This window comes from Cyrtonyx montezumae, unplaced genomic scaffold, assembly GCF_038088225.1.
Source record: "Cyrtonyx montezumae isolate F1298 unplaced genomic scaffold, pur_monq_1.0 scaffold_1, whole genome shotgun sequence".
Lineage (NCBI taxonomy): Eukaryota > Metazoa > Chordata > Aves > Galliformes > Odontophoridae > Cyrtonyx > Cyrtonyx montezumae.
Window position 1 is genome coordinate 14,619,099 of NW_027071825.1, and position 72,089 is coordinate 14,691,187.

Sequence of the window (72,089 nt, forward strand, 5' to 3'; positions counted from 1 at the left end):
ATCCCAGATTTTCTGTGTAAGATGCACCCACTGCTGCTTTCACATGCTTTTTGAATCAGAGACTTGTATAGACTTGTTTAAACTAGGCCTCATAGATTGTGCAAACAGGTAACTTTAAGAAGGAACACAAGGACCATAGAAATGCGTGGTTCATTGAAGATCAGCAAAGACAAGTAGAGCTGCTGTTAGCAACTCAGTGGGGGAGTCCATTGGAGATAAGGAGGCAGAGTTGCTGTTGAGACACAAACCTCTAAAGGTTTTGCAAGGATACTACCAGATGGGCCAGAGTCCCTCTCCACATTCCACGATGTAACCAATTTCTTGGAAATGTGATGAATGTATATGCTGTGCCTATAAATGTGTAGTTGCTGCTTTCCTTAGTGTGCATTCCCCATGCACCCAGCACTGTAATAAAGGGAAGACCCCCTTGGCACAACTCATTCATGTGTCAAGTTACTCCATTTGATTCCTGAGCTTCACTCCCCTCTGTGCTTTCAGAGGTGTATAAAACATTAAGAAACTCTAAGAGATGAGTGTTTTCCAGCATGTGATCTTCCCACAGGACTCATTTCTTGTTGCATGATGTTATGTCTGGTTTTTGTGTTGTTCCCCCTCCAAGAGACCTTGGCTGACAAGAGGAGGGCAGCAGCGCCTTACAGCTAAGTTGAAACAAAGTCTATGTTTACCTTTGGCCTGTTTCACTGTTTCCATGCAGCCTGTTACATAAGATAAATACCTCATCTGGGACTTAACAGAGGAGCTGTGAAGCAAGTTCAGCTGGATAGATGCTAGATGCATCGAAGGGGAGGAAGTGGCTTAACTAAGAATTGTAATGCCCAAGAACGGCTGTGCTTCAGCATGGAAGATGAACTCGTGTTCACTACTGTGGAGCACTGGGAAGCAACTCCATGCACTCGCTCCCATCAGACACTTCTGGAGGAGAGCGTTTTCTGCCGTAGCCCCTGTGTTTTACTGAAGGCAGAACGCACGTTAGGAATAAGAAAGGCGCGGCAAAGATGCGGCTGTTTTGCCGCTGATAACCCCGATGCGCCTCCAAGCACGATAAGGCTCGCTGCCATAACGTAAAATGGCGGCTGCCAGCACCTAACATGGCGGCCGCGCAGCCTCGCGCATGACCTCACAGATCCTGACACCCCGCGCGGCGCTCATAAGACGCCGTCGCCGGTACAGACCGTCTCATTTCAGGCCGGTCTTGCTCACGTGACGAGGCGTGCAGACCAATCGCCGCGCGCCGTGGCGCCGCTGCCGCGCGGAGTGCCTGCCCCGCCTCGTTGTGGTTGAAGGCGCCATTGAGAGAAGCCGGGGCCGCCGCTGCGGCCGTCCGTTGCGTGGGAACAGGGAGCAGGGCCCGCCGCCGCCATGGACTACGGGGAAGGTGAGGGCGCACCCCTAGAGCAAGGGCAGGGCCCGGCCGCCGCCGCTGCCGCGGGGTCCAGCCGCGTCTCAAAATGGCAGCGGCCGCTTTGTTCCGCGCAGGACGGAACTCCACCACCACCCATCTCCTCGTCCTCCTCGCCGCCCCTCCCGGGCCCGGGGAGCTGTGGCGGCGGCCGGCGGCGGGAGGGCTGCGCGGGACGAGGGCCTCCCGGGGCGCGGGCGGGCGGGGGTGGCTCGGGCGGGGGCGGCCCTCGGGGGGCGAGCGGGCGGCGGGCGGGCGGCGGGAGGGGGCGCGGGCAGGACCGGGCCGGGCCGGGGGGAGCTCGGGGCGAGCTCCGTGAGGGGCCGTGTCAGGAGACCGGAGGTCCGACAGGAGAGAGAGCCGCTCCGCCGCGGCTCCCTGTCTCTCCCCTCCAGCTCTCGCTAAGAACTAAGTCATTCTCACTGACCCATCCTCTCCAGCTGAAGACAGAGATTGGAGATTCCCAGATACCCCCATGCATTGTGGTGTGAACATGCCCAGTGGGTCAGTCTCAGGTATGAGCTATAAATAAATCTAACCTGTAAAAAGCGTTGGGGCTGAACAGTCAGTGTTTACAAAATAATAAAAAAAAAAGGGTTATTAGAAATTTGTGGCGCGGTATGACTGCAGATGCTGTGTTCTGGAGGAGGATAGCTGGCTGGGTGTGAGGCTGATGTTCGTCTTGGGCATGTCAACGTGGGCTCCTGCACGTTCCCAGTCAGAGCTGAGGTGTTTGAGGAGTGGGGATGGGGGGAATACAGGCTTACGTATGATGATTCTTTTTGCATAAATCGGTGTTTTCTTTTCTTGTGGACTGCTGTATTTTATTCTCGCAACTTATACTGAAAAGAAAACAATACAATGAGCTTTAAGGATTGTAGAATCATTATGGTTGGAAAAGACCGCTAAGGTTTTCTTCTCCAACCATTAGCCCATCATGTTGATACTGGGAATGATTCCCCTTTTATACAGCAATAGGAGAAGGAGAACTTAGATTGTAATTTTCTTGTATTGCTGTATGAACTTGGGAAGGAAAAGAGAAAGCATATAAATAAATGTGATAGAGCACAAGTTAGCTTTTGTTTGTGTTGTCAAAATATTGCATACATACAGCTGAAAGGAACGCATGGTTGTAAGATGAGTAAGGTTATGAGTTTAGCAAGACTCAAGTAATTGTTTGACATCTCATGCCAGCACACAAGCAAGTACCAAAAAGTTATTAGCATGTTAATATAAAACCTTTGCCATAAACTCTACCTAAGTTTTGTTTACAGATATCGCTACATAAGTGCTTGCTATTGGATCCCTTGATGCACTTGCTAGCTGTTATGTGGAGTAGACATGGATTACAGAAGCATCTTTGGTTGCAGTATGATTGTTTTTATGCCATTCTCCTTAAGTTTTATCTCTTTTGCCAGTAATACTGTTTTTTAATTTATCTGCCTTCAGAGTGAAATAAGTAAATAATGAAAAACTCTGGCTCTGTTTTTTTTTTTTTTAAATTTGTGTATTGATCCCTAATTAAATTTTGCTTAGATATTTAGGAGAAAAGGTTATTAATTGGCATTTTTAAATATCTTATTGGAATGTTAACTGTAGTTGATAACCAGAACCTACTTTTCTGAGATCTGATGATAGTAGTGTTATAATGAATCTAGGCTTGTCATATGAGAAGTAACTGATGAAATGTATATTATTCAAGAAAAATATTACTTCAATGTAGCTCTTTAAAATTCTTTTTTTTTTTTTGTGGTAATTAAGCTGTTCTTTACTTAATAATTAAACAAGTTAATTATGATGTATGCAGCTTGAAACATTTGACATTAATGTTTGTACACTGTGTATATGTTAGTAAGGAATGACTGAACCTTTGTTTTACCCTGATTCTGTATAGCGGGCTAAAGGCTGTTTTGCAGGAAGTCCAGTAGATGGCAACAGAGGATGAATGTTCAGTGCTTTCATCTTTGCCTGGGTCTTGGCTAAGTTCTTCCTGTTGGAAATCTGTAGCCAGTTGGAAGCCTTTTGTTGATGGCTATTGATGGCTGTGATTCCATCACTGTCCCTTGCCGATGACTTGGTTGGAGACATGGATGTGGCCTGTTGAAGAAGTTTTATGTGAATGTTAATATTTTGGTTTCTGTAACTATTGTCCTTGTGATCTGAGGGGGAAATGACTTTTGCTGCAGATCCTAAAATTGATATACATGGTGCTTTGGTTTACATGGGACATAATTATGTGTTAAATCTTCTCTATCTAATGGCAAGTTTGTGGTCTTAAAGAATAAAATGTCAACAGAAAAAATGCTGCTTACTATTGCACAGTGGATCCTTAAGGTTGTTGTAGTTATTGTGATTTACAAATGAAAAATACAATAGACAAATAGATTTTATTTCAGATCTGCAGTTGTTTTTATTGTTTTAAGATTATTGAGATGAAGTTTTACTGAAATTTTTTGTTATTTGTCACTGCGGGAACTTTTTTCCTTCTTACATACTTCATGTGAATAGTGCTGTTGGAAACTATATCACTTCTTTGCGCTGTGAACATTAACATCTTCTAATATTTTTTTTCTTTACAAGCATCTCTGTCTCCTACAGCCATATGTACCAATGGAACTTGATCCTTAACTACTTTATGTTTATCATCCTCTGACTTCTCTTCCTGAGGAAAACTGATTTTTTCTTTCGCTGTATAATGAGACATCATCTTGCAGTAATTTTAGATGACCTTCCACTAGATTTCTTTCCTTAAACAGGAGTAGGCTTACACTGATGTTTTGATTTGCCAACAGAACTTGTCTTTTAGTGACCCTTTTTTTTAATCTTTAGATGTTATACATTTTTCCACCCTTTCTTTTCTCCCTTTCCCCAGGAACCTTTAAATATGACTTAGAAATGGGAAGTAGAACTGGTTTTTTGCTGTTCTATTTCTGTTCTTTAGGTCATCATCTCATTCATCCAGCTGTGTTTGTCCAAGAGGCTGTTGATGCCAAAACCTGATGTATTCCTCTGTCAGACTGTTTCAGATACTTTGTCAGTGACTTCATCAGTTCAGAAATTACTCTTTCTTTCTAAACTTTAGGAGCAACTGTGAACTACTTCGTTTTCCTTCTTTTTCTCTTGAAAATGTTTTAGATACACAGATCCTGTACTTCTTCAAAACTTTTCCTTTCCTTCTCTTTAAACTTAGATAAAACCCAAGTAAAAAACTTCCAGTTTTGAGTATGAGACATTGTAATGATTCCCAGCTGCTTTTTTTCTCCCAGCATTTAAGTACACGTTCTCTTAGCATGTGAAATATCTTCACGTGTAGCTTGAATAGTTTACACTGATACTCAACTTGTGTGCATCTCTGCTGGTGATGTCAGCTGATGCTCACTTGACAGTGATTGCGGAGCAGGCTGTGGGCTGAAAAATTGTTTTGTGCAGATATTTTTATTCTGGCTGGATTTATAGTGAGTAGAAGGAGAATCAAAAGTGGTGAGTGTGATGAGATACTGATGTTGGTTGTCAGCTTTGTGAGCTCATGGACTTTTTTCTTGCGACTGTAATAATTGAATCTGTACAAGTGATTCGTATTTGGTTATATGTAAAGAATATTTACTGGCTGCTACATTTTCCCCTTTCCCCTGTTAGGATTAAAGCCTATCCAGAGAATACGTCTCAAAGTAAAGAAGAGCTCAGTGCTTGAATAAGCATTACACTTGTTATTTGAATGCAGCGTCTTTGCCAAGCTCTGGGCATGATGCATAAATGTTGTAAATCTTTGGTTAAGTTTGCAGCGGGCAGAATGGCCGAGTGAGAGGCCAGTGCTTGGGACAATATGTTCTGCTTAACAAACTGAAGCAGTTAATGATAACGCTAGGAGAAGATGGAAAAAAACACCCATTATTAGGTCAGGTCAAGGAGTTGTCTGCTTCCTGCCTTGCCAGTGTCCTGCATGTCACACTGTCCACTTGGGGTTGTGAAGAGTAACATGGTTACTTGTTAGGTATATTTATATGCCTTGCCTGATTAGTAGCTTAGAAACTTTCTGTACCACAGAAATTCATGCAGCCTTTCAGTAACTTCTTGTCAAAGAGCATCTCTGGGAGTTAAATATCTATTTTATGAGAAAGCATCCAATTTGTGGTTGGTTGGTTTGTTCGTTATTTTTATTTGCTACCTCCAGTTTCTTGTAGGAAGCCATGCAGGTGATTGCTTCTTGTCATGTCTTTGTACTTTTTTTTATTTTTATTTTTTTTAGCTCCCCATTAAATCTTACGGCAGGGGTAAAGCAGTGCAGTAAGTTCAGGTGGGAGAAATGTTGTATGCTTATATTAGAAGTCCTATCAGATTCCTTAGGTTAACTTCTTATGCTTTAAGTTGATGTTGTGTGATGTGTGAGATTAGTATTTTCATCAACTTTTTTTCCTATTTTGCTCTATCTTTATTGTAAGTTCCTAATACGGGAATGTGCAGTATGACTTCAGAGTTCTAGAACTATCATCCTTAACTTTCTGAAAAGTTCCTGTGTTTATTAAAAGAAAACAACAGCAACAGATCTGCATTTCTTGTAGACTGCTCTTTAAAAACATTTGTGTAAGTGAAATAATCGGATAAATGCTTTTGGCAGAGTTTTTTCTTTCTTAAAAGACGTTAGGGAGTAACTTGCAACATCGTAACTTTGTGTTAGAACAAACAGGAAGTATTGTATACACTTAATTCATTGCTACAGGGTTTCTTTTATTTTTTTCATGAAATTGAAATACACAGAACTACTATGTTTCTTTAAAAGGGAAACATTTCTTACTACTTCAACTGAGCTTACTGTCCTATTCTGGAAAAGTCTGTCTTCATCTTCAAGATTTTTGAAATGTCGAAAGTATTCTCCCTCATCACTGTGGGCAAATCTTTTTATGGTTCTGTTTTTATTCTTCCTGCATTTGCTGATTGTCCTCTGCATTACCTTTTCTGAGAGGCTTGACAGGCTATTGCCAGATGTTGGTGTTGGTCAGTACTGGGAAACACTTTGTGTCACTAGAATGGTGCTGAAGAGCAAATGATATATGTTATGGGAATATTGTGACTCGTGCTTGTTATGCAGCTCTGTGAGGCTGTTTTAGAGCTTTTACAGAGGACTTACAGTGCTGAGGAGAAACTCTTTTGCCAGAGTTCCATACAAGATATGAAGATGTCATAAAGTGACATCAGTTCATCTATAAAATGCAGCCATCTTTGTGGAGTTGGTCAGCTGCAACTCAGTGCTGGTTGTGGTGGATTTTTGTTGGGGCTAGGATGGAGAAAATTGTTGGACAGTATCTGCACGGCAGCATGGTGTGTGTTGTGACCTTGAACCAGCACCTCTGTCAACATGTAAATGTTTCTTGTGGCGTTGTGTAGCCAGGTGTCTGTGAACTGTGTGTCATAGTAGAGAGAGGGGAAGTAGTCATCGTTCTGTGCTAACTTCTGATGTTTTCATTAAGCTTCTTCATTTTAGTTCTCTTAATTTAACTTGCGTCTGAACTCTAGCTGTTGGAGCAGTAATCCCAGTCTATTTACTGTGGGGGAAAAAAGGTGATGTTGATTTCAGTTAAGAGATGTTCATATAATGACAAAGATGCACGGCTTCCCTCAGCACAGTTTTGAAATTAACTCACAACTGGAAGTTTGGTATTTTGTTTGTAAGCTCTGTGGCAAAGATTAAATGGCTTATTTAAGAATTTAAGCTAGAATACTAAATAAGACTTCTTTCTTGCTTTCTTGATAAACATTTTTCTGCTCTTTTTTTAGACATGGACCGTGATTATGGGCATGGAGGATATGGTGGCCCACGATCCATGGACTCTTACCTTAACCAGTCCTATGGGATGGAGAGTCATGGAGGTGGAGGCGGAGGAGGTGGTGGTGGTGGTAACAGGTAAAACGATCCTTCAGTTCTCCCAAGAATTTGATTATATCCAATTTTAAGTTTAAATCATTCTGTTCCCTAACTTAAGTGTTCCTGAGGCATGTTGTTATGATTTTGTATGAACACTTTTGTTCTGAATCTTCATTATTTATTAACTACTGGCAAATGCTAAACTGTAAGAGCTAGGTTGTCAACATTTTTGTGGAAATGTTTGACAGTGCAACAATGTGTCTTTGAATGAAAATGGAATTGTTTTTATTTTTTTTGTAATGGCTAGTAATTTGTAGCTGATTGGCTGGACATGCTGTTTTTGACGTAGCAGACTAGGCCTATTTGATTTAGTACCTTAGACTGAATCTATCAACATTCCGTTTTCAAGGAACATTTAGGGTATGTGTTCTTTGGTTTGAATGTGCAGTGCTCAAATGATTTTGGTGTTGACTCTGAAAGTCATGTCAAGATTATTTAATTGGCAGGTACTGATTACACTCAAAATTGTGTGCATGTTCTAGGTTGCTTTGTAAGATGGATTGGTCTAAAAATCAGTTTTCTGATGCAGTGGTCTTAAAGTTGTGTATTTAATGCTAGGCTATTATTCCTGTTGCTCTTTCAGATAAACATCCAAAAAAAAACAGTGGGAAGCAGCTGATTTAACTTAGGGTTTAGTATCGTATTCAAAACAGCATGCTTTTCAGAGTAGCGTTCCTATCTCAGAGGAAGTAACACGTGAAGAAAACTTCTAATCTGATGGTTTTCTTGTGTGCGCCCTTGAATTCTTGTCTGACATACAGCCAGCCTGCTGTATGATTCTTGTTTGTAGTCACTATAGTTCCAGTGGGCAAGGACAGAACTAAGTAGGGAGGCTAGAGAAATGTTGTGTTTTGCTCCATGGTTCTGTTAAACATTTTAGTTCTGTTAAATTTGTTTATTGACGAGCATTAAGATTGACTTAAAAGTCTGAGCAGAGATTCAGGAATGAGCTGTACCTACCATACAGTAATCTGCATATGATTGATGTTGAATGACTTTGAACGTGGGGATATCTCTTACCATGTAACGTTAATACCGTGCATGGACTCCTTCTGTAGGTAGTGTCATTTTCTGTGTAGTTCTGGGTCTTCTGAGACTAAGATGTTCTAAAATGAAGGCATTCAGTTTCCTATAGATCCAGGCAGAACATTGAGTCTGTTCTAGTTTGTATTTTATCAGTCAAGGGATTGTCTATCCCAGCTCCTGCTGAATTGCCTGTTACAGCTCTGCAGGGATACTATGTGTTTCCCTTCCAACTGATTACAAATACAAATGATTTTCAGCCTGCCTCTCTCCTAGAGTAAAACAGACTTTAGTAAACTGCTAAAGATTTCAACTCCTTGTTTCTTTACTGTGAAACTTCAAAGACTGCATTTTTGTTCACTGTGCATGGATTGAGATATGTTTTCAAAATCCTGAGCTGCTAGACTTAATGGTCTGCAAACAAAAGATATACACATATTGGAGATGGTGAACCTTGAATAGGAGACTGATAATATGAATTAGTATGAATGGAAGAGCACTTAACTTCTTAAAAATCAGAGTTCTGGGATACTTAAGACTCACAACTGTACCACTAAAAAAAAAAAAATTAAATGTTTTTCTCTCAGTTGAGAGCTAAGCCGCCTTTTAACTGCTGTTTAAATGTTAAAATATGAGGGCATGATTTTGAAGAAAGGAGAGTTTGACTGGCCTGTGAATGTCTGCAGGTGATTATTGTCGTGAGACTAGGGCTGGGCTCTAATAATACTTTTAGCAAATGTTTCCGAAAATTTTAATTAAGCAAAGTTCATGCATACTGAACTTTAGAATTCCTCGTAGCAAAAATGGCTCAGATAGCTTTCTATCTGGTCATGGTGTCATTTGCCCAGCCCTAATCAAGATTAAACAATAACACAACTGTACAGACCAGTATAGTAGTAAATTGATTTTAGTTGATAAATGTCAACTGATAACTTGTCTTTTGAAATGTATAACATTAGTAAGCTTACTTTTTTTTCTCCTCACTGTGCAACTTTTCCAGGTTTGGACCTTATGAGTCTTACGACTCCGGGTCTTCTCTGGGTGGGCGAGATCTGTACAGATCTGGCTATGGTTATAATGAACCCGAACAAAGCCGCTTCGGAGGTAGTTATGGTGGTCGATTTGACAACTCCTACCGGAATAGCCTTGACTCTTTCGGAGGTAGAAACCAGGGCGGGTCTAGCTGGGAAGCACCTTACTCCCGTTCAAAATTGAGGCCTGGGTTTATGGAGGACAGAGGAAGAGAGAGTTACTCTTCCTACAGCAGTTTTTCTTCACCCCATATGAAGCCTGCACCTGTAGGCTCTCGGGGGAGAGGAACGCCTGCTTATCCTGAAAGTGGATTTGGAAGCAGAAACTATGATGCTTTTGGAGGACCATCAACAGGCAGAGGCCGAGGCCGAGGAGTAAGTACAGAATCTTTTCAGATTCTTTTCACTAGACACTCTTTTAAATCCTTTCAAGACCACTGCTTTAAAATTAATACACTGTTCAATACAGTGTGGTGTGTTTTTGTTGTCTTTTTTTTTCTTGTCCAAGCAAACTATCGTGGTTGACAATGTTGTGTACCCCCTTGAAGCTGTCTTCAAGTAGAATGCAGTCTCTTTCCCTTTTGAAAGTAATGAGTAACAGAAGATTAGTTGATAAGGCTTATTAAATCTCTCCTTTTGTGTGAAAGGTGAAGATAAAAGTAATAGGTTTGGTCTAAAAGGGATTAAAAGGACTTGCATTTTTCCTTGTAAACACTAGCATCCTTCTTGCTGGTGGGGAAATTCTTGAATTTTGTAATAGTTTAATTCAAAGCCATTTGAAGTTTTGAGTAGGTTAAAGGTGCAATGTATATGCAAAAAATAAAACCTAGGTTGTGAATGCTAGAGTAGTTTTTGTTTCCTGTAAAGGCAAAAACGGTAGCTAATTCTTTTATACATTTAACATGTGCTTGTATATTGAAAAGTGCACATGACTTGTGTATTGAAGGAATGATGAGGAGGAAATTGTGAAGGTAGGTGGTTAGCTGTAACAGTGATTCTCATTTAAAATAGAAGCATCGTTAAAGGGGGCATCATCAACTTGAAATCAGATTCTTTCCCAGACTTGAGATTAATTTCCAGGTAGTGTTCCTAGTCTTCTTACTTGTATTTGTTTTATTTTGCAGCCGTATATTCTAACTCTTTCAGTGACTTATTTTCCAGTGTAGGGTGTAAAAACTATTCATCGATATTTAAACATACATAAAACAGTGGATCGCATTTGTGAGAAGTAATGCTTAATGTTAAATGAGTTAGAGTTAAAATTATGAAATTAGTTAGAATTAAGAAATCTTCTTGACAGAAGTATGAGCTTTAAGTTGATGGTGTCCCTTTATATTCTTTTTACTATCTCAATTCTGATTTTTTTTATTTTAAAGCACAAAGAATTCAGTGAGCGCTTTTCTGCCTATGCCTCTAGATGCAACTTAGCTTTTAAAATTCTCAAGTGTGCCTATTTCTTTGGGAAGCAATTCTTTAATGTTAAACATCACTACTTGTTTGTAGTTTCAAGAGTAGAGGAAGATTGTTTATTTTTACTGTTTTTTTTTTTCCAGTGTCTAATTGTGTGTTGGTTTTGTTTCAGAAGGTTTACTTTGCAGCAGTCTTGTATACTGTAGTTACTGTTTTCAGATTTTAGCTTAGGTTTGCACAAGGCTACTAGCTAGCATGTAGCACAGTATTAGAAGTAGTTTAATCTTATTTCTTTACTTGTCAAGCTGAAAGTATTTGATTCTTAAGCTTTGAGGCCATCCTTTCAGAACTCATTTGGATCTGAAAGTTTTGTGCAAAATTTTGACTGAGCAGCCTTATTTCTTTTTTGTTTTTCCTTTTTTAAATCTATCTTTGTAGACCTCTGTGTTGTCCTTTATTACATAAAAACTAAACTACTTACTATATTTAAAATGCATTGCACCTTTAATAGATACTGTTTAAAAAAAAGTACTTGAAATTATTCAAGTGCCTACTTCATATCAAATTTATACATACAGTGTAAATATACATGCTAGGTAGCTCTGAAACTGTCTTAGCTAAATAAATTAATGTGGAGATCTTGTGCATGGACTTCTCATTAAGTAACCTGTTTTTATACATTCGCTATGTCACTTAAAATCTGCTAATAAAGTGGGTATACTTTTTGTGGGAAGTATTTTTGAAGTTATTTTCATGTTCATTTAACTTTGATAGTGTAATAGTAACTTTCTCATAATGGTGATTCCATGATGGGAATATTTCTGCTTATCCAATACACTCAACCAGTCAGTGGGCTCTCTTCTGCCTTTTATTAACAAAATAGCTGAGCTAGTATTAAGAAAAATGTTAGCAGTTTGAAAAGGATGGCTACCGAATTTCTCCCTCTTCAGATTATTCAGAGGTTGTTTTCGTAAACGTGTTCATAAATGTCTGAAGAGCACTTCAGGTATGATAAAGTTTAGTTTTTCAACTGAATTTTTATTCCTGTTGCTGGCATGGTTTTTGTATGAAGCACAACTTTTGAATTCACTGTCATGCATCATCCTGGAATGATCAATTAGAGTTGAGCTTCCTTCAGTTTATTGCTGGACAACCTTCTTTATTAAGTTTTCAATCACTGATCATTTAGCGTAAAGAAGTTTGTCTTTTTTTTTTTTAATGGCTGTTAACTAGAGTGTAGGAGAAATGATTTGGTTAGCTGTTTTTTCACAGAGGGACAAGTCTTTCATGTCAAAAATCTGAAGAGGGAAGCAAGGATGATAGGCTGAGACTACAGGCACGTTTGTAACCTTGGACAATGGTTCTGAATAAGCAGAAACACAGTTTATATGTATGTGTATTTTACTGGACAAACGCACACACAGCCTTTACACAAAACATTAAAATTGGAAGCTTAAATTTCCCCTGCATTTGCTCCAGACTGCACGTTTTAGTTTACAGTTTTATTGTAAACACTTGTGCCAAGTAATTTTTATATTTCTATTGATTTCATATACTAATACCTTATTTTCGTGAATTTCCAGCATATGGGAGACTTTGGAGGAATGCACAGACCTGGAATTGTTGTTGACTATCATAACAAACCCAGCCCTGCAGCAGTTGCTGCAAGAGGAATAAAAAGGAAAATGATGCCACAGCCGTACAACAAACCTGGCGGGACATTTATCAAGAAACCCAAAATGACAAAACCTATTTTGAAGTTGACCCAGAAAAAATCATCTAGTAAGTAATAAAGTGTCAATGTTAACTTAAAATTACTAATATTTTCCCATTGGCAGTTAAGTTTTAATATTCAGGAATAATTCTACATGTGCTGTTTTGTAACTTTCCTAACTATTGAGGAGCTTAGTGCAATTTACTATAACTTGCATTGAAAGATGCCCTGAGCAGCTTAATGTAGCTGAAAACTAGAAAGTGGATATCAGTTAACAGAAAACTGATGCACACAACATGGGATGTATTTCAGTGATACATATATATGTGTGTGTATATATATATGTGTGTGTATATATATGTGTGTGTATATATATGTGTGTGTATATATATGTGTGTGTATATATATGTGTGTGTGTATATATGTGTGTGTATATATGTGTGTGTATATATGTGTGTGTATGTGTGTATGTGTGTGTGTGTGTGTGTGTGTGTGTGTGTGTGTGTGTGTATGTGTGTGTGTATGTGTGTGTGTGTGTATGTGTGTGTGTGTGTATGTGTGTGTGTGTGTATGTGTGTGTGTGTGTATGTGTGTGTGTGTGTGTGTGTGTGTGTGTGTGTGTGTGTGTGTGTGTGTATGTGTGTGTGTGTGTGTATACGTGTATATATGTATACATATGTGTATGTATATGTGTGTGTGTGTGTGTGTGTGTGTATGTGTGTGTATATTTTTTTTTTTAATCGTTTTTAATGCCTAACCTACCTCAGAAAGTTATAACTTGGGTTTTGGAGTTAGATGGCAGCAATTGTTTTTCCAGAAGTATGGTTTGTCTATGTTTCTATGGATATCTGGTTTTACTTGTAGTGCTATTAAAATATAATAAGTTATAGGTGTAGACTATCTTAAATGTAGGATACAATTTATTTATTATTAACTGCTTAAAAATTGATTTGACAGTGATATTAAACAGCAGTTTTGCATTATTTATTTCTTCCTCATTTTATACTTACAGATATGAAGTCATCTTTCCAGGATTCTACAATTGAGGTAAGACTTTCAGAACTGGAAAATGTTTGATTAGTTCAGAAGTTTGAGAAATGTACCTTAACTCTAGCTTAATATTATCTGTATTATTTAAAAACTAAGCACTTAATTATGAAAATTTTTTTAAACGTTTTCTTTCCATTTTATCTTGAACTATCTTGTTTTGGTGGGAACTGATTTTGAATGAAAGGTGACCTTGTGTGATACCTTGTGAAAAGTGAATTTAATGTATTCGTAGTCTTACCGGCTATTCTTGTAATATTTCTGTGATGTGAACACTTGCCATGTTGTTATGGGCAGTTAGCTTGATTTCATGTAACTGTGACCTGCTTGGGCTTGGGGAGTTTTAAGTACAAAATGATAATAAACTACTGCAGTGGAGGAGAATGGGTCAGACATGAGATGTACTAAGGAGAGAAAGTAAATAGAAATTAGTTCACTGTTAACAGATGATCTCTGGTAAGGTACAAAGATTAGTTCCGAGATAGAGAAAGATGGGTTGCAACAGTATACAAGAAATGTGATTATTAAACTCAGGATATGTACAATTTCTCCATGTTAAGAGACTGAAACACTGTTTCCTTCTTGTTGAGTGTAGGTATGAACGTATTCTCAACAAAATATTTATAAGTTTGAGTTGGAAGTCAGAAAGCTTGCTGGAGGGAGTTTTGCTTATGGATATTTTTATGAATTAATTTCATGTATTAAAGATCATTGTATAGCTTGAGATGTTTGTACATTAAGCCTTAATGTAGGTACTCTATACATTTTGTTGTATTTGATTAAAATGAGAAAGTAGCAGATTATTTGAATTCAAGTGACACACTTTTTTCCAGATATTGAATGGTATCACATCCTTTTCTTATGAAATTTTTGGTTTTAAATTAGGAAATTGAAGTGGACACAAGTGGTGCAGTTGTTATATATGAAGACTTTACAAGAGATGCTTACGATGTTGGGTATCAGACTTTTGGAGGTAAGTCAGTTGTCTTTGTCAGGTAAGGTTTTATAGATGCTTTGTGTGTGTGAACATATCTGAGTGAACAGATTTAGTGTGCATGTATGTATGACTTCTACTAATTATTGTACAGCATGGCTGGTTAGTTTTAATAGATTTTATGTATTTAGGCCATGGAGAAAAACATGGTTTGTAACATCTATCCGTTGCTTATTTTCTTTACATGCTTATTGTGTCTCTGCATTCTAATTCTCATTTTGGATCCTTTATCCAAATTTAGTTTTAATTGTATACATTTTTTCCACTTCTTAAAAATTAGTGTAAGTACACTGAATGGAAGTGGGAGCCTCACTGAGTGGCAAAAGCTTGTATATAGGTGGAGACTTCTATTTCCCCAGCTTGTAACAGGATGGCTGCTTAATTTATGAGGTTGAGGGGTAAGATGCAGACCGCTTTACTCCACAGAATGTTGTACTGTTTCTGTAGCAATGCAACAAGTGATTCTTTGGATGCTTCTGGGATTGGTGGTAGGAGGAAATACTGAGGCCAATGGGAACTTTGGCTGTTGTTTGTATTTAATTTGATTATTTTTAATTTTTGTAAATGAACTTTAATTAAAAAAAACTCAATAATTTTGGATATAAGTCTTTCTCATGTCTGGATGAGATTAATTTTTTTAAAGTCTTCTACGAAATGAAAAGATCTAGTGTCAATCAGGAACGCAGTGTAAACTGTTAATCACTGGAAATGTTTTCAGTCTCAGTGACATTTCTAGACCTGCAGAGCTTTTCAGAAGTCTCCAATTTTCTTACATTATGCTGCTGTGTGTTCCTTTCTGCTGCTATTTGGATGCAGGCAGATTATATTGAGGCTGACCTTTCTCTTAAGGTTTAACTGTACAGAAAGATTAATCTATTCTTTTTTTTATTTTGTTTTTTACTGCTCTGAAAGAACTTGGTGAATAATATTCTAATATTCTCACTGTGTATAGGCTTTAGAAGTAAGAGTAAACATAGCTAAACTTCTGCAAAATATCTTTTTTTGTAAATCTTTCATGTTGCAAAAACATTTTGTAGTCATTTGTCTGCATTCTTACATACGTGCTAGATGATAATTTAATGAAGGGGTTTTGCTGGTGCTTTCTCCTGTGCCCTTTTCTGGTTACTTGGAAAGGCCTCTAATAACTGGGCAGAACAGTTGCTTTGACTCTGGATTTCCTTTCTTTTACGAGTATAATCTAGAACTGATTGAACCAGATGTTTTATTTTGTCTTCTGTAATGAAAGGAAAGAGAACTCCAGTGGGATTTAAATAGGCATTCAAACAACTTTGCTATGGGGCTTTTCTTTGTATTTTTGACTATTCCAAGGGTGTTTGTGACAGAAACATTGAAGGCAAATACTTTGCCTGGAAAGATGGATTTTTGGGGGGGAACATAACATTTTAAAATCCTTCTGTATGTTGAGATTCCAAAGGAGAAGGTAAAAGTGAAGAGGAGGAAAAACGGCGAATTGAGGCTAGAAGAGAGAAGCAAAGGCGTAGAAGGGAAAAGAACAGCGAGAAGTATGGTGATGGATACAGGTTTGTCATTAACTTCTGTCTTGTGTGCCTTGGTTTTCTTCTGCTTTATCCTTACTCTTACAGAGTGTCTTCCTTCCTGAAAGGACCTTTTGGGCTGATTGTTAAATGAAAAATAAACCCAACAAGCAAGCAGAAATAAACAGTAACTAAAAGATTTTATTAAAAAAAAAATGGATATTCGACTCTGGGGTCCACGGAATAAGAAGGACACTGACCTGTTAGAGAGGTTTCAGAGGAAGTCCACAAGGATGATCATGTTGAGAGAGCTGGGATCATTTAGCCTGTAGAAGAAAAGTCTCTTGGAGAGACCTTATAGTAGCCTTGCCATACTTAAAGGGGCCTTCAGGAAAGATGGGCTCTTTTGTCCAGGGTTGTAGTGAAAGGACAAAGGCTAGCAGTTTTTCTCTAATAGAGTAGATTTTTATTAGAAATTGGTGAAGAAATTCTTCACTATGACAATGGCAAGGCACTGGAATAGGCTGCTCCAAGAAGCTGAGGATACCTCATCCTTGAGTAGTGTTCAAGGCCAGATTGGATGGCCCATTAAGCAACCTAATCTAGTTGGGGGTATGTTTGCCCATAGCAGGGTGGTTGGAGCTAGAAGATATTTAAGGTCCCTTCCAGCCCAAGACACATTGTGATTCACTTGACCCCTTCTGTATCAGGAAATGTGTGAATTGCTAACGTCTTCTTGATTAGTGTATCATTGAACACTTGATAGCCAGCTCAGAATGGTACTGCTTTTTAAGTATATTTTTCAGTTAAACAGATTTATGTTAATGCTGACTTAGGTCAGTTCTGTATCAGCTTAATTCTGTTTTGATATGTATGGAGAGCTGTTTTGTAACAAAAATGTATAGGTAGTTCTGTAACTTATCTTAGTTTTGCTACAGTAAAGCATGCTATTGACTTTAAAATTCCTCACAGTTTTTCTTCTATGTAGATAGTTAATTAGTCTTAAAATAGCTCTTTCTTTGTATTTGAGTCTTGTAGTAGATATCCTTTTTATTTTTTCTTTCGTTTATGCTTCTGTAAGGAATGCTTTTCCTATTCTGTTTCTTCTTAGTTTTGTGGAATCATAATTGTTTTGAGGGAAAAACATTTCTTTAGTAGTAATATTATTTCTTGCATTTCTCTTGCTAGAATGGCATTTACTTGCTCATTTTGCAAATTTCGAACATTTGAAGAAAAGGAAATTGAATCCCATCTGGAGAGTGCAGCTCACCAGGAGACGTTGGATCATATTCAGAAACAAACCAAATTTGACAAAGTAGTGATGGAATTTCTTCATGTAAGACAAGGGATTTTTTTTTACTTGCTTAATACCTCTAGCGTAGTTAGAATCTATAATTTAGACTTCCAAATACACTTAATTTATTGTTATAAATGTAATTTAATATTGAGTAATATTTAATCATAAGTGCCTATTGGAACATAAACACTTGTACATTAGATGTGTAACTCTTTTCTCTGATTCTCTGTAGGAGTGTATGGTGAATAAATTCAAGAAGACAGCTATGCGTAAACAACAGACTAGTAACCAAACAGAAAATGCTCAGGCTGTTGAAAAAGATATCATGGAAGGTGAGCTAATGTTCTTTATGTGGTAGCACGTACAGTGGAGATCAGGCTTGAAAAAAAACAAGGAAATAAATTAGGTTCATATATCAGGGCTGAAGCAACTCAGCTGCTCTGTGAAAAATAGAGGGTTTCAAGGTTATTATGTTGTGTGAAAGTCTGTGTTAAGAATATTAGTTATTGTAGGTTGTAAAGAACAGTTCAAGTTTCTGATTGTTATAGTACTATTTTCCTTTATTTAGGCAGGTAGGTGTTCATGTATTATAACCTCAGGCATCAGATGTAATTGCCTGAGCCTTGCATGTTGTCTGTGGAGAGAAGGAATTGGAGTATCCAGATGAAATACAGCTTTCAAAATTATCTTCACTGAGCCTAGTTTTGATGCCTGAATTTGCATGAACTGTGGTTTAATTTGACATTTTTAACAATTGAAAGTTTTAACTTTCCTGATATAGATTAATCAATTCCTCTTCCAGTCCTCTGGAATGACACATTTCCTGTTAATGACCTGTTATGTGTTCTTTGGCAGGGGTTACTGCTGATGACCATATGATGAAAGTTGAGACTGTTCACTGCAGTGCTTGCAGTGTGTATGTTCCTGCATTGCACAGTTCTGTTCAGCAGCACTTGAAGTCTCCTGATCATACAAAAGGAAAACAAGTAAGATATGGCATATTTCTTAAAAACAGATGAAATGAGATAAAGATTTTATAATAAATTATAAGTATGTGAGCAGAGGAAGTAATTTCTAAACTGTATTAGCATTATTCTCTAAAAATCTGGAATGATCTTTGTAAATGATCTTTATCTGGCATTTAAACCCACAGTTAATGGAAAAGTTGGTGTGCTTCATAGTTGTCAGTAGTGAATTCTGAGGTTACTAGGAGTAACTTTGAGTTCTTATTTTAGGTGTTTGGTTTTTTTTTTGCTGCTGCCATGAAGTGTCAGATTCTTATTCAAACTGCAACTGTAAAACACAATACTTCTTTCCAGTAAGATAGCAATACCGATGTCTTTTTTGGATTGTCTGTTATTCGTTTAATGTAAAAAAGGTGAGAACAGTGTAGAAATTAGCAGCAGTATGGTTTTGGATCTCGTTACAGTTTGTGATACACTTCTAAAGTTGGTAGAAGAGTTAAGAGTAGCATGAGTAGAATCATCATCATCAATTCTAATAAGTTAGATTTCCAAACTAATGTGTTCTTCTGTAATTACAAACTGTTATTAGTCCGTGATGGAGAAATATGTTATCTGTAGGTAAGAACAGATAACTGCATATAGACAGGTACATCGTTGTTTGTAGTTTCTTGAGTAAGGCTTAAATATTGATCAAATTAAGGCAACAAATTGTAAATGCTATCAAACTTAATTCAGTTTATTACGCAGTTTGGACTTAAATGTCAGGAGTATTTCATTTTCTATTACTTTCATAATTTACCTTATAGAAACAGACCACAAATTGAAATATGTGACAATCAGAATAGGCTTTTATTAGTTATTCACTGTAAAATCTATTTCCTAGGCATACAGAGAACAAATAAAAAGGGAGAGTGTTCTTACTGCTACCAGTATCCTGAATAATCCAATAGTCAAAGCACGATATGAGCTGTATGTGAAGGTAAGATGTGAATAAGAAAAACAAAATGCTGTCGTCTGTAATGTTAGTGACATTACAGTTTCATCCATATGGGTGGACTTTAACCTCTGTGCTCTGTCTCCTGTTTCTGCTGCCTTGGTTGCTCACACACTGAATTGTACTACAATGTATTTTCTCAGTCTCATATCATTGTCTCATATCATAGACTCACAGAGTCGTTGAAAGGGACCTTCAGAGGCTTTAACTTAGTTTATTTGTGGGGGGAAAAATGACCACTTTCAGATTTACCAGTTACATTTTTTTATTTTTGCATTTATACATATATCTGGTCCATATTTGATAAGTCATTTGTACAAAATCAAGATCTTTGGAAAATATTTCCAGTGTCTTTACATGTAATACTAACTGAAGAACACAAAACACTTTACAAACGAGTTGATCCTTGTATGAGTCTTTGCTCCTGAACATATGACTTAGTACACTACATGTACACTACTTGTCTAATATTCCACAGAATTCCTATAATTTGTGGAAGTTTACGAAAGTAAACTCAGAGGCTTGGCAGCCTGCATTTGCAGACTCACAGCTTGAGGAGTGTAGGTGAATTCATTCTGGTAAAAGTATATATATTTTTTTCCTTGACAGGTATGTAAATTTTGTAACTGTTGGCTATTTTTGTTAGCTACAATTAATTGACTTTTAGGTTTTCCTTGTGCCTAACCAATGGATTATTTCATAAAAAGTGGTTTTGCCTTGCAGAGTTATGGCATAGTATGAGGCAATCCTCTAAATTGTAATTTAGAAGATCAAATTTAGTTATTCTCTAAGCAGTTGTGGATGATTGGATGCATGAATTGGTTTCAGACAACTTTTTGAGAAAGAAGAAAAGGTGGCAACCAGCTTCAAATATTTGAATCTATTTCCAGTAGTCTCTGCTGGTATTTTTTTATTGCTTGATATGCATATGCATTGTCCCTTACAGCCCCCTAGTGGGTGATTGATGGAATGAGGGATGGAAATTTGCTGTTTGTCAGTAGTTGAAGGCAGGATTGCCTTCCCAAGGAGAGTGCTACCATTTTCAAAGTGATTACTTTTGGTATTCCTTGAACATAATACACATGCGGTCAGTGAGATGTGTACCCCTTCTGGTTACCCTAATGTGTAAAGAACTGCAGATTGGAAGAATCCTTTTATCTTATGCAGCACTTTATGAACCAGTGCATATGAGGAAGAAACCCTGCTTAAAATTAAAAATCAGTTGCTTTAAGACAATGGGCCATTGGGTGTGAGGGGGAAAATCCCACAAAACCCACCATTATTTCAGAAAACTTTATGCTGTGTATGCAGTGTGGAAAGAAAAGATCTGAAACAAGGAAGTCCTGTGAGAATGCTGAGTAGACTTGTACCACAAGTCTGAAAGGCAGTTAACGTACTTAATAAATCCCTTTGACAAAAAGAACAAAACTGCAAGTTGACAACTTCTGATTATTATTTTTTGTTAATGGCTATTAATACAACTTAATGAGTAAGATATTCTTTTCCTATTACACTGCTGAGCTTTTCTTTGCACAACTGGGAATCTTGACGTAGCTACCTGTTAGTGTCATTTTCAGATCAGAGTTGCTCTGTCAGCTGTTAAAATGCGAAAGGGCAAAGAAACTCCTAATATTTCATGTTACTCTTTGTTATTGATTATTCATAGTGTTTAAAAATCTGAAAAGTGAAAGTTGAGGTTCATCTTGTGCAGAATTATCCTATGAAATAAGAGAAAAACACAGCTAGAATGGCAGTGTATTCAATGTAGCCTCTAACAACCCAGCTTGATCAATTTTCTGGATCAACAATGAAACAAATTTCAGTCTAGTCGATGTAATTCTACATTTAAGTTTCTTTGTTTAAGGAATCTTTTGCCTTTGGGGCTATTTGGAATTACTAGTGAGCAAAGAAAAGAAGGGATTTGTTAATATTCAAATTAGACTTGAATTTGGGGGGAAAGAAAGTGACTGTAGGTCTTAAAAAGATCCAGAAATTAAAAAAATGTAACTTATTGAGTGCTGAAATTTGTGTTTTATATACTTTGGCTTTTTCAAAGTGCCACTTCAATCACTGAAGTGATAAACATTTGTTCCAAGCTAAAATAATTTTTAAAGTGTTTTAAATTTTCTCCTCCAGGGTGAAAATCCTTTTGAAATTAATGATCAGGCTCAGGAGCAGCAGACAGAAGAGGAGGACAAGGCTGATGAGCCAGCTGAGGGTGAGGAGGAAGAAGAGGAAGAAGAGGAAGAAGAAACTGAAGAGCAAACTGATTTTACTTTAGACCACACTGAAGATAGTTAAATGCAAGAAAATGAGAAAAAAGTATTAGGGGGGGAAAAATGGCTTTTTATTTCTGCTCTAAAGTGGCTAAGACTTTTTAATTGTCTCAAGTGAATGTTGTTGGAGACTCCCCACCCTATGCATGCATTCCATTCTGTGGATAACTTGTTTATATAATTCCTCTGTGTTTCTGACTTTGTTTAAAATGAAATTAAGATTATTTTAGTTGAGCTTTTTATAGCGAACTGACTGTTAAAGCTGATTAAACATTGTGTTGTATATTTTTTTAAGCTTCCTATTTTTTTGATGTGTGCATTGAAAGTCAAATATAATAATTTTTGATCTAATCATTTGGAAGGGTCATCTGGGGGTAAATATTTTAAGTGCTGTATGGTGTAAACTTATTTACCTCAGTACAGAAAGGGTAAACTTCAGAAATTGTGCTGTCGAGCGTGGCTGTTTTGGATTGCACTCTGTATAATAGAGTATGTGTTATCATATGCCTTGTAGCTTTTTGTGATAAAATGTACCAGTTTGTAGAAATAAAACATGTAAGAAATGTTACTGTTTGAAGTGTCTGTAGTTAAGTACCTCAGTGATTTCCCCATGCAGACTACCAAACAAGTTTTGAATCCAATCTTAATTGATGCTATGATTATTAAGTTCATCTTAACTGTTTTTGTTTCTTTTTATGTATTCAGACTACACCTAACCTTTCCCTCTAAATATGATAATAGAAAGAACTGCATGATTTCTTGCAGCCATTATGGGGATTTTTTTCCAAATATCCTATATACAGTTCCTGCTCTTTTTCTTTGAAGAACATTTGTGTAGTCATTGCTGTGTGCATGTGACAAAGGCAGAGTGGGATTAGCTTGCTACCAGATAGCATGACTTGTTTGAAAGATGCCAAACTTTCAGTTGGTTGAACAGTATTTCTTGCCTAAAATATTTTAACTTTAAACTTTTCTAAGCTTGAAACAATTAAGTATACCCTAGATCTCTTAAATTGTTCTCCTTTTTAAGTTCAGGATTAAGATCTCTATTTGTAATACTTTTTAAGGTATAATCTCCCCTCTGCCTTAGAAGGTGGTCACGTGGTCACTCATCTTTCTGTTCTGTTTGTAGCTCTCTTGCTTTGTGGAAAGGTGATGCTGATCCCTTCCTAGTCAGTTTAACAGGAACTGCAGCAGTGTTCTAGAAACTGTCATGAGCTTTAGAGTGAGAAGTATTTTTTGGTGATGGTTCAGAGAACTGAGATGCTGCCCAAATTTCTTCAAGTGTTGTTATTTTTATTGTAGTCATATTTGCTATTACCTCAGGATCTTTGAACTCTGTGCATTCTTAAAGTGTGATCTAAAACATTTGAATTTTTGTATATATATATATAGTCAATTCTATTTATGAAGCATGTTAAGTGATAGCTTAAATGTCTTACGAAAGGCAGCTGCTAATTATAGTGGACATAATTGCTTTTTTTCTATAGGTTTAGAACTTTTAATGGTGCTCTCAGTTTCTTCTGTATCTGATGTTTCACAACATTCAATTAATTTCCTATGTGGTAATAAAGCATAATTTCAGATGGAGAGATTGAAGATCCCTTTTCAGATTACAAGTAGTCCTGGTAAGATGAGCGTGCACTGAGTTACTCCAAACTGAGTTTAGATTGCATTTGTTTGTTTAGAATCTCAGAAATAGTGTACAGTTTTAGTCAGTTTGGGATGAAGATGCCTGCTGGAATACACTGTTATGTTTATTTAGGCATTCTAGTTAAGAGACGTTTCCAGTTTCCTTTGCATTCACAAAGTAGCAGCTCTGTGTCTGCTCCTGACCATTCACCAGTCTTGGTTTCGATATCTGCTTTTTCCTGTAGAAGGACTGTTCCAAAGGCAGTACCTCCCATTTTATGATGTTGGCCTACAACATCAGAGGGAGGTGGTGGTGGTATTGTAGTAGAGGTTGAATGTTTCCACCAATATTCTATTACATTTTGTTCCCACAATGACAGATGGCAGCAGAGGGGATAGTCTGACAGAATGTGTTGTAAAAAAAGGGATTTGTAGCTGAGAATTTCTCGATCTGTTATTGTGCTCTTTGTACCTGTTGCAGTTTCCATGGAAACAAATAGGAGTCAGTACTTTGGGAGCAGCCTAGGTATGCTAAAATAATGTTTAGAATGTTAAGTATTTTGATTGACACAGTTCATAAAACTGCAAGTGATTTGGGAGTGTAGTTGTATCCTCCCTCCATAAGGACCAAGTGAATTAAATGAAACATTGGTGGAAAAACTGTTAGAAATGCAGTGGTTGGCAGTTACATCTCCAAATGATGACTGATTGTTAAAGATGTTTCTCTGGAGAGTCAGTTTGTTTGGGGAAAGCAGGTAGCTGGAGTTCAGGCAGCTGGCAGTCATAGGTGCTATCCTGGAGCTGATATTAAAAGGTTTGATAAGGAATAAGTGTTATCAGGTGATGCTAAGTGTTTGGGATGTTTGTAAACATCTTGGGAACAGAACAAGGTGGTCCTAGATTACAGCTAACATCTTTCTCCAGTCCTGCTCCAGTTCCAGGTCTGTAGAGCTCTTTTGAGTGTTTCAAATCAAGTCAACAGACAGAATATGGTAACTCTGATCTGGATAGCCAAAACTACACGGACTATTTCAGGTGAGGATTTATTTGACAAAAAATTTGCAGGGATTTGACCTGCAGAGTGATACCAACCCAATTTTATTTCTATTGGAAACCCTTTGTGTCTTCATTCCTTTAAAGAATATGGATTTACGTTGCGATGGTTGATTGTCACGATGAAGGAACAGAAAAACACTAGAGATTTTGCATGTATTCATTTCAATATTATGCTGTGTAACTGGAACCATTACTCTCACAGTCATGCAGCATTTATCTTGCTTTCATGCTATTATGAAACATGCCCACAGTTACTCTTACTTTGGCTTTTCCAGTACTGCATACAATTAAGCTTTAATTAAATCTGTTTTCAGCTTGCTGTAATATGAAGTGTACGTTTTCTGTCAACAATATTTTGTTTTAAAAAAAAAACATTTCTTTAAATAGCAAACCAAACTCGATATTTTTCAGATGCTTGATTTCTTTCTGCTCTTTTTAAGCAGCACCAGGTGGAACCAGAGCTGTTCTTCAACTGTTTTTCTTTTTCTTATATGAGGGCCTCACCCACTCAGTGCTCTCCCTACAATCTTATTGTGAAGAATATCCATAACCATCAAAGGTCTCTCCTAGGTGCTTTCTCCCACCTTAAAGCAAAGATGGGTTTGGCAAGTCCCACGTGTTCTTGGCTCTGCAGCCTGCAATGAAGTCATTCAATTCTTAGAAGATCTAAAGAACAATCAAACAAAAAAAATACCAGTTCTCTAGTAATGAAGATTTGTTATGAGCTGAATAAAAAAATGAGTAACATCATCTGTTTATTTTGTTCTGAGGTTAATTTCCAAACTTGCTGTGTGTTTTTAGGTTTCCAGATTTTGGTTGTGTTTAGAAGTAACTGTACTTTGTCCTGCAACTCGGCTGTCTCTGGACAGATTTCTTTGGTTATAAATATACTTAGTTGGTGTGTAAGCACTTCTGTATAAAATAAACATGTTTATAAACTGAAGTCCAACATCTGAAACAAAAGAGCTTCTGATCTTATTCTAGAAATCAAGGCTTTTCTCATCATGTACTTTGATTCTTCGAAGCCCACAGGAAAAGGAATGAATATCTAGAGGGTGACCTGGAGCATCAAAATCTGCTGAAGTAAAACATTAAAGAAAAGGCTTCTCAACAAGACCCTAAGACCACTTGCCATCCTGTGAATCTTTATGATCTCAAAAGTTCTTCTTGTGTGTAGAAGTGTGGCTTTCTTTACTTTTTTATTTTCAGAGTTGAAGGATGCCAAATGCTGTGGGAGAACAAAGAGTAAATAACCTGCTTGCGTCTGTGGTCCCCTGCAGGCCAAGCACTCGAGTCTTCACATCAAATGTGCCTTTTTTATTCTAGAGACTTGTTGTCTTTGCTTATTTTTACCCCATGCATCTTCCACATAGGCTCTGAAATGTGTGTTCCAAACAAGATTTCAGTGTTTGTAAGGTTTTCTATTTACCCAGTGCTATAAAAGGTAAGGCAAGATTGTTGGGAACTGCTGTGTGGTACCAAAAATGATTGAAATGGATAACACAGTGGAAAGAAGAATGAATAAACACAACCTACAGGATATTTAAGTGAGTATTTGTCAAAGATTATTCAGAGTAGAGTGACTGTACTTACAATATGAAGATTCAAATGTGCTCCATTTAAATGAAAGAGTTTTACTGTATTACTTATTAGATCTTGTGCAGTCCCTCTCTGAGGGTATCAGATGTGGGGCTATTTCTGCAGCCTATTCTTCCTCTGCAAACCTCTGCTGAGTGTCTAGAACACATGAACAGACTTTTTTTTTTTTTTTTTGCTTTTCCTCCATGGTTTGTCTTAGAACTCTGTAGGAGGTCGTGCTGCAAGCCAGTGTTATTGCAGATACTGACTGCTAGTTGGTTGTTAGCAGTGAAATGACAGTACACTATCTTTGGAGCATCCTAGTTCTGAATCTGAATAAGCTCTTAGTAAGACATGAATGCCTTGTGGAATGGATGAATGCCTTGCAGAAAGGATACATCCTCCCTGCTTCTAAGCCTGGTCCTTAAATAGTCTAAATCAGGGAGGAGTTATCTCTGCCACTGAAATTCCTTTGCATCTTTTGAAAACTATCCATTGCATTTAAATAGTTAAATTATTTCATATTTTTTTTTTAAGTACTGTAATTGTTTTGAAAATATGCCCCATTCTGCCTACTGCATGTCTGAAAATCCAATCTCCCCCAGCGTACTCCGTTACAGTGTGCAGCAGCCCTAGTGCTGGAGTTCTCAGCCGCCACGTACCAAGGGGTTAATTTGTTTCCATTGCTGGGGATTTGAGTTGCTTGTCAGTACTGAGGTCACTGTCACTGTTAAATGACAGATGTCTTTCTGAAAATCCCTTGCATCTTTCCTTGTGATGTAAAGTTCAGTGACTGCAATAACAGGGTGTTGTTCTTTAATAACTGTTAAATTTATTCTTTAGAGAATTTACAAAGATGTCCTATTGCTCTGGGAGAGCTCCCTTGATGCCGAATTCTGCATTTTCTTTTTGCATAATGCCTACAGATTTAAAGCCACTGTACTCCCAGTTGTATAGCTTCTGTATCCCTGGTTCAGTGCTGCTGAAATACTCGTAAATCTCCTTTCTTCTAGTGGCTTTGTGCAGCAGCTGGGGTATGACAATAAGGTCCCTGATCTATAATTCCAGACAGCCCCTGAGGGCGAACAGATTGACCAATCCTCATCCCCAACGTAAGCCCGAGGAGCTCGCTGTCCCTGGGAGGTAGTCATCTAATGCTTTCTATTTGTATTCTGTATGAAACTCTTCTTGATGCTGGACCGTTGTTCACTTAGAGAATCATCCATTGCACAGTATATAAATTCCCACTAGAGATTGAATGCATGTAAATAAAGCATGCCTTAAGTCTGGCATAATGTAACTTTAAGTGAGAAGAAATAGACTAAATCTGAGTGCCTGGTAAGGCCGCATTCACTGCTCAGATCTGCACAGTGCTGTCACCATCTGCATTTCTATGTCAAATAGATAGAGGAAAAGAAGACAGCTGTATAGGTTTTCTAATTTGGGGGATTTCCTGCCTTTTTATTCAATCTGATTAAAATGCGACACTGACTTTTTGAAATAGCAGCTGTTTTACAAATGTTCTTGTGAAATAGCAACATTGATGTTATAATAGAAAGAGACATAGTTTGAGAAATGTGATTGATTGACCTTTATGCTGCACATTCCAGATGAAAATGTTACCCTATACTCTGTGCTTTCACACCACCCACAAGCCTGGCAGGCATTTCAGAGCGCAGACAGGAGGTGATCCCTGCCTTACGGACTCTGCAATTCATTTTGGCTGCATTATTTTTTTTGCAACTTTGATATCTCTGTAGGAGCACTGACATATATTTTAACTATAAATTATTTAGAAAGGGTCTATTTGAAAGCTAGTACTCGTCTTCTTTCAAACCTTAAAACTATCTGTTTAAAACTTTGAGATTAATGAAATGTAAAGGGCTATATTTAAATGCAAGGTGTTACGCTATGCTATCAGCCTTTGATTACGCTTGGCTTATCCAAGCAGATTTAATGCTGACACAATTGTCAGACTAATTTTATCTTCTGCAGCAGCTTTAAAGCAGATTAAACTGCTGCTGTTTTAGTGGCTTGTTTTCTGGAGAGGAAAAAAAAAACAACAGAAAAAAAAGTGTTTTTACTGGAAAACAACATTTGATGGAAGCAGAGTGCTCTGTGTGAAGTCCTCAGTGCGCTGAAGCCAGAGCTCCAGTGCCCCCATTGCAGCACAGCCAGCATGGTGTCCAGCCTGCTTAGCTTGGCTGTTGGATGCTCATCAGCGTTTCTCTTATAAAACAGATTGTTTTTCTAATATTGTGGAAGTACGATACCACACATGCTCTCTATGAAAGGCAATCCATAAAGAAAATAAGTAGTCATTTTAATGAAACAAAACTATTTTACTTTTCATGTACAGTTTCATATGGGTTCTCGCACATCTCTTAGAACTGGTGATCTTTTGTCAAATTCCTCCATACTGGCAATGGGATGCTGGTCTGTCAACAAACACGTGGATTACTCCAGAGTAAGCTCTATCAAGACAGCTCTGCATTTGTGGCTTTTGTTCTGTCTCTGCTCAGGTGGGAGTTCAGGACACTGTGCTCATATTGGCTCTTATTTTAGAGCATTCAATTGCTCTAAAATGCAATTGAACATGGAAACATATAAATCCACCCAAATGAACTTAGATCTGTGATTAAGGAGTTAAGAATTGTTAAAGTGCAGTAGGTAGTCTGAGTGAAGGGAAGGCACTTGTAGGATTTCAGTGGATTTTTGTTACCACATGATATCAATATATTTTCACTCAGAGTTTGAGCTATGGTTACCTTTATAGTCTTGCTTAACTGTACCTACTGAGTTCTGCTGCAAAGTAAGAAAGTGTACCCAAAACAATCTGCAGAGCACACAGTTTTGTGCTAAGACACTGTGGTTTGCTGATTACATTTATGTAAGAGCCAAGCACAGTGCTTGGTGGGAAGACAGACACTTGTATGATCAGTCTGTAAGGAGTTTACAATGGTTAAGTAAATGTATGATGGAATTAATGTAGTCTCAGCCAAAATGAATTTTGCATCAACATTAATTTGTCTTACTGTTCTCAAGAGATCTTTAGCTGGAGATTCACAACCATATGATTTTAGGTTGCTAGAGATGGTCAACATAAAGAGTTCTGCTAACAGAATTAAGCTGCTTGCATTTAACAGATTGGTCAGGAAATCTTATTTTCTTTACAAAAATATTTACAAAATTTTTACCAAGCTAATGGAGACATTTCTCTATGCAGAATGGTTTAAAAGAAAAAACAAAACATGATGTGAATTTTGAAATGAGATGTTTAAAATATACAAGATAAGCTAGCACAGGAAGTTTAAAATGCAGCAAGCTGGCTTTCATAAAGCTTTATTCTTGCAAAAGCAAACAACAACAAAACAAACAAACAAACAAAAAAATACAACCTTATTACAACCAGAAATCGATAGCTTCCTGCTTTGCAGAAGTTGTAGCATTCTGAATTTGAGTCTTGCCTGATAACTGTCTGGATGTAATGGCTGTCAATTTTCTTTCTGCCCTACATCATAAATGTTTACATGATTTCCCCTAAAATACATGGAAATACATAGTGAAATCAGAGGCAGATAAATTCTACATCTTGATGTCTTAAATATTTTCTTCTCTTTTGCTCTATTCAGAATCTCCAATTATTTTCATTTTTTTTCTCAAAGCCATGAAGGACGTTATAATGATACTCCTAAATTGTTTCACCATTCTTCCTCAGAGGTTTCACTTGCTTTACTCTGCACGTCTTTAGTACCAGTTATAGTACTCCAGTGAATCCCTGCTGTAAGTGCTGGAGGATGCTGAATTTATCTTGGGAATATCATCAAGAATGTCCACAGCTGCAAACATTGTGGGGTTTCACCTTTCTGGTATTCTTTCTATGTCTCATCCATGGTAACCAAATATTAACCAGTATGTTGATGCCAGTATTGTAAATAAAGACCAGCTAAGCTTCCTTTCTGCTTCTCTAACTTCTCCCCCATCATATTTGTTAGACTGTTTCTGTTCTTGGATTTCTTATAACTTTTATTCCTTTTTTTTTTAGTGTAGAAACAATATTTAAGTGCAGAAAATATATTTAAATATAAATTATGATAAATGCTTCAGTCCAAATATCTCCAGCTTTCTATTTATTTATTTATCGATTTATTTATCTAATTATTTAATTATTTTTTTTTCCTTCCTCTCCAAACATCTAAGCACTTCCTAAGAGATTTTTCAGCTGTTTGGCTCCCAGGATGCATGTTATCTCTCCAAATGGAAATTGGACATAATTTGTGTCTTGGTGTCTCCTAAGGTTATTGAGAGATCTTTTTTTTTAACTTAAGAAATAATTCTTGTTCTATTTGGGCTTTATTTTATTTTTATTACTATTTTACTGACAGACTCTCATGAAAACAAGCTGTAGAAACATTATAGTTCTAATTTCAGTAAGCTGATGGAAAGGGGTTCATGTTCAGCAGGAATTGTCAATGGCTAAAATTCTTGCTAGGAGATAAGGGAATTACAACAGTTCATAAAACAGCTGGAAGTAGTCTGAAATTCCAGCAGAGTAAGCCCTGGTAGAATCGGGTATTTTCTTATTTCTGTAACTTGACAGCTTCAGAACAGAACAGAAAAGCCGGCTTGTTGTAAGTAAGCAACTTTCGTTTAACTACTTTGACTCCTTTGTACTTTTGTAAACATGAAAATAAGAAATTGTCTCATTCTATGAAAACAAGCTCAAGATGGAAAGAAACCCACTCCAACAACAAATCATGCCACAAAATCCAGCTGACTGGTTCTGTGTGGCTGCCTGCCTTAAGGTTTTGTCTTGGAGCCTGCTGGTGTGCTTTCTGTGCAGCAGTGTGAATAGTGAAGGGAGATCCCAAGAGAACTTCCCAGAGGCTTTGTCCTTTGTGGCAATAGGCAGCAGAGCCTGCCGTAATCCTGGGATGATCAGTGCTGATGAGTCAGCTTCACCAAGATCCAGAGTCTGATCACGACCCAGAAAAGGCCTCCTCTCTCCATTTCTCTGGATAGTGTGTTCTTATGTCTTTCAGCTGATGGGAGCAGAGGCTCTCTTTCTGCCAAGCTTCTCACAAGTTTTGTCTTTAAACCCCAAGAAAAGCAACTTTTTATTTGTGCAGGTTCTTTGCTTTTTGGTAATAATCAGATCTAGTCGTTGTTAATATTATGGGCATAAAATCCATTAGAGCAGCTGTCACTGTGCTGTGCAACCAGTGGGCTCTGTGCAGAAGATAAAACTAGTGTTTTTCCTAGAGGTGCACGCTCCTCAAGTTCATTCACATCAGTTCCCAAAATCAGAGAGAAAATAAAATGGATCTTGCTTGTGTTTGCATACCTGAGATGCAAAATGTTTTAAAATACAGTCCTGTGACTTAGCGTACTGCAGCATGCAGGATGTGCAGCCTCAGTGATCTGTTGTGCTTTAGGGCTTCATTAAAATGCAGGGGACCTTCACTGTGTTCTGTGTACACCTACTTTTGCCTGACAGCTCGCCATCAAAAGGTGACAAGAAAGGAGGTAGAAGCTGTTTTTTGTTTTATATTTGGCCGTCCCATTAGCTTTTAACCACAGTGGCATTAAGGACATTGCCTCAGATTCCCCATTTTGTACAACTAACTGGGGACAAGGGATGTATTAATTGGAACCTTTGGTAAATGGTTGCCATCTAAGGAACGACGTTTAGCCTTCTGGTTATTTGTGCTGTAATGGTTGTGCTGATCCCATAGTCAACACCTGTGCTTAGCACAAGCATGGCTTGAATTCCTTGATGAAAGAACGAAAGTAAGAAAGAGCAGACATCCTCATCGTTTGCTTTGGTGTTTGTGACTGGAGGTGTTTAGCACTTCTTAGTGTATCAGAAAGAAAATGAGCAGAACTAAGAGTAAGCCCCTTAGTGATGAGATGGGTGATTCTATCTGATGTCATTTGCAGGTCTTGTCTGACTGAGCAAAACAAACCCGGAATGTGCGAAGACTACTGCCTGCTAAAGAAAAAGGACTGTGCACTCTGGTGAGGGAAAGCAGAGGTGGAATCATCGCCGTTTTCCTGTATATGCTGGACAACACACAAAACTTAGCAGGAAAAGCTTTGGCCTGAGGAAGTTGCACTCAGCCCCAGCAATGGATAATCAACAGGTGAGTGGTTCAGGGGTGGTTATTCCCAGCAGCATGTAACTGTGAGCCTTTAGAAATTGTTCTTCTTGTGATGGTCATACGCTATCTTTAATCAGAAGCAAAAGAGCTGATTTGCTTATTTATTTATCTATCTATTTTTGCTCTTTGAGCTTTGTAGCATTCCATCAATTACAGTAAATGAATGGAGACGTGAATTTGATTTTTTTTTAAATCAAGACAAATTATGTAACTGAGCTCTACTCAAGACAAATGAAGTAATAAATCTCTACTCAGTATTCTAAGAAATACCTGGGAATACTTTTGATTTTTGTCCTCCAGCACAGTTTGGAAATTGACAAGTAGGGGGCAGCAAAGTCCTATTTTTAAAATAAAGTTTCAAGCATTTTTTGTTCGGGTTTTATTAAGCAAAAGAATGTTTGTCAGCTTAATGCATCAATTAGTACTGTTTCATAGCGATGAGGAAAGAATATAAACTTTCAGTTAACAACGACAACAGCAACAACAAAAATACAACACTTTAATATACAAATAAATTAGAAAGAAACTTTCCTGCAATGTGTTTAATCTGGCAATGAAGTAGGTAGAGTACGAAAATATTCATTTGCATAATCATCTAAAGAACAGCTTTTGAATACCATAGATGATTATCTTTAGCTTATTTATTTATTCATTTAGTGCCAAAGACCATTACTACAAACTGCTTCCTGGACTGTATAAAGGAAACAAAATAAAATCATGCTTGGTTATCTCTCTGTTTCTTCAAAAAAAAAATAAAAATAAATAAATAAATAAATAAAATAAAGAAAGAGAGAGTCCCCTGCAGCTCTGGATTGATTTTGGATAAATGCTCTGACTTTGCCTCATTTATATCACATTGAGAAATGAGATAAACGCATTTTTCTGTTGTGCTTCCTTACATGTGGTTATGAAATAACGGAGTGGTAACTGATTCCAAACTGTAAGTATTGTGCAAGAGGGATGAAAAGGTGCTAAAGCAGGAAGTGGAAGTGGAATTTAATTCATATGAAATCATCAAAAAGGGAATACCCCATGAAGTACTTCAGACATTAACAGTGAATGTTGATCATCAATGCAGAAAGTAGCGTTTACTTCATCAAATATATTGGAATGTTTAATTTTCCTTTTAGTGATTATAACACACTAAATCCTGCTGCTGCCTGATGCTAGTGCTGCACTTTGCCGTGCAGTGGGTGTGCAGTGAGCAGGGGGGGCACTTTGGGCTCCAAGCACTGGGTTTGTGGTGAAGTGCTGGGTCTGAAGTTGGCAATGGACATGTGTCACAGCTCTGAAACAGTGGTAAGCAGGCTCTTGTTCATCACTGGAGGAAAATGCATAACGAATGGTGTTGAAAAATAACATTTTAAAGTGAGAACTTGCTCTATCTAATAGCATTATTGAATTATTTGTGTATATTGTAGTTTCCTTGGAAATAAGTAGGAGGCATCACTTTTGGAGCGACCAAAGAGCAGATATGTGTTGGGGCTTCCACTGCTGACAACAGATGCATCCTTTTGAATGCTGTGGAAAGGGTAATTTGGCCTCCACTTACTTAGTCTTGTTGTGATTTGCAGTTTGGATTGTGTTTTATATTCCTTCACTAATTCATTCATTAATCAGTGATTTCTGCAGAACATCATGCCATACTCAGTTTTGAAATGTGTTTTGAAGGACATTGGTTTTGATTTTCCTCTTTCTTTCTCTACGTGTCATCTGTCCCTCTCGAAATGTTTGTTTGGGCTGCAACTGTACCTGAAAATTACTGCAGTCATTTTCATCTTGCTTTATCTAAACCAAGATTTTCAAGCATACTACTTTAAACTACCTATAGTACTTTAATCTACCTTATATTAATACATGAAGTTTAAGCTGTCTCTAGATAAGGAGTTTAAGTTTTAGTCTCATTGTTTATGAAACAATGTCATCTATATTTTCAGCTTTATCAGAAATCAATGTTTTTGATGCTCTATTTTCTCCTGATAACTGAAGTACTAGAACAGTAAGTATTTATATATCAGAGTGTTTAAATAGTAGAATATTTATTGCACAAATATTTGGATCTGCAAAAGAAGTTAAGAAATGCAGTAATTTTTTACATAACATTGTAATTACCAAAAGCATTACAGAAATCAGAAAAGTAGCAGTACATGTTGGGTTGCATCACAGTGTGAAGTTATGGATATCCAGAACATGAACCTTTCTTCTGTAGCAGCATAAGGGAGCTCTAAGCCAAGTTGGCTGTTTTAATTTCTACATGGCTAATATTTTTTTTGAAATATGATTAATGAATTTTTAATTTTCTTAATTTTTTTATTTTTATTTAGAAGGAGAATGAGGAGGTTAAGTAAGACTTGAAATGTTGCTGCTTTGAACCCAAGGTAGGTCTGAGATGTTTTTGTGATCAAATGTATCAACCAAAAATAAGATAAATTGAAGGACAGAACCACCCTCTACTTTATAGCTCATCTAAAACATAGCTTTCATAATGTTCAAAATATTGTATTTTCCATTGGCAAGCTAAGTCTGTAGTGCTGCTGGTAAAAAAAACGGATTGACATTTGGTCATTATTTCTTATCAAGGGTGTTTTACTTATAATGCTATTTGACAGCTATATTCTAGGTCTGACAGCATTGAACCAGCTTAATTCCCACTGAACTCCTCTAAATACGTGGTATTGCAATCAGTTTAACAACCCCTGGAGGCAATAAAATCTCTCCTTTGAACACACACAAGGGGAAGAAATCTAAGATTTATAAAGGGCAGCAAGTATTCAAGATAGGGGCAAAGTTTATGTGTGAGCCTATAATTGATGTTTCCTTTGTTGGAAAAGAAAGCTTGAGGATGCTTTAGGAATTAATCTTTAACAAGTTATAATCTGCACTAACAAGATCTGCTCAAAATGAGTGAGAGAGAGATATGATACCAAGAGTTTTGTCAGATTCAGCCAACGATGAAAATTCAAAGGTACTGTGTAGTTCAGGAACACTTTTGAGCAGATAAGAAAAGTCTGCAATTAAATGTGAAATCGGCTGGAGCTCTGTGCCGCAGGTGGGTGAGAGCACGACTGGGAGCCTGGACTGCTTGTTCTCTGCTATCCATCCTGTGGCTGAGAGCACTTCTCGTTATCTGCTGAGCAGTAATGCAGATGGAATGGTACTGAAGGTTTGCTGCTCTCATTCTTGCAATGTGTAATTTAGCAAATTGAGCAGTGATGAAACAAAAATGGATGCTGATGAGATTCCTTATTAAACAGGACCTTACCTTCCAAGGGATTGCCAGGGTTTTAAAAAATTATGGCAGATATCTCCCATCAAAAAGTATAGCTGGCTCTAGGATGAAATATGCTATCACTTTAAGAGTGACACTCAGGTTTTAGGAACAAGAATGTAAAATACTTAATTTAATTGCAACTGGCAAATACCCTTCATATCTTCTTTTGCTCTATGTCTGAAAGACATCATGGGAGATCTCTTAAAGACAATTTGCAGCGTTTGCAGAAAGATGAACGTCTTCTTTGCACTAACAAACACTTCTTTCTTTTTTTTCTGGTTCACAAAGATCCCATGTGGGACTGTGCTTCTTGTTCTGCTTCATTTGTGAGATTTGAAGCCAGTTATTACACTGAAGGCCAAACTGCTCTTCTTGCATGAAGGGAAGGAGAGATTGGGCCAGCAGAGGAGGCTGACAGAATGTGGGTTACTGTGCTGTGTAGCAACTCACACAGTTCATACAAGGAAATATGAGCATTATGCAAAACTATAAACCCTGTTGTGGCCATGTGATCTAATAAGGTATTATAAATCCCACAGGAGCTCTGTATTAAAAATTAAGCAAGAATATTTTCTTTGCAGATACTGTAAATCAAAAGATTTTTTAGTCTTCCTAGGGTCCTTTTGCAGAGCTACACAGTGCAGGGTTAAAATGCATCTTGGTGGGAGAAGTCTTTGGGTTGTGAGTCACCAACCACAAGCTGTAAATCATCACTCTGTGCTTGGCTGCAGTCTCCCAGGTGGGATGCTAAAATACCTATGTTGCCAGAAGAATGAAGGAGATCTCAGGTTGTCATAACTTGTAGGAAGGACTCTAAGTATGGAGAAGATGTGCCTTTTTTCTGTGGTACCAAAGAAGGAGAATGCTTTCATAGCAGTGGGTGTGGAGCTGCATGCTGCAAGGCGGTGGGATGGCTGTTAGACCTCCCAGCCAAAGGTTCCAGCACCACACAGTGATATGGTGACAGTGTTCCAGTAGAAGCAGCTGGTTCCTGAATGTGACATTTGACGCTGCAGGAGACTGATGCAGACAAGTCAAAATTCCAGTAATTGTTCATGTGATCTTGTTTTGAGAGGTTACAAAGATCTTACCTGAAGTAATTAGCTTCTGAAAAGCTTCTATTCCTGTATTACAGCTTTTTGTTTTACACACCTTTCAGCTGGTTGGTGTGGGGGTGGAGCTGATAATCCTGTTACTGTGTGTGGGGTTTCCAAGTAGGCCCAAGAGTAGGACTGTCTTGATGAAATCGTTAGCGTAATTATCAAACAGACACTGTTATGCATGGCTGCTTTCAGTTCTCCAAATAGGCCACCTCTTCACTTCTGACACCTTTTTTAAACTTTTTTTGTTGTAAATAATTTAAGAGTGATTCTGTTTGTAACCAGTTCGTAATTATAAAATTAGATTGTTTTATTCTCCTACTCTTAATAGAATATATCAGGGAACAAATAATTAAGACCTCAGTGAGTCTGACTTCAGTCAATCTAATGTTGCCAATCTGTTCAAAACCCAAGATCATCTAAAGTCAGTAGATTCATTGCTTATTGACAGTAGAGGAGATCTTAAGCTCCTGCCAACACAAACTAGTTCTAGAGAAAGAGATTTCTCTGCCACTTCATTAAAGTTACAGTGGAAGTTCAGTTACCTCTTTTGTGCCCAGTAGTTTTCATGAATTGTGTGCGTGTATCCGATGGGATCTAACTGTCCCTTTCCTTAATATGAATTAGCAAGGGTCTATCCTCAGTAATTAAAAAACAAATTAAGTAGAGGCATTAAATCTGTCCTCAAATAAGGTTTTGCTAGGGAAAAAAAAATCTGTGGTTATAAAATGAAATATAAATGAGACAGTAAATCTAGTGGATCATTTCAAATGACTAATCCTACTCAACCAGGTAAGCTAAGATGGCTGTAAATTGGGTTAATTACTGTAGCTTGAATTTTAGCTCAACAGCTCTTAATTTCAACTTTCAAAGGCAACACAAACCAATTTTGTACTCTTAGATTATAATGAGCAGTCTTTATTCTTTAATCAGTTCATCCACTATCTGGCTGTCTACTGTAACATTCCTTTGAAGTCTAGAAAGATCTAACATAATTGAAGAAATGTCGAACTACTTGACTCTCTTTTTTAATATAAAAGAATTAAACATTAATCAGACTTGTGCATCTCAATTAAGCCAATTAAAAGTATCACAGAATGTTCTGCACAGAGCAATAGGTAGCTTTAATGTTTGAACTCATTATCAACTTTTACCTAATGCTCCTTATTTAAGATGTTTGTTACTCAAAAAGAAAATGCATTAAAGAACACTATCATTGTTTAAAAAGTTTGACTAACTTCCTTCAAGAAGTGTCCACATTAATGCAACACATTTTAACATATCTTCTGCATATAGTTAAAAGTAATGTCATAGATTACTTCAGGTCTTCCTACAGCAATCTTATTTGAATATTTTTTGAGGTGATTGCTTTGTTTGTTTGTAAGAAAAAATCATACATGATATCTGAATTAATTTCCATTGTAGGAAATTATGGCTCAGATTTTACTGGCTGAAGTATATACGCAAAGTCCATATAATTACTAATAATTTGTAACAAGTGTTAATTGATAAACAACTCCCTCTGGTAGCTTAATTAAAGCTTTAGGATAGCAAGGCGATTTACAACTGGGATTGATCTCAATTAGTCAACAAAATCTGTGTAGTCTGTTCAAAGAAGAAGGAGGAAATTTAGCCCAGCGAGGCTTTGGGGATTTTGTTAAAAAAAAAAAAAAAAACAAACCCACAGGAGAAACAAAATCACAAAGTATACAAATGTTTTCTGCAATCATCTACCTACTGTATACTATGCTTATTCTTTGCGTTCCCAGCATTTGTTCTTTCACGTTTGTTCATTGTCAGGTTACAGAACAATACTCAAACATTTCTTTTCATTACACACAATGTGATAAAAAAGTCATACAGAGATGTACATTTTAGAATAACACTCTCAAGAGACCACAAACTAGAGAATGAAAAGCATTTTAAATATGTCAGTTTTTGATCTTACTTAGAGATTTGTTTATAAACTGGCATTATGCAGCCTTAATTAAAAGATAACACAGGAAAGATGGCATTAGGGAGTAACTGGAGATGTGGAAGCACGCTGATCTTATAAAGTCAGCTGTGCTGTTTCTGGATTCACTCCTCTTTTATCATTTGGACTGATAGTAAGAATATAATCTATGAGTACTCAAAATCGCCCATGTGGAATAAAATTTTTTAAAAAAGTGTCATTTCTGTTTAAACTAGATCACAGACTGGCTGCAAACAGCTGCTGAAACATTAATTAATTTGTTTGCAAATAAATCATGGATATGTACTAGCTGCAAAAACTGGTATAAACAAGCACAAACATTGTGCTTATTAGATTACCTATGGATCCCTGGTCTGCCTTCAGTTTTTAAGATGACTTCAGATGTGCCAGCAAAACCAACACAGAGACCAAATAATCTGGAAGAGCTGAGCCTTTCATTAAAGTTGTCCTATGGATATGTTGATGTGCTGAAATGCAAATAAGTTTCAGTGCTTTAAAAAAAACACACATCCATTTTACATTTGTGTAGGACTGAACCTCATTTAAGAAAGATTTGTTAATCAAAGAGAATGAAATATTTTTTGTGGAGGCAAATGAGTGTGGGTTTAACAAGTTTGCAGCTAAAAATATGGCTTGATGATTTCAGCTATGCAATTTATGTCCCTCTGTATCTTGAATGGTCTTTTGGTAGCTGTACTTGCTCCTGTTTAAATTCTGCATTATTTGGTGTAAGAAAATACCTGATTTTTATATAGCTTGGTGGGGTATGTTTAATGTCTATGGACTAAATGCTGGCTTTGTAGCTTCACTGATCCAGAGCCTGGGCAGATTTGCCCAAACCTGCACTCATGGCGGCACAGGAGCATCTTTGGGGCTTACCTGGTAGCATCTCTGGTGCTTCTCATCATAAGGGTAAATTCTTGGCTCCCTCCAACGCTGCCCTAGGCACTGTGCATTGTAGGCAGAGAGGAGGAGCATGATACCACAGTTTTTTGTCCCCTTGACATATTTTTCCATTCATGAAAGTAAAGCTAACAGGTTAGATTCTGCAAACGGAGCCTCTCATATGTAATGCAAATACAGGGAGACCTTAGGATATGAATTACTAACCTCCATGAGGCAGCCTGCTCTGTTAGAAAACAGATGTGTTGGTAGAGGTTAGAGGATGGGCAAGATTTTGTGGCCTAAATTCTGGGTTATCAGGATAACCATCTTCATCACAGAGGTGCTGGGGCTGGCTGTCTTACACATGTAGCTTTTCCTCTGAACATAAGACAAAGTTTTGTTTTGAACCTTGACTAATGCAGAGGGAGTCCTTTCTTGGCTTTGGAAAAGTAAGTTGTCTATAAACAAGAAAAATCACATGGAGGAAAAACAAGCGACCACGCAAAAACCCTGAAGAAAAAAAGCCCTTCCTTATATGGAAGAGCTAATGCAGTGGTTTGGTGATGATGTGAAGCTGATTTTCCTGCCATTCTAAGGTATACCTTTTGTTTAGCCTTGCTGAATTGTTATGAAAAATTCTACTGTAATGCGGATTTAACTGCTGAGATTTTCTTGTCAGTAAGGGACATGTTCTTTTAATTTGGCTGCTAATTGTTCGAGCAATGTTGGTCTTTGACACTGCATCAGGCCTCAACATCTCTGGCTGTATGTGTTGTGTAGTACTGGTGACAACAGCAGTCTCAGGAAGTGTATTCCTGCAAAGCACTCAGGATATGTTGTTAGCATCCAGGTAGGATGCTAACTTATACCTGCTTTCATCCTGACAGAACAAGCCTTAGATCATTTGGTCTTTGTACTTGAATTAAACACATTTTCCTTTTGTTTGGACCCTCAAGTAGTACTGGCTATAGCATGGCTCTTTTAGAATATGGAGTCTGGATTTTTTTTAGAGGTAGTGCAATTGCTCCAGGAAGCATCACAGTTATGTTTGCTTACCAGCCCTGCCCCAGGGCTCACCCCCAGGCTGCTCCAGTTGAACCTGTTCAGCTGCTTTGGCATTGCATATCCACCAGCCTGAATCAGTGATAGTACCTGTGTAGGTGTTGACTTCCATCTATTTAAGGATTAAGACATTTACACTTTATTTCCACTCATAATAGCAGCTTAACTTGAGCTTATTCTCTCTGAACCTTCAGATTTTCCTCTCTGAACTGAGGGAGGAAGCTCTTGTCGGAATACACAGACAGCAACAGTGCTGCTTGAGAACAGCTGTGTGCTGTTGGAATTTATGTCTTCCCATAGAAGATGGTGGTGGTTTCAGGAAGGCAGTTTATGATCACTGGCCAACCTGATCTTTCAGGGCAGGCAGAAGCTGGAGAGAGAGGTTTAACTGAAGTTGCAGTTAGGAGAGAATGTATTAGTGCTTCTGTGTCTTCAGCTGGAAACTCTAGAGTAAGACAATTTCTTCCACAATTTCTGATGGAATTAGGGAGGCATAAGCTTTGAGAAACATCCTCAAGAAAGAATGACTCAGATTTTCTGATTTTTCATGGTCTACTGAGGACTTCTTCTGTACATACAATCAGTTAAGATAAAATATGAGATACTTGTGCTCACATCAGATACAATGTCAGCTGGGTAGCCTGGGATGGGCAGGGTTCTCAGCACCACAGCACAGATAATTGTGACTTGCATGTCTGCTGCTCCAGTTTACCTCACTCAGTTTATGACTTCTAGTGACTGAATCCAGCTATGATGTCTCCTAATCTGAATATAACATACTGTTTGTGTGAAACTTCACCATGTCCTTGCAATCTGAACTCTCCAAGATGTTTATCCCACTCAGGGCATGTCGTCAAGCTACTCAGTTTCCCATGTTACCTTGCCACAGCTCTGAACAATGCTCCAATTTAAATCTTGTTGGAAAAAGGCTCCATTTTTACTGTCTCACATTTTAGCATTTAATATAATAATAATAAACAGAAACAATCTGTGATATTTTGGGAAGAAATGGTATCAGAACATAGTTAAGAAAAAATTCTGCTCATTGGAATGACTGTTATCTCCACCTACATCTTCTGGAGCTGAAGTTCCTGGTGCCAGTTCCACTATTTAACCACCTTCCCACATTTCAGTTCCCGGTGAGTATACTGATTAGGCTACTGCATCACTTCATTCTCTGCAAGGCCTGATACTATATTTCTGTGGTCCTCCTTTGAGGTATGGTTTGGTATATCTTCAGCCTTGTAGCTTTTCAGGTTACTCCTTGCTGTTAGTTTAAGAGCTCAGTCATTTCTGTGATCAGCTTTAAAGTACTTTATTTATTTATATACTTGTTTCCAGCTGGTATCCCCAGCTCCATGCTCTTCCAGGAGCCCCTCTGCCAGCACTACCCACCAGCTGTCTGGAGGGCGTTACTTAGGGGGAGGCATCGAGGCGGGGGGTCCTGAATGTGCTGTCATCGTGTTGCTGCCAGACCATTCGGAGCTGTACTTAGAGCCTGAATGCAGCCCTCCCTCTGGGTTTGGCTGCTCATTGCAGCTAATTATAATTGTAAATTTGCCCTTAAAATCAAATTCTGTTTAAAGAGCAACTTTTGCCTTGGGGCAGCCTTGTAAGCAGAAAATACTTATCCAAAAAGCAGTTTACTTGGCTTATGATTTCCTGTAATCCCTATATTGTTCTCTAAGATATTTGTACGAGATGAAGAGCTGCTTTCCACGACCCAGCCTCTCCCATCCTCTTTGTGCTTGATCTTGTACAGACATCATCACCTTTTGCTTTATGATCTCGCATCCAATTCCCATAGAACTGGCTGGGCACAGCGGACCGTTACATCCCCCAGTGGGATCTGGCTTTCAAGCTGTCACTTGCATAAGGATTGGCTGGGGCATGTCTCATCGGGAATGCAGGCTCTCAGCATAGGACATTTTTCATAGAACTGCATTTCCAATGACAACATCTTGTTCTAGGCTGAAACATAACACTTATTTAGCCTTGTGGCAGTGGTACCGAGCAGCTTGGGATCAAGAAGCAAAGAATGGCATCATGTGTAACTGAAGTTCTCCCTAATCACTTGATTGTCTGAAGTTTGGTTCTCTACCTGAAACTGGGACAGGTTTGTTTTTTATTTTTTTTACCCAGAGATTTAAAGTCCTGCTCTTCTTTGGGAAATTTATAGAAATCTGGATGCTTGAAGATATATATGGAGAGTAGGCCGTGGAATAATTGAGTGCAGCCACTAGTCCTCCAGCAGGTCTGGAAGATGGGGCTTCAAGTCACACAGGTTCTTACTGGGGAGTGAGCCACACAAATATCAGCACTCATTATGATGGAAGGAGCAGCTAAGCTAACTTTCCCCATTAGCCCTCCTCTTCCTGATTAATGATGAATGAGTATGTGAACAGTTTTGGCTCATTTTATACCTGTTTCTTGATTAGTAAGTTTAAGATCAACAAATGCTCTCAGAGTAAGTCAGGAAAACAAATTGCTCAGATCCATCCACAGGTAATTTGGTACCAATTTATGTATAGTGGATTAAAACTTTATATAAGCTAAAATGAGAACAGTTTTTAAATCAGTGTAGGTGTGCACACAGGAAGCAGTTTAGCACAAGATTTGGGTGGAAGCAGGTTGAGAATAAGCAAAACAAAACATAATTTAAAAATAAAAAGGCTCTCAGCCTTTATATTCCAAAATGCCATGTGGTCAATTCCTTGGCATCATCCTCCCAAGCATGCTATCAGTACTCTACAGGTTGCTTAAAAGGAGTGCCCAGACAGGAGGCAATAGCTGAAATAGCATGCTGTGGAAAAGAGATCAGCTCAAATGCTTCCATCCATATGTTAGCAACCAGGCAGTGTTGGAGGATTTTCTGCTTCAAAATCTGATGGCTGTGGTCAATTTTTTGTCAGAAGGAACTGTTTGGATGTAAATGATGGAATGGCATTTAGCACTGTCCATTTAAATTTAGGTGGCAGATAACAGCAAAAAAACAAAAGCAAAACAAAAAAGCAAACAACAACCCCCCCCCCCACACACACACACTTATTAGCTTCTTTTTTTTTTTCTACCTTACTATCTATTTGCATAACAAATAATTATCATCCTTCTTATAGGGACCGAAGCACACATAAGGCTATTTAAAGGTGAGCAGTAAACAAGGCTCATGGGTTATAATATACTCAGAACAATGCAGGGGAACAATAAGGAATGTTATTGAAGCAAAACTAATTTCAGTTCTTTTATAGTGTTCTGACCAGAACAGTGAAGGACATCACAAATCCATTCATTTATTTCAAAATTTGCAAAACAAATCCCTTCTTATACATAGTATTTGTACAACATGAAATTATTATTCAATAAGTTGACATTTTAAACCTATTACCGCCTAAACCCATCTATTACTGAGCTATTCAGAGCACTAAGTTAACATTTACCAGAACATTCATCCTCACATCATGGGGAGATCAAGCTCAAATCCTTTATTTCATATTCAGATCTTGTTGGGTCAGAATTGAAAACTGCTACCTTTCTGATACTTTACCGAAAAGCCACTCGGAAATCCACAAAAGAATTATTATCAAGTTACTGCAGTTATTCAGCTAGATGTTGACTTTGATATGTCAACTCTCTGATCTTTAATAGAAAATTGATGGTCTTGCCCTGAGGGTCAGTCATATGCACGACCAGGATAGGCCAAGGCTTGCATTAAATTACACCCAGCCTTGCATTCTCGTTCTTTGGCAGTCAAAGTCAAACAAAGCCAAATGGATCCCTTGTTAGTTCTGTTTTCTTCATTGTTTTGTGTTGGCATATGGATTTAATTCTGTAATGGGTGACTGCTGGGCACAATCTGCTTTATTGATTTTCTGGGGAGAGTTTTTGTGAGAGGACCCGGAAGTATAATAACATAAAAGCAACTGGTGCAATTTTGTTCTTGCTGCACTGTGTTTATTATAGCACTTTTCCCACTATTGACTGTCACAAGAAATCAGGTTAATTTTCTGTTTCCATACACTTATTCTCCAGAATTTGCTTTCTCCAGCCATGGGCTCAAGTTGTCATTCCCACTGTGGCTTTAATTGGCCCCTACATATTTCATATTGGTGCTGGCTGCAATGATTTGTTCAAACTTTGACCCTTTTTCAATGCTGCTGATTGTCACTTTTCACAAAACTGCCTTTTTATCTTTATTGGAGGAAGGAGTGCTACGTGGGAAAAAGTAGGACATCCATGGTCTGGGACTGCATTTCGGATCTCAGCTTCTAAAGTGTCAGCTGAAGCCACAGAGGTTTGGGTGAGCTACTTGCTCCATGCATAATTTCTTTGATGGCTGCAGATGAATATGTTGTGCGGCAGCAACTAAAGGACATGAAAGAGAGGGAATACATTTTCCATTAAAAATAACCAAAAATGTTCTTCTACTTCTGTTTCCTGTAACTACTGCATTACGTAAACACCACATCAAGTATTCCTGCAAAGATTCAGATGGCATAGCAGCTTCTTTTTGGTCTGATCTACAGCTGCCTCCAAGGTACTTTGGTTTACTGTTCAGTTCGCACTGCTTAAAATAGTGACAGACCATGAGCACGCTTTCCTCCTTTCTCAAAACACTGAAATTTGATACCAAATCATTACAGAAGGTGACAGACGTGTTCTAACATGTCTGTTTGGTAGTGGTGGTGAAGGAGGTGCCTTTCCTTTCCAGCTGGAAGTTGGCAAATATAGTGGGCAATGAAATAGAGCTCATCTGTGCCATCCAAGGGCTAGCAGGAGTACCTTTTGTGCTAACTAGAGCTTCTCTTTCCTCATGAAATCTAGAGTCTTGGATACAGAGGCATTGTTTTCTAGAGATCAGGTAGTTTTCTAAATGATCTGATGACAGAAAGACTTCATTTGCACAGCTTCTCTCTGTTGTTTGTGTTGTTTCCATAGCAGTGTTGTTTTGTCAGCTAGATCTTCAAAGATTTATCTGGAAGGCTGCCAGTTCTCACTGAAATGCAATAGGGTCTAAATGTTTAGAAAACCCAACAGATTTAGGAAGACAAGAATCAATGACTTTCTGTAGGGTTTATGTTCTTAAGTCTCTTAAATGTTTTTGAAAATGCCAACTGTGGATTTGAAAGCCAACCTTGGATTCCAAACACAGATCCTCAGTGCTTTCTCAGAAGCAGACTGCTCAAGCACTGCAAGACCTCACTGTTTCATAACATACACGTATAAGGTGTTTAGCTGTTAGAGAAAGGATATCAGACCAGATCTGAAGGAGAACGCACACCACAATGTGGGTATATAGCTCTTAATTCCAACTTAAGAGCATCAGTGAATATATAGGGACGATTTTTCAGGATTTGCTGTTGTACCTGCTTTGATGTAAATCTCCTTCATCAAACTCAGAATTAATTTTGCTGAAGTCAATAGTCTTTGCACCCTTGTAAGTGAATGCAGTCAGGCAGCCCTCTAACTATAAGTGCTATTATAGAGCAAAACATACAGATTATAAATAACATCACAGGGAGACTGGGTCCATTTCATCTTTGCAGTCATTCTTCTGATACTCTTTGAGTTACATCAGGATAAATTTGGCCCACTGAGATTAATATAAAAAAGCAGGCAGTGTTTCTTAGGTAGAAAGGTGCATATAAATCCCTGTAACTCCAACTTTGATCAGCTTAACACTCAGCTTTCTGTGTGAATCCTTTCTTATTTCAGAACAGCTAATGCTAGCGAATGCCTGTTGGACCTACAAAATTACAGTGCTGTACAGCAGAGGTGCTGTGAAACTCCCAGAGCATAGAAGTGATGCTCAGATCAAACTGGCTTTCTCCTCCTCTCTGTGTGTGTGAGAAATGGTGCAGACAACTCCTTCAAATCTCTCTTTCATTTGAGAGCCTGATCCTGTCACCCACTGATTCTTCTCATCTCCTGTTAAAGCTAATTAGAGTCAAAAATGCTCATTGCCATTCACGGTGAAGGATTAGGCCCTTAATTATCCTTAGAGATAAGCATTCTGTTCTGGGTGATGAAAATGTGGCATATCAGCCTTACCTGGGGATGATAATAATGCTTTGCGTTTGTTGAGGACTCCTAGTTATGGATCTCAAAGCACTTCGTCAAGACAAGGGAAATTTCTGCCCCCACGTTGTCATACAGTTCATACAGGGACATATGGCAACAGCCTATGTTTTTGGTCTTTCCCTTAGGAAGGAAATGATTGTATCCACTCTTTTAAGTAGCTCATCATTTAATACTTTTCTGTATAATTAGGAAATGATGTTCATCTGACAAAGTACATTCATTAAATAATTTCAAAATAAGCCAGGGGCATTGTTTAAACCTAGTGTCAACACAAACTACAGAAAATGTGCAGAATAGTTAAATTCTATCCAAAAGTGTATGTTAATGGAGCCAGAACACTAAATGGTTTTTTTTGCTTTTTAAAGCATCGAACCGTCTTTTAGTGCAAGTTCTGCCTCACAGCCAGATCTGGCCCCGTCTTCACCCTAGCCCTTTCATCTCCCTTTGTTCCGTGTCTATGCTGAGACTGAGATTTTCCCACCTCTCTCAGTCTTACTGTGGCTCTGAAAGATGATTGCCTTCCGGTGAAGCCCTTTCCCCTTCTTCTGTACCCAAGCTCCATGTTCAATGAACATCAAAAAGCCTTATCATACCCTGATGGTTTAAATCTTTAAACAGAGAGTAACAGCCTGAGTACATCCAGACCCCTCACATCCTATAGTCTTGTCACTATGTGTTCCTGCAACAATTACCAGGAGAGGGAGGCTGCGGAGTGAATCAAGTAGCGTGTGTTGTCTCCCTGGACTCCATGCTGATGCTCTGATCAGGACTTCAGCAAAATTCTGTTTGAAATGAGAATAGACTAATTTTCATCAGACTCTTCTCAGAGGAATCCCATGTGGGCTAGCATGCCAAGGGTCATCATTAGAAAACTGCCTTCAAAAGAGCTGAGGTTTCTTGTGGCAAAGCTCTCTCCCTTTACTAAATTTATAAACATTTATGTAAAAATGTATACATTAATTGTTCAGCTTCCTTGTTTTTGGGCATTACTTTGCAGGCATGCATACTTGAAGAAATATACTTGTAAAAATAGCCCGAGTAAGGACAAAAATATCCTCGTTCTGACTGAAAATTCAGAATACTGTGATCAAAGGATGCTCTTACTCCCAGCTGTTCAAAGGGACTTATATTAAAAAAATAAATAAATAAATCAGATGTGACCAAGAATAGAAAATAACTCATTAAGAGCTTAACTAGATGATGACAGGTGAAGCGATCAGTTGCTTAAACAGTGTAATGTTTTTCTAAGCTGTTCCATTATTTTTTATTTCCCCTAGAATCAATTTACTTTCTAGAAATCATTATGAGATCAAGTAAAGTTTGTCTGCTATGGAAGATAAACACATACACAAGGTGCTGGGCTGTGGAGTAATGAAGACATCGCTTTACTGCGGTTGCTGTTTTGTAAGTGTAGAGGAGAAATTACTGAATTTGTTTTATACTCCCCATTTATCAATTTCCTTCCCAAGTAGCTGCAGTTCTTAAGAGGCAAAAGAAGGGTGAAGGGAAGTCTATATGGAAGGGAATGATCTCTGGAAGTTTAAGCCCTCAGACATAAAGAAAAGGTCTTTTCTCTGTCTTTTGAGACTTGAAAGCAATGAATAGTAGGTGGATATGATTCTCTACTCATTTTTATAGCCATTGTTTAGCTACTACAGTGTTTGTAAAATACATTAGAAAATTCTTTATAATTCTCTTAAGCAGCTTAAATCCCTTTTCACTTTCCCCAGGCAAAAACTGATTCACTTGCATGTTTCTGGGCTCTGACCTTCACAATGCTGATCTCCCAACAGTAGTAGCCAGTTTCTTATTCTTTAAGTGCTGGAGGAATCATGAAAAATTCAGACACTGGGTTTCCCTGAGACCAATCTGGTGGCTTTGTCTTTGTGCTAACTGCTGCTTTCTATGCATCATTCAAAAGGTACATACTGTTGTCAGCCCCTGAACTGCTACTTGGTGTTAAACATGAATATTTGTAGCTTAGCAAGGGACTAAATTTAAAAAAATTAATATTTGACAACCTTTGAGAAGGCATTACCGACATGAAACTATATGTATGAAAGACTCTGTTTGTGAAAAATGAAAACTTTCTTCACTGGGGCAATTCTAGACATTACAAGATTTGCTTTGAAATAGCTCTGATTGCAGGACTTTCTTCTGGATACGCAGATTATGGCTGCACCAAAAAAAAAAAAAAATTGTAGCAGAGTTGTTTTTTTTCTGCTGTATTCTGCAGGGGAAAATGCATTCTGTGCCTGTGCCACTAATCCTATCTGACCAGAAAGTAGATGAAAGATGGTACATGGCATATTCTGGCTACAGATCAGAGATACATCCAATAGTAAAATTGCCTTTTTCCATGTTTCTTAATTAGAAATAGAATCAGCTCCAACTAATAGAATCTCTTATTAGTAACAAAAAGAATTGCTAGCTCTCCAGTTCAAGTGGCATATCTGCATAACTTATAGCCTTAAGAGCTTATAGAGTCACTCACACTCCTGGCAGAATGCCTTTTACTCTCCCATATTAATGAATTGTTCTAAATTTAGTCTACTGTGACAAACTAATATTAATAGAGTATTTTATGGCCCTGAGCATTGTTAATGCATAAGAATGAAACACTGAATCAGAGAAAGGGGAAAGGAGGCAAGATTACTTAGTATGATTGTCAAGATATAAGATAATCCAACTATGTAGATATTAAGACTTAAATATAATACTCTGCTTATAGATTTATATTATGTGAAACATTTTCTATTATTTTAAATCCTTGCAGTATTACTTTCCTATTTTCAAGGGTTTATAACTTGGCCATAAAAATTCACTCTGGGCTGAAACTTGGCATATGAGGTCTTAACCCAGGAGCAATTTTTAAGTATATTTTCAAACAGAACTGTATTTGTCTTGGGTAAATGTGGGACAACAGTCAACATATGGCTACTGGCCTAAAAATCCTTTTTTCCTGATGGGTTTCAAGAAACAATGGGAAGCGATAAGCAAGCTAAGAAGAGCCCATAGTAAGATTTAATTGCTCTTTTCATATAATTTTACTTGATTTTTTTAATTGCAAAATATTTGCAGGGCAATGCATTTGTCCAATGACAGTTCTTTACGTGCCAAATTTTCTTCCACTGGAATAGCACAGAGTTTATTTTTCCTTCTCAGAGGGACATAGGATTGTGTACTTGGTTTGGTCATTATTTTACACTGATGATTTTACCATTTTTACACTGATAATTTTGTCACTTCAGCACTGATCTAAAGAGGTATTTGCATGACAGTGTATTTCACTATCCTTTTGCAGTTTATGCAGATTTTTATGACTTAAATAGCTTTGTGTTATGTGTTCACACACGTGTACAAGCGCATTCCATTTGTGAAACCTAAAGCCAAATCTGAATAGAGCCAATCCGTGCACATGTGTAAGTTAAGATGAAGAAAAGTATATGACTAACTGATGGGAGAAGCTCTACTTGAAACTACAAAAAGTGTGTGTGATGTCTGCCAGAATGCTGAGAGTTGTGAGGTGTATCGTGGGTCCTCATTGTAAGCAGGAGTGAGCAGGCAGTAGCTGGGCAGGGGTGGGATTGGAAGATCAGCCCTGAGTCGTGCACAGTACCTGCCTACACATACCATCTCTTGAGGTCCCCTGTATAAGGAAGAATGATCATGTTTTTGGCTGGTTAATGGCAAGGTGGATAGTTTTACAAACAAAACAAGCTCAGAAATGATATACAAAAGGTAGGTTTTTCTTATGTACTTTAGATCTCTGGCACAAAATCCTCTAATATGACTACTTTTTTGTTTTCTTTCCCCAGATGCTCTTGGACTGTGTACCCTAATGTACAGTTTTTTGTAGAGATTTGTTAGAGATTCTTAGGTAGACATGCAACTTGAAAGGTCTGGGATATACAGTTCAGATGCACAATCAGTTCGGGAAGAAGACAGTTCTCATCTCTGATCCTCACCTGTGTCATGCTGCAAAGCAATCAGGGTGGAAGCTCTGTTTGTGCAGATGGGGGAATGTTCCACTTAGCATTCTCTCCAGGGAATGTTTAGAAAATGGAATCTGTGTACATTATAGCCACTGGTGTGAACTTAACTCAGGTCAGTTAAACTGCATTCAACCCAATTGTGTTGAGCTCCTTCAAAACAATCAACGCAATTTAATAGGAATAGGAAGGTTAAATGAGCTTTCTGTGTGGACTACATTTAATGTTTCTGTAAGCAATGGTATAATTTGCAATTGGTATCATTCAGGAAGAAAAAGTCTCTTCAAGGAACTGTGGATGGAGTCATTGGGTGTTGTTTGGGCTTTTGGTCTAAATAGCACAGATACCAAGCACAAAATGATTTTGTTTTGTTAATTTTTTGCACTAGTCAGACAGGAAACAGAGGAATGAAAAGTCTTTGCTCTTTCTGCAGCTCTTCATGCCACGGAGAGGGGTGGGTATCAGAGTTGGGTGCATGGCTCTGCCCAGGGGCTGGCTGTCAAACTAATGACAATAAGTTCCATGGGCGGTGGCAGATCCATGCCTGACTGGGCAGGGGGAGCGGCAGAAGTTAAGTGTAAGTCACACAGCTTGGGTAACAGAGAACAGTGGTAGGGGGCTGTAGCTCGCTGGAGGCAGATTTTAACGAGCTGTTTCACAAACTGGGCAGAATCATTTCCAGCACAGCCCTCGTTTTGGCATTGACTCAGTCTCCTACATGTTGAGAGGAAAACCCTACATGTTGACAGAGAACCACAGGCTAGAATATATCTAAAACTATCGTGTTTTGGAATAAACCCACAAGAACTGGCAACAATGATTAGTTGCCCTGCATACTCTATTGCTTAAGCAGCTAAGGTGGGTAAGATTCAGCACGGGCTGATTGCATCTCATTCCATAACACTGAGAGTATTTTTGCAAAAGCAAATCCCCTATTTGTCCAGATTTGCTTTTGCCTCATTGTTACCAGCAGTTTCCATACTGTACAATTTATGGAGTGAGTTCATCAATCTTCATGTGGTACAATCAAGTCTGTTTAAGTCTACACTATAGTCTCCTATGGACTCTGGGTTCCTTTTAGTGGGTGTTTGGACAGGAATGGGCTGCTGCTTTCCTCATTCTCCACGCTGGTACTAGGTCTTTACCAAGCAGAGCTAATGATCCAACCATCCACGTTTTTCCCTTGAATCCTAGTCACGTATGTATTGTCTTCTTGCATATATAGCAAAATGAAATTAAGGTAAATGCAGTCTTTTGTCAAAACTGAAAATTATATCTGTGCTTGCTTTGCACTCCTACGGAAATGCAAAATAGATTGTTGAAATTTCCTGTATTTGAATAGTATTTTTATCTGTTTTCTGCTGGCATTAGGTCCAGTTGTCTTCTTGTATACATCTTTGAATGTCACTCAGTGGAGTCATAGCAAATCTCTAAGCACTGTATAGCCCATGCAGGTTATGAATGCACAGTTACTGTCAGTGCAGCATCTGTACAGCACCTTCAACAGTTATTTGCATAAGAAGTCTTGATCTTGACACAGCAGAAGATAATTTTGGGTGAGGGTTTACATTCTACACAAGATATTCGGAGCTGAAAGTTACATGATCTGATTTTCATAACCACTTTTTTATTTTTATTTTTATTTTGTAGAATGTACCTGGACACCATGCATCTTAGTTGTACAGCCATTCATTTGATATGCCTGAAATGAGACTGTATTTCAGAAGTAAGTGCTAAGCGTTTTCTGAAAGCCAGAACTCTCAAAGAAGTATCAGAGTAGCCATGCAGAACTGGATGCCCTTAGATTTGCTAGCTTCCCTGAAGTCTTGCCATTCTTTGATATTATTTGCTTTGCAGTAAAAAAAAAATGCACTGGAAGTATGGAAGAAAAAATAATTTAATCAGCTGTCAAGATACGACAATTGCCCATGCATGGAATGCTGACACCTCCCATGTTGTGAATGCATAAGCATAGATTGAAGGAGTAGGCTTCAAACTAATTCACATGACTACCAACCTGCTGTAATGGGCAGAATACCTATTTGGTTGCAGTGACTGTAAAAGCCCTTTTTAATGTTGTATGTTTTATTTCACATACCTATAATTAAATGCAAGTGCTGTCTCTTTCAAGAAAATAATGGGGGGCACAGCCTTAAAGAAATGTTTCCTTACATCCCCATTTTGCATGCTCCTTTGGACTGTGGTAATGAGTGGCGGGTTATTCTTTTATTGCTGAAAGAGCTTGTTTAGCATATACAATATATTCAAAATTACAAAAGGAGGAAAGCTCTGTGTTAAAACACATTGCCAGTGTGCACTTACAGGAAAATTATCCAATGAAAAACAAACCCCTCTACTTAAATGCTACTCATAAACTATAAAGCAACTAATTCTACCTTAATGGGTGAAACTGCTCCTTGATGGAGAAATAAAACCAATACTATTAAAATATTGAGCCTGTGTAAATGTTAACAAGTTAGAATCTATTAAGTGCATGTTTTCTGGGAGCTGGAGAGGCTTAGTTTGTGTTGGTTTGTTTAATTATACCTGTGGTTCATGCAGAACTTCCATACTTTTTTTCTAAGGCTATATCTGTTGGAGCATTTAATTTCATCAATAGGTAAAAAAAAAATCTTAAATTTTGGGTAAGCAAATAGGGCATGAAAGATAACTCCTTCTTGAGAAAAGGAGAAAGAATTGTATGCATCAAATATGGTAGCAGGCATTTTTCACAGCTCTTTTCTTCCTTTACACATTTCCAGGTAATTATACAATGCCATTGAATTGTGTGAATTTCAAGATAATTTGATGTTTAACTCTGAATGGGTGACCTGTGTGGTGATGGAGAGCCTCAAGAATGGTTAAACATCTTTTTAGAGCTTTAGCATATGAAATATAAGTGCCTGGTGAAGGTTTACAATATGGAAAGGTGGCAGAGATGTGGAGAATATACAATATGTCATAACAATCGAATTCACATAATTAATCTTTTTTGTAAAACAGAAAGGATAAACCATCACCACCATACAAAAATGAAAGAATTTCTGCTAGTGATCCAGATGTGTGACTCGTGTCTCAGTTTGGTATGTACTTTGATTATTTTAGACAAGTTTTTTGCTTCAGTCATACGACTCTTGCATTCTGCATGCTCAACTGATGGCCATCTGTTCACTAGAGGGCAGCATTTGATAAAAGTATAAAACGAGGCTTTTTCCTGGGAAGCAAAGTGCACTCAGACCACTTCATTAACACTTTTAAAAGGATTCTCTGACATAGGCTTCCATTTTCGTTTGTTAGCCTAGAACACTGTTTGGCTTGGTGAGGCTTTCTGAAGAAACTTTAAAGATTTATTCCACTAATAAATATAAATTCCTTTTAGATGGATATATGAATTAATGGCTGTAGAAATTACACTTACCCCGAAGCCTCTATCTTCTACCTTTAGCTTTTCAAATGTGCATAAATAAATATTAAAAATGTTTATGTCTTTGTAAAAGAACAAAACATTATGTTCACTTGACCATTAAATCTCCTTTTTGACTCCCCTCCCAGTGCTGAGAGTTTTAGTGCTTTTCAAGCAGTCCTGTCATGGTTATTACTTCATTCACCAAAAACTTTAATTGCTGCAGTCTCAACTGATATGTATAGCCTGGCACCTGTAGAGTCCTTTCTTGGTACTGGAAAACCAGTGGTCTGCAAGTCTTCTCCTGGGCTTCCAGCCATCTTGGGAGAGCTAACAGCTTCACACAGCCTCTCATTGCCAGGAATGCAAATGCCCAGGAGACAGACTATCTGTACTGACCAACTGGAGAGGAACCCCTAAAGTGTGATTTGGTGTTGGGTTTAGATAAGCAGGTATTGTCTGATTGATAACTAGCCAAGAAAAGCCATTTTGCTTCCCTGAACTAGGTGCGTCAAATGAAAAGTGACTCCTGCCACCAAGCATAAGGATCTATTTGAGGAGACTAAGTCACCCTCGGCTTTCTCTCTAGTTGTGGGGGAGGGAGAGATTGTTAAAAAGGGCAGTTCGTCTGACCTACGACTTTGAAATGCCTTCTGGAGGTGCACATCGTTTCCTTTATCTAGGGGAAGCATTTGAGTGATGAGACATTTAATTCATTTGTGTCTAAAACTGTGGCACAATCTGGACTCCACAGCCACATATGTCACTTCTAACAGCGATTCCAGTGCATTTCCCTGATGAACAAGAAGCAAATATGACCAGTGCTTATTTTGGAACCATTACGTGTGCTGGCGTGTGCTCTGGTGGTCTAACAGACTTCACGTTCTTTCCAGGCTAATCAGTGCTGACTGAAGTGAACTCTTTGTAAACGACATCTTTGCTGTGATCGCTAGCAGTGTGGGCAAGGTGAAAGCTGGATCCCAAGGATGGGTGTGCTCAGGCTGCAGCAAACACACCGAGGACACACCCAGCTGAGAAACTGGGCTGTGGTTAATCGTGCTGTGCCTCTCTCAGACTCTGGCTGACAACAGGGTGAAATGTTTTCTGTTGGAAACTGTCTCCAGTGTTGACTGTTGTATTATGGTTAAGGATACTCCTGTGCAGTTAGCAAAACACAAGGATTAATTTGGATGACAGGAGATGTATTAATGTAACAACATTGTTGTTATATTTAGAACTACATCTTTCACATGCCAGGTAAATCCAAGAGGCAGTTAAACATTTTTCTCCTATGACATTATCACAAATGTCATATGGTGCTTCAAGACTATTTAAGCAAAATAAATCCAGCAGTCAGGTTTGAGAGTGATGGCTGTATCATCATATATGTGATACTTTTCCCTGGAATACATTGTCACAAGCTGGATTTTATTTAGGCCTGTGAGACAAACCAATCAATGTGTCATTTTTAATTGTTGTTCAATGCCTCTTTTAATGTCCTAATTTATTTATTTATTTATTTATTTCTGAAGGTTTGCAAGTGTGCGAGCTGATTTGGAGATGTTTTCTGATTTCTGATTTACTCCTGGTGTAAGATGCTCACTTTTTCTGTCCTACTTGCATATTTCTACCTAGTGAAGTGGTGTCTCTCCTCAAGATGTGCTGCTATAAATGAAGAGGAAGGAACCATCTGTGATAGTCACGTTGACCACAACTTCTTGAGTTCAGTCAACAAAATGTTCAGTTCCTTTCTATGTACTGGCTAGATACTGTTGCTGGTTGGTGAGTGAAACACTAAGCTGCCTCAGAAGAGCATGATGACAGAATCCTTTATAGCATTTATCTTTCTGAGGTAGATGTAACTTTCATTTAAAACAAAAACAAACACAAAAAACAATCATACAAAAACAAAACGAAACAAAAAACAAAAAAACCAACAACAACCCACTGAATGAACAATGGATAAACTGTCAAGGGTTGCATGATCTTCACCCATCAGTAGAAAACAAACTATTTGCTTTATATTTTACTCTTGGTAAAAGCATACAGGAATATTCATTTCTATGGTGATAAGAGAGATCAGTTTCTACTTAAAGAGCAAAGGCACCAACATACAGTCCCGTGCCTTCATTTTTTTTTTTTTTAAAGTGTCTCACCTAGCTCAATTTGAAGCTGGAAGATGAATTCCTACAAAGATGGAGGTATGTTGCTATCAGAGTGCACTGTGCTAAAATGCAACCAGTTCAAACTACTGATGTTAGCCTGGTTCACTGGTGTAACAAAGAGCAGAGATGCCAGCAGAAACTCTCTCCAGTGAAAAGTGCTAGAGCCAAACCTTTCAATTGAAGGGTGATGTGGACTAGATAGTAATACTTAGTGGTAATTCTCAGGCAGTACTGAACAGTAGCTGCATTTGACTAAGTAATTTTATTCTCTGTTTAATCACCCAATTCCCTGACTCCAGAAGGGTGTAAGTATAATTTGTCCTTCCTAGAGCCAACAGAAAATATCATTTTCAGGTTTGATTTTTCTTGGTATCTGATCAAGAAAATTCAGCTAGTCCTTTAGCTACCTTCAGCTCCTCGCTACCAAATAATTTAGTGGAAAAGTTTTCAGTCCTATTCTTTATCACACTCAGTGTTTTGTCATGCTGCAGTGTGATCAGTGTGATCCAGGAAACACCTTGTCAACAAAGCAAAGAGAAGTGTCCTGGTCTCTTCACCAGTCTGAGATACCTGAAAGCAGTTTAATACAAATCTCCTTTTCCCACTAAATCTACACAATCTACTTAAGCCAGCCTCAGATAATGGTGATTTCTGTAGCTGCTTCAGTACCCTAGAGGATGACAGGCCCTACCCGACCCTCAGCCTCACCCTCTTGTTGTATCTCTTGTCTGTTCCCTTGCTTTCTCCTGGACCACAGGAAAATGAGAGACTTACTAGGAATGCAGATCCCATTGCCTTCCAATCAGCGGAACAGGAGGTGTGGCAGCAGTTCCCAAAAGGACTTGCTGCTAGGAGCCCCTAGTGCTCTGGCTCCCACCTGCTGGGATGGGGAGCCATCCCACCTCCCTCCTCTCCAGCCATGCTCTGCTGAGACTGCTGGCAAGGACTGTCAGCTCTTGGGGGTGCAGTCCGTTGTGTGACTCATGGCAAAGTGCTCGTTCAAGACTCTGAGCCCAGAATCTGGCAGTGTTAATTATAACTGGTGAACGCATTCCAGTTTGTTTTTATCATGGTGAAAGATAGAAATGACTTTAAAATGGGAACTGTTTGGAAATTGTTGCAAACATGTGCCTTCAGAAGTGGAAGTTTTTCTTTTGGTAGTGGCTCGCACTGTCCTTGACTTAATTTATCCATGTTAGTCAACTTAAAAGCAAATATACAAATAAAATCAAATAACCATCCAACATACTAGAGCAAAGGAGTCCCAAAAACACCATGCTTGGCACTCTGTTTTTGGCTTTTCTATTGGGCTGAGGTATTTAATTCAATCTTATCCTGATTATAAACTCAGCTGTACTGAGAATATACAACAGTTTTCTCCATCTTTTATTACACGTCACTTTTGTTTTCTGCAATCATGTTTATCTTGCTGCTGACAGGATGGCAATAGGCATAATAAATCCTCAAACATGAAAAAGCTCATTTGAACAGATATTATGATTCTATAATCATTTCACAGCTTTTTACAGGGCATCACAGACCACTGGAAAGAGATATACACAAAGGTAACATTAACAGGCGTTGTCTTAGTGGTGGGAAATTCTTGTTGAGTAAATCTGTGATCTTGTTGGTAGACTGAAGCCTGAACATCTCCTCCGGTAGTCTTTTCAGCACTGAAGCAGATTTACAAAAGAGGCAGATGCCAGTGACAAAGTGCCAATATTTGTTAACAGATGTGATCCTTGTAATGTAGCATGTGTTCTTAATTTGGCACTGCTTGACACCAGGAGGATCTCTGTAAATAAGGTGTCATTAGCTACATCCAATGGGTTTTCCTCCTAAACTGCTCTTTGATTAGTATCCATGCTCTGGTTGAAACTGGCATCCTACCTTGTGAATGGGCACTCTGCCACTCTGACAGATGGGTATGACAGTAGACCAGCCAGGGAAACATTAAACTTGTCCAATTTGAGCATTAAGGGCCAAGCGGTCTATGCACAAATACAACACAGACAGATTTGTGTTGCTGTAATTGGTAAAGTGGATATGGTATCACTACCTGAACTACTAGATGATTGAATTTGCACATTCTCAGACTACTTTGTTTAATACCAGATTTTGGCTCAAGATGAATGAGAAAGGGAAAAGAAAGACTTTCCTGTCTTTCTGACACACTGAAGCAGAAATGTAGTGTTCTGCATCAGGGAAAAGTCAGGTGAGTTAACTGAAGAATTGCTTGCTCAAATGTTTTTAAGACGCACTTGAAGAATGCATACTTTAAAGATTTTGAATTCTGAAAAGGTACTTACTGAAAGAAAGCTGGGGTTTTCTCTGTAAAAACACGCTACTGAGTGCTGCTCATTTAACTCCACTTAACTACTCACCTTTACCTTATGAATAATACTGGTTTATTGTTTTAGTTGGTACGAAAACAAACAACTTTGACCTAAAAATGAGAAGAGTTCTGTAATGTTTTTACAGAAATGTTAGTTTTTCGTGGTTTTCAGTAGAAATTGTATCAGGGAGGGAATACTAGAACATTGAAGGTCTTCCTGCAGCCAAACTGAATTTCTGTTCATTTATTGCACTATGTTACACAAAGAAGCCTCCTTTAAATGAGAGAAACCCCTACTCTCTAATGTGATCAGTACAATTCTGGAATTTTTGTTGGACTGCTGGGTGAGTTTAGTGCAGTTTTGCAATGTCTGCATACCAGCAGAAATCAATCCTTTAGATCTATTTGAGTAAAAAACAAACGAATGAAAACAAACAAACAACAAAAAAACCCAACGCTGAACAATATCTCTACTGTGGTGGAAAGATCAGGTGCTACTCCTTCCCCTCCTTTAAGATGGAGGCCACAGCAGCAGCAGTCAGGGAACCCCTGAGGGGCTACCCTTGCTATGTAGCAGAGGTTGTAGGGATAACACACGTGCAGACTGCTTTTGTCACCCAAACTCTGCAGTATGGGCACGTCTTCCTACCACAGGAGAATTCATGAGCTTCTGTAGCCTTTGATACAGATGTATACGGTAACTTGTTGCCAATTTTGTGCAATTAGGGCATACAAAATGGTTTCCCTGTTAGGAATGTTGCATGTGCTATGACACTAATTAGGGGTTTCTCTCTCTTACATGCATGCCTGTCTGCCATTAATATTAATGGTGATTTTGTCCAAGCGTAAGGGAAGACAAGACCCTTCTAACTGTGACTTAAACTTTTGTATTGGAAATTCCCTGTGTAGTTGTTCTTGGAACCTGCTGGCATGCAATTTGCTAAATCTGTCTGATGAAAATAGTAATATGTAGATGATATAGTTACTTTCTATGGAGGGGGTATTTTTCTTAATCCATCTGCAGATGTTTTCCCCCTCTGAATCTCTGTGGTTCAGTCTTATGGGTACTTGACATTAAAAAACTCCACATTTTATGTATGGTTTTTTTTTTCCAGTGTGTTTTTTTTTTCCTTATAATGATGATTCTGTTATAAATAAAAATCCTGCTGCATTTATATGCTTGTATACAAATTAGGATCACTTTCTTGTAAGAAGGTGCATTATGCAACTTCCTAATGGGTAAAATGAGACAAACAAACCAGTATTCTTGGTGGAGAGATGCAGGCTATGGATTTTTACATGCGCTTAGTGGTCACTTCTGCCCCAGTCACTTGAAATGGTGATTAGTAGGATGAGTGTTGTAGGGAGGGAAAAGATCAGTCTCTGTTTCCTAGAAAAGTTCATCTACAAAGACATTTGGTTTATGTCAAGGACAGCATATGAAGGGTGATTTATAGCTTGTGGTTTCATCTCTTTTACATAAAATAAGGAAAATTTTTTTCAACAACACATGCTTCTGGATGCACATATATCAATAACTAGAAGTGATTGTACGGATTCACATTTTAGTATATTCTTTGTTCCCAACTTAGCTTTGGGGGCACTTGTGCAAATTTTTCAGTTCTCTAAATGGCTATGAGTTGTTCCAAATAATTAGTCCTTTTCCTGCACAGCTGACCTAGAAAAACTAAGAAGAAAACAACCATATAAGCTAAAAGGTAGGACTGAAAATGAAGCTCAGGTAAATGAAAATATTTCTTGAAGACACAGAAGGAGGCTGTGAGTTCATTGATTGTAGCTGAACTTATTTGTGAAGTGGAAAGAAGTGGAAACTGATGTTTAACAGTGTGTGTGTGTGTATATTATGTGCATGTCTAGTCTGAACAAGTAGAGCCAGAAGTAGATGAGATGTTGCTTTTATTAGGACCTAGTCTCTACAAAGTTAAGTTGTCCTGAAGAACTGTAATGCTTGCCCCCTGCTTTCATCGTGGCTACTGAGTCTTTATTACCTCTTGCTCTGATTTTTTAATCTTTTATTAAAGCACATATCTAGCAATTGACTCTTCCACTGAGCATCACCACACATTGGTTTTTGATTGTGGTCATAGCCCATCTGTACTTTTCATCTCAAAAGCGTCATGAGCATCACGCTATCTGCAGTTCAGGTTCTGTGGATCTCAATAGGAAACTGAGGACATGAATGTTATGATATCACTGTTCAGGGAAAAGAATTTGTGTCATTTATGTAAGCTTATCTATCTGAATTACATTCCTGACTGAGCAAATCATGGACTGAAGTATCTAGAGAAGTATGTTTTCTTGATTCTATAGAAAAAACATTTCAAATTCTGACTCATGAATCCCCAATAATTTCTGGTGTAAAGAACAAACATAACTGTGCTAGCACCTGGCTCCACCTGGAAAATAAGATCTACGGCAATAGCACTAGAAATAATTGCCCATGCTCCTCCAAGGAAGGATTTAAAATTATTAACATCAAGATATTCTCTGAAATTTCTCAGTGCTTCATTAATTCTTGCGGCTGTGAAGGCTGAAGAAGGGAAGAACATTTGCATTAAGTGAGAGTTTGTATAAATTGCCCTCTAAAATGCACCTAAAAATGAAGTTGGAGGCATAGATCCCAAGGCTGCATTGCTTCCTCTTAATTTCTCTTCAGTTATCTTCCCTCAGACTTGTACAAAATTTAATTGGATGAGTAAATGTCTTATCGATATATTTGGAGGAAAAAAAAGAAGAAAAAGGATACATGTATATGAGACAGGGTGAAGGAGAAAGAGAGGAAAGAATGGGGGGAGAGGAAATGATGGAGGGAGAGGAATGTGTGTGTTATGGAATCCAGAAAAGCAGAGGACGAGTTAATGTTGGTGTCCCATAAGTGTCATCAGAAAGAGACATAGATGCAAGACCCTGGGCAGGAGGTCTTTCATGAGATTAAATAGCTTGAGCAGCTTCTCACTGCAAATCTCACTATCAGTCTTAACTGTAGATTGTCATATTATTGTTTCTTTGCTTTCTGGATGAGGTGTAGCATTTAGTCATCTATGGTCTTGCATCTTTGGTACAAAGAGTGCAGACAAATTGTGTTCAAATATCAAGGATGAGATTAAAGCATTTACATTTTTTCATTTGCATACACCCCACCCTAAATTGCAACTTTGAAAACTATAAGAGCCTTTCATACAGTGATGTTTCTCATAAAGACCTTGCTGGGTTATGTATGACAACCTATTGTAGAAAGAAGTTTTGTGAGCTGGCTGAAGCTGAAGAAAGTCGGGCATCTTTGCTCAGCTGTCCCCAGGGAGAGATTCACAGCCAGGAATGTTTCCTCTCACCAGTGGTAGCTGTGCCAGCCTGATGAAATGAGGCAGGATTGCTCCTTGTCCTGTTCCAGACAGCAGTGAATGTCCGCTGTCTGCTTCATAGGAGAAACTACAAGTTAATGTTGCATACATTTGTTCATTGGTGCTGAAGGGAAGAGGGTTACAATGCTGTATCGGCAGTATCAAGCCAGGGATATTGTGGATCTTTCCTCCACTGAAGCTGGCCCTTGTCTACCTTTTTCTTCCCGCTGTATTTGTCTGAATGGTTGACACAGGGTTGGTGGCAGTGCTGCAGTTGGTTATCAGGGCTGTATCAGGTGCCTCTTCATTTCAGCATGGATCAGAAAAGTCCATGGGGACACTGGATTGCTCTTGGTTTGCTCAAGCATACGTCAGGGCCTTTTCTAGTTGTGGATGGTCAGGTTTTGTTTTAGGAGTGCTTTTTGCTAACAATTGCTCTATTTGTTTGTTTGTTTGTTTTGTTTAGTCGAGAAGCAGAGCAGGCAGGAAGATCTGTTCCTCACAGCTGGGGAAAGAAGGAAGCAAGTCACCAAGTCCTGGTGTAAATTTCTGAACAAGCGCTTCCAAGAAGGTAAATTGAGCTCAACAAAACATTAGATTAGGCTCATTAGTAATTAAAAACAACAACAGCTCCAGTCTAATGAAAAATACTGGAGATTGTAAAACTTTGCCATTAAAATGTATAGACGCTGACCCTCTTTATATTCATAGAGAATGCTCTTTACTTAGCTATAAAGGTTTAATGTAACTTAGCAGATCTGAGTTACTTCAGGAGAGCTTTAATGCTTGGCAGGTCTCTACATTTTATTTATGATATCAAAGCTGCAACTCAGATTTTTACTCAGTGGAAGACATAAAAGAGATTCAGAAGTCATCCAAATCATCTTGTAATTAATGTTACCACGCACGCCCAAGACATTAAAATGTTAACAGTGTTAGAATCGTGTGCTTTGGAATACAGAGTGAGGGCTTTATTAGAGAGAAATACACTGCAGATGTCATCCACCCTAATTGAGGACATTGGGTTGCCTGCTGGTTGTTCTTATCAGTGGTTCAGATTTTTTTTTAATTTATTCATTTTCCTTACTGCTAGAATCTGCTCTCATTATTAGTCTATCTTGTCACTCATTTGCATTTCAAGTGCTGGGACTGTGGGGTACCAGCTAGCTGCCTTACAAGAACACTTCAAGGGGTTACTCTATCAAATAGCAGCACAGTATCACAGCGAATTTGACATCTGGGTTATCTTATTCCCAGATGCTCCATGGTGTCATTAGCAGGATTAATCTTAGCTTTAATTTCATAATGATTCTTATTCTAATATATGTGAATGAACACAAAGTCTCTTGACTCATTATCACCAATTTACCCAAGATATGTAATCAGGCTCTTACATTCACCAACATTTATTTTTGCTAATACATCTAAAATTGTAGATTAAGCAAATACAGTTAGTTCCAGCTGAGTGAATGCCTAGTGAGGTAGCAATGTAGTATTTATGTTTTAATTAGTGTATTAATGGTAGTGTCTTTTAAACACATACCAGCCAAAATCTTTCTGCTGAGAACAATACATTTATCATTCGGGTGATATCAAGTTGTAAATTTAATCACAGCACCTTTCTCTGACTATTTATTATTTGGAGCCAGTTAGAAATGATTCAAAACCTCATTTTATAGTATAATTTTAACCTTTAAAGATCAGAACAGAGTATTTTATTCTTAAGAAAAATTCCTTGACTTCCCAAGCAAACATAATTTAATTTTTAAATTAAACTAAAAATGAAACCCATATTTTATAGTGAAAAGTATGATTTTTAAATTCCTGTTCTAGATTCATCTGTAATATAGAATGCAGTTTATTTTTACAGCTAAATAGATAAACAAGAATCACCTCCATGTCACACAGTTTCTAAATACTGCATTTTTAAACTGGAAGGAAAAAGGAAAACGTGAAATTCCTATGAACTTTTTTTAACAGTGTTGGACTAAGTTTTTTATTTACAGCTGCTGTAGCACAGCAGTAAGTACTGGTTCATTACTGATGGATAAAATGTTCAAACATTTAAAGAAATGAAAGTCAGCTTTGAATTTTTAATTAATTAATTAAAAGTACTGGAAATGCCAGCTTGTTAATTGCTTTGCACCTGCAAACCAACACAGGTTTTATGCACTCTTTCCTTGAATATTAATTTTTTGCATGTCTTCATAATGCTTGGGAAGTCTCCCCTGCAAACATATTAGTAAAGAGTAAATATTGAATCTAAGACAAAACTCACGACTTCATCTTTCACTGTACACAGAATAGGATTTAAAGGAGGATTTAGATTTCCAAGGCTTCTAATTAAGTAGTGATAATCAGGCTTTCTGCTGAGGGTCACTTCCTGGGAGTAATCTGAGTTATTAAAATGCATGTTTTTATTTGTTCTGCTTTGCGAGCTAAAACTGATCCCTTTTAATATAGCAGCAAATATGCAAATTGGTGTTTCATTATATTATGCAATTTATGGCAATCTTCTCTAATTTACTGAAAGGGCAAGAGCCTGACCTTGTCATTCAACTTTTTTCCTGGTAAGGTAAACTAATTATGTGGATCTTTTTATGAAACTCTGAAAGCATGCAGCATGATAAAAATGTGACAAATTTACCTTGATTATTCATCAAGATGGCCTTCGATTTTACTTGAATCCTCCTGCAGAGTGATGGATAATTTAAACTTACATATGGGAGCCAATTTGTTTCAAGGTTTGAGAATGGCTTCCTTTTCTTTTCCTCAGAAATTCTGGAAAGAGCATCTGAAATCACTGAAATAATAAATGTCAGGATTTGAGCTATGGTCTAAAAAATTTTCATTAAAAATACGTGCATGATGTATTATGAATTGATATCACGATTTTTCTTTGTGCTATCCTTCAATACAACTTTTCAATCACGTTTTATTAGTGATATGCTCCACATTTTCACTTTTCTTTTTTTCCCTTTTACATTTTACATTTAATTTTTTTTCCCTTTTACATTTAACAAACTCACCATTCTTCTAAGCTCCTTTTTCCTGCCTTCACCAGTAAACGTAAAGGAAATTCTCATCTGTCAAAGTCAGCAAACCCTGGCTTAGACTTCTGAGACTCTTGTGGAAATTCTACAATTGGCTTTCTGCTCACTACAAATGCCTTCCTTGCCATCCCTGCAGACTGGTCAACCATCTCAGACCCAGTGATAGTTCTTTAGACTCATTCTCCTCCTCTGTGACAAGTCAAAGTCACAGAACTGTTTGGGCCAATGAGACTGACCCGAGTGATGCGACTGGACCAAGAGAACACAGAACAGCAAGTACTGAAACTCTGAAAGTAACCAAGTTGGAGAGGTCTCAGAGAACAGCTGGTCATCAACCCTGAACTGAGGCATGTGAATGCCTTGTCTTGTCCCCAACAGATGTTTTTTCTATTTGTTCTTAAAAGTCTTCGGTGAAGGAGATTTCACATCTCTAAAGCAAACTTATGCCCAAAATGTAGCTGTTGTTTTGTTTTGCTTTGTTTTGTTTGTGTCTTGTTTTTTTTCTTGTATTTTGTTTGTGTTTTGTTTTGTTTGTTTGTTTTGTTTTGTTTGGAACACAATTTCCCTTGACCACCACAACAGTAGTATTGCAGTTATTGCATCCAGTAATGTAACCTCTCATGCTTGTGTTTAAACACAATGTGTATTCATAATGCAAATGAGTCCTTAATACTGTGTATCTGCTAGGTTGTAAATCTGTTTGAATGCTAATCTTCTGGCTGCCTATTGGGTTGTGAACTAGAGCAATAATGCCCGTTGCCATCAATGTGTAAAACCGCTTCTTTATAGAAATCATCTAGCTTCTGTAGGCAAAATGTACTAGGTTATTCTGTGTTGGCACTGTGGAGGTTAGTGAAATTAGTCATCAGGTTAAAGATAGATTAATCCTTCACTTTGCAGAGTGAAGACTATCCACATCCTGCTTTAATCACAGCTTTGTGTTTTCCAGGTCTTGTGAATCTACCCTTTGTTAAATGGTACTCTGGAAGGTAAGACGTGTTGCACTGGAGGGTGATGCTTCAATTGTGGCAGTTTTAAAAGCTATGGAGAAACATTCAGTGGATTTCTTTGTCTTTTGTAAACAAGGACCAATATTTGACTTTCTCTGATGAAGAGATGAATTTTGGTGTTTGTCAGATCTGACTGGAGAGATGGAAATTCTTTAAACTGAACAATAAATTATTTCGTTAATTACTTAATTCACGGGCATGTGAGAGAGTCCTGGAAGAGCTGACAGAGCAACTGAATCACTCCCAGGTTCAGGCTTTTTATTGCCATTATCTTATAATTGCTGATTGGCACAGGGTTCTGCACTCTGCTCCCGAAGGGAGTCAGCAGTACGTGTGTCTGAGTGGTGAGATTCCTAGACAGCGATTTATGTGGTGGTTTTGATAGATAGAAGAAGGCAGTAGGAGTTTATTAGCTGAGTATCATTGTTGGGGAGTTTGGGGCATATGAATTCCCTTGTCAATGAATGAAAAGAATAAAACTGAAATAAGAAGAGTAGCAATTGTGAGGCAATCATTTACTTTAGAAAGAAGGTGGAAATATTTGATTGTGTTTGTAGTTTTCTCATTTTGCTTTCTCTGCTTGTGTCTGTTTCAGTAGAAAGGCTGAATATCACTAACTAGAGGGGAAAATCAGCGGTGTGTTTAAATGTTTAATTGTAATGCTTCTTCCTAAGTAAACCTCCATTTAATGTTTAAAGGACTAAAAATGCTAAGTACACATCAATAAAACAACATAGTTTTAACTTCTAATTAAGTTTTAACTTTGCATTTTCACAGATGTCAAAGCTACTACACTAATTAGTGTCTTTTTGTTGTTGTTTTTTAGCAATTAACTAACTTATTTGTAATGAACAATGAAGAGACTGGAAAAGAAATGCAACCCTCTCCCATTGCAAATCTTATCTTCCCTCTATTGTGAGTTAACAAAAAAAAAAATTAACATTTCTTCTAGTTTAACCTTGCCTTGCCAGTTCATCAGGGCACTCCTAAGGGTTATTGAGGGTTGTATTCTGAATGCTCAGTACTCCCAGGCAGATGTGTAAAATCAGGTTAGTACATAAATTGTCAATTATACTGCTATAGGTAACCTGTAATAAAAACATTTAAATATATATTAAAACTGAACTTTTCATTGCCATGGGATTTTATAATTCTGAAACAGTCTCTTTTCATGTTTGTGTTACTCTTTCTACTCCTTGAACTTACTTATTTTAGTAATAGTTTGGAAGCTACAGAACTATTGACAGAATTCATGCTATTAGGTTATTAAAAAAAGCCAGACCTTGCAGGCAGTTAACACAAAATCTCTTGGCATTGTCTTGAACAGAATGTGAGCGTTCAATCATTTTCATCATTATAGCATTCTTGTTTGCAAAGTTATTACTAGGGAGTTGTCACACATTTTTAATGATAAATCCTTAAGAGTTCATAATTTAACAGTAAAAATATGCTCCAGGTTGAAATGTGACATAGAAAATTCTGAATATGAGACTGAACATTGTTTCTGGTTTTGAAACAAGAAAACTACAATAATAAATAAATAAATAAATAAAACCCAAACAAATTAAAACACCTCCAAGTGAGCATTTAATAGGTACAAACTGAAATTTCATCCAGAAAATGCACTTTTCAGCAGAGAATCTTTTGTTATTTTCCTTCCTTTCCTGCCCCAAAGTGCATATTCCAGAACAAAGGAAAGAAGTTCAAATTAATGTTAAGTTTCCTGAGAACTTAGCCTCTAAAGAAGGATGTTTTAGAACTATGGGAAGAGAACTTTATGAATTTGAAGGATGAGGATTGTTGCAAAGGAAACTTCTTCTACCCTGAGCATGGCTTTGCAAATCAAGGATTCTCCATAGTATTAAAAAATTTAATGTAGACCCCTAAAAGGTGGAGCTACTTTACAGAACTGTTGGTGAGGTGGGAAAGCAAGACAGTATTTCTTGCCTATAAATAGAGCAGACTCACAGGAAAAATGAAAATCCCATGAATCCTATTAAATCCGTCAGACTGATCTGGTACAAGAGAGAAAAGAAGCTGGACTTAGAAAGAAAGAAAGAAATCATGACCTCACAGCCAAAAGCCATGTATTCATCCAAGACCCTGGCACTCTGATTTCACAGGGCAAAGTGGCTTCTTAATGAAATGACACATCTTTGTGCAGCTTTTTAACATGCTGGTAAGGAGCAGGGTACTAACCTGTGCTCTACCCACTGAACTCCATCAGCTGTCTTTGGTGAACACACCATTTACATGCACAACACCAGACAAGCATAACTAGCACTGCACTGTTGTGTGCTGTGGGTGCCCGCTGTGGAGTCACACAATGCAACACTGTATTTTTGTTTGATTTCTGACCATTTGTAAGCCAGCAGACAGGGGAACAAAATCTAGCTATGTGTATGACTTTAAAAGGCGCTGCTGAATTGCAAAGAAAGATGTCTTACAATTTGTCTTACTGAGCTGCACTGGAAACAAGATTGAAAACCCATTTTTGTTGTTCAAAGGCTTTAGCACTGAGGCAGTGCAGACTAAAATCTGATAGCCTTTCCTAGTTCCTGTGCATAGATGAGCTTGTACAGTTCTTCCATGTTGCATCCAGTTATTAAGAAGGGTACACCAGCATGCTGGAATTGGAAGGAAAACACCCTCATTTCCTCATCCTGGAGGCTCCTCAGCAGTGATTACAAGCTGGATTTCCAGCTGCATGGATGTAGTAAGAGCACGGCCCTACTCCTGCTTGGAGTTTCCCAGGTACAAATGTTGCCAAGGCTTCTAGAAGGCATGGAGTTTGTTGCATATGCTCTGCCCAGGTGTGATGGACAAATCCAGTCCTCTTGAGATTTATTTCACCTGAAAGCTCTGGAAACCCTAAACAAGTTGATAAATTCCTAGAATTTCATTGGGGAAAATCTGGGTCAAAGACCCAGTAAGGGTTGTGAAGCACTGGAACAGGTTGCCCAGAGAGGTGGTTGATACCCCATCCTTGGTGATGTTTAAGATCAGGTTGGAGAGGGCTCTGAGCACCTGATCTAGCTGTAGGTGTTCCTGTTCAGTGCAGGGGATTTGGACTAGATGACCCTTAAAGGTCCCTTCCAACTCAAATGATTCTGAAGTTGGGATACTTTCTTCACTTTCCTCCTGGTAATGTGCCATTGGGCAGGCTTTCCTCCTCCTGTTCTAGAGCTGCACTCTTCTCATTCCTCCAATTTTTCCTACTCTATCTTTTGTCCACATTACTAATAGCACTAGAAGGTAGCATATGTCTCAGCTGAGCTGAATGCTCATTGTAATTCCAGGGTTCAACATTTCAATTCTCAACTACCCATTTTTGTTTAGGTAATGAAAAAAGAGGTGGGGATCTGTTGTGGAGTGATAAAGGGTTTGAGATGTAGAATACCTTAAACAAATCTAGTGAGATAGAGACCAAAAACCAAGAAAGAAAAATGTAATGAAGAATGCATCCTATTCAAACCTATGGTTCATAGTTCCGACATTATACCTTTCTCTTTTTAGGCGGGAGGTTTCTTACAGCTAGCATGCATAGCATGCAGAGTGACAGTCCTGTTGCAAAGCAGCTCAGTGCTGGAGAGTTTGCAGGCAGAATTCAATAGCACAAAGGTTTTCAGAAACTATTTTTATTTCTTTTTTATTTTTTTTTTCTACAGCAGTGATTCCTAGCCATTCATCATAAAGCACTAAAAATCAAAGAGCAATATTCACGAGCCTCCTAGTACAGTATGTTAAACCCTGATAACTGTCAGGAAGAGGCTGTCTGAAAGGGAAGAGCCAGGTAGCAGAACTGAAAACGAAAAACATGTTGGGAGAGAAAGTACTGAAGAATAAAAGAGAAAATATGCTAAGCAAAGGGAGCCATGCAGTAGTCCTGCGTTATATTTGTCATGCTGCCATTTTGTTAACAAGAGAAATGTTTTACAGTGATATAAAATTTCTTGAGTTCTGGAGTTCGGTGTTTTCACAGAACCCTGGAGTGACCGTGTGTATTGGTGGTAAATACTGCTCTTAAAATTAGCTCTACTGGATCTAGAAATGTACATTATTTAAAATTTATTCAACTGATGTTTTATGCGAACATCTCTCAGCCTAAGGCCTGCCTACGTACGTTTGCTGTGAAGATTTGATATTAAAAATATGTTTTGAGTAGATGTATAGGAAGTTCTGAATATGTCTCTGTGCTATGTCTAGAATATTCTAAGTTTTGGCATCAGATTTTGATGCAGTTTCTTAACTGCAAAATCAAAACTCTTGTTTGATGAGTGCTCTTTTGTTCTTTCAGTGCTAACATCTTCTGAGAATCTATCATAGTATGGATCTAGAATATTTCTCAGAAGTAAACAGGAAGCATGTAAAATAATTCTGTTGTTTGCTGTTTTTTTTTTTTCTTTTTCGATGTGAATGAAGACTCATATTCTGTAATGTACTCCTGACTACAGCTTTGGCATTGTTGAGGCAATAGAGCTGGTAACATGCTGGGAACAGGGATTCCTCATAGACCTCCCAGAAGAACACATCTCTGATCTGCTTTGTGGACTCTACAATCCATCTCTGCTTGGAGGTAAGCTTTCTTATGCTTTTTCTTTTCTCTTCCCAACCCACTCAGGAGGTATTTACAGTCATTATTTCTATTTCAAGAGAATATTACAAATAAAGTGTACGCATATATGAAAAACATAGCTACCTTGACAAGTGCAATATCAAAAACAACCACTTCACAGAGCTTTGATAGTGAATAGGTATTTATGTGACAAAAATGGATCCCATCTTATAGATAGCAAATTCCACTGGAATTTTTTTATAACCTAGTCACCAAAAACTAGAAGTAGTGAAAAATTTGGTTTCCAGATACAATTTCAGCTTTATTTCTGTCTCTGTAATTGTGTTAGATTATCCTCAGCATATCAGTATCAATTATGAGAGTTGTTACAAAGCTGAAGAGTTACAGGCATTCCAGAAGTCTTACTTGTTTCTCTGTAGATGATATTCAGAGAAAATGCCTTTGAATACCCTCTTTTCAATCTAGAACAGTACTGCTTAGTGGGAATATTTTTGCTTGAGTACCTGTTTTGATGCTCAGTTTCATTGTCTCTGGTCATCATACATCAGTGTCTAGCTAGTTACAAGAACACTGGAAAACTTTCTCTCCAACCTAGGATCATTTTATTTCTTAAACCAGCTAGTAGGAATTATCCTTTCCTTTTCTAGGGGATAACATAGCTTTTAAAACAAGCTCATCATCCACTAATCCATTTTCAAACCCCGTTAGGCAATGTGGGTTAAGTAGAGTATAACAAAGTTATCCTGCTGGATTGATTGTGTAGAGTTAGATCTTTTACTGTGGGGAGTCCAAGACCCTAGGGTCTAATAGTAATATTTCCTTCTCCATGAATAATTTATTGGATCTGTAAAGACTGTCCTTGTACAAAATGTAGATTGGAGGGAGGGTATTGTATTCTTTTTTAAGGTTCTGAGAAACTTTCACAGCCAAACCTGAAACATCACCAAAAAGATGTTGAGAATGATGCTCACAATGTTTGTCTAAATCTGGAATAAACTCATTTCAGCTGTTCTAGTTCTTTTTACCCTTTTACTGTTCTCCAACTGCTTAATATATAGGCACTCTTCACATAATGATCATTTATTCAAAAGCAACTAAATCCCTGTTCCTTTACAAAGCTTGTGTATGTTTTGCTGGTACAAAGCATGTATTTGCATGTGCAATTACTTGTAACTGTGTATGTTTACAGTAGCTTTTAATGCTATTTCAAAGACAGAGAAAATCATTTTGTGTTAGGTACTGCAGGTGTTTGCAAAGCCATAAAAACCACTGGAAAAAAATAATTTGAAAAGTTTACAATATTTTTCTATTGTGCTAGAAATAGAAGATAAAAGAGAAAGCAAACAAAGATGGATCACAGAAAGGTTTGGATTGGAAGACGCATTAAAGACCATCTGATTCCAACCCTCCTGCTGTAGGCAACGTTACCGCCCACTAGATCAGGCTGCCAAGGGCCCTGTCAACCTGGTATTGAACAATTCTAGGGACTTAAATGACTCATCAGATTCTGAGTAAAAAAATTCTTGCTATTATCTAATCCAAATGTACCCTCTTTTATTTTAAAGCCATCATTCTGTGTCCTATTAATACACTACCCGATAAAAAGTCCTTCCTGATCTTTCTTGTAGTACTGGAAGGATTGTTAATTACAGAATGGTTGGTTTAAGTTGGAAGGGACCTCTGGATGTTATCTGGTTCAACCTCCTCCAGTTTATTAGGACAACACAGAACAGGTGATTTAGGACCATGACAATGATTGGAGGGTTGAAGCACCTCTCCTATGAAGACAGGCTGAGAGATTTGTGTTT

At 37.9% G+C, this 72,089-nt stretch overlaps 1 protein-coding gene across 2 annotated transcripts; it reads left to right on the forward strand.

The window, feature by feature from the left end:
* The first annotated feature begins 1,268 nt into the window (after positions 1 to 1,268).
* Positions 1,269 to 22,156, forward strand: ZNF326 (zinc finger protein 326). Of its 2 annotated transcripts, XM_065741392.1 has the most exons (13): positions 1,269 to 1,396; positions 1,861 to 1,935; positions 7,193 to 7,319; positions 9,364 to 9,769; positions 12,388 to 12,586; positions 13,531 to 13,565; positions 14,451 to 14,538; positions 15,986 to 16,100; positions 17,244 to 17,391; positions 17,585 to 17,684; positions 18,208 to 18,338; positions 19,201 to 19,296; positions 21,448 to 22,156. In XM_065741392.1, the coding sequence occupies exons 1-13, from the start codon at positions 1,381 to 1,383 to the stop codon at positions 21,610 to 21,612; spliced, it is 1,701 nt and encodes a 566-aa protein (XP_065597464.1). In that variant the 5' UTR covers positions 1,269 to 1,380; the 3' UTR covers positions 21,613 to 22,156. The 2 variants fall into 2 exon arrangements, with proteins under 2 accessions (XP_065597464.1, XP_065597472.1); XM_065741400.1 differs by lacking the exon at positions 1,861 to 1,935 and having other exon boundaries at positions 1,270 to 1,396.
* Positions 22,157 to 72,089: the final 49,933 nt, after the last annotated feature.

Coding starts and splice junctions, on each gene's coding strand:
- ZNF326 (XM_065741392.1), top strand. Junction 7,320..9,363: donor GGTGGTGGTGGTGGTAACAG/GTAAAACGATCC, acceptor CAACTTTTCCAG/GTTTGGACCTTATGAGTCTT. Junction 14,539..15,985: donor TGGGTATCAGACTTTTGGAG/GTAAGTCAGTTG, acceptor CTGTATGTTGAG/ATTCCAAAGGAGAAGGTAAA.